A 70,911-nucleotide genomic window follows, 5' to 3' on the forward strand; every position below is an offset into this window, starting at 1 on the left:
GGTTAAAATCTGAACAAAACAAGGGAGTTCAAAAAGTAAAGTGAAATCATTTCACTTCGAGAATTGTTATTAGTTGTAAAGTTAGAGATAATACTATGATCCAGTCAGTTATATGCAGCATACAACCTAACACATATTTGAGTTGAATGTTGCCCTCTTGAAGTTTCTTTCCGTATTATTGAGCGTTTATGGTGTCAGAAACGATATTGGAAACAGCATGAGTCTGAATTACCAATGCCATGGCTGAAAATCGTTTGCAATGGCGCAGGTGCATCCACACTTTGTGTTTACCAAAATTCTAATCTTCTGAATTCTTAATGCCCCTTTCTTTTTCTCTTTCCAAATTTATTTCACTAAATTATACTCCTTGAATAACATCTTCAAACCCTAATCTTTCCGATTACTGCTTATACTTTTACTACCTCTACCGCTATGAGATTTGAGTCGACAATTGTATTTCTGTGCTGATATGGTATGGCAACTTGGACCAATGTACGTACGAAGTTCTACGTTGTTGCTGACTGATTGACGAGGCTATCAAGACCATGATTTCACCGACAGATGTATCAGCCTTAAGTTTTTTTTCTGAGAATGGTTAGCAAATGTTGTGTTTTTCTTCCAGACCTGCATCGTCTGAGTGCCGCACTGAATTGTTTGCTAACAAAGGATACCAAATGGATCTGGTCAACAGAATGTAATAAAGCATTCTTAAATCTTAAACAGCTTCTATCGTCAAATCTACTTACGCATTATGATCAAGCCTTTCCTTCTGTGGCCGCAACAGATGTATAAAATTGTGGAATTGGATCAGTGATTTTACATGTCTACTCAGATGGATCTGAGTAAGCGATTGACCACGATGCACGATCACTAACAACGACAGAAAGTATAGTCAAATAGCGAAAGAAACCCTCTCCATTATATTAACTGTGAATAAGTTTCACAAAATGCTATTCGGCAAACAGTTTACCTTACCAACAGACCACAAATCGCTACCGTCAGTTTGTCGCTGCAAAAAGAATATCCCTGTTTATACGGTGAACTGTCTACAACAACGGGCAACCATACTGGTGGACTACGATTTCAAGATAAATTATCAACCAACAACGGATTTCGGAGAGTAAGATGCCCTTTTCAAGATTAATTGGTTGCCATACAAAACAATAGGAGGAAGTGCTTATAGCCGCTATTGAAGCTGAGGCGAAAGTTCGCTAGTGTTGACGGAGGCAGTTTTCGGACTTCCGGTCACATTTGAAGCCATTAAAGAAGCTAGAGAAAGGACAATACGTGGAAGATCGTTCGCCGTTGTATTACTCAAGAAGTGACCTTTACCTCGATTCCATGGAGAGCCTTTACAATACTTTCGTCAGCGAGACTATTTGAACACCAGATTGTTATCCCATAATTCTTTGACATTAATTTCTAAAACAGTTCCATAATGGGCACCTAGGATTAAGTAAAATGAAGCCACTGGCTCAAAGTTACGCATGCTGGCCGTCAGTGGACCGTGACTCAAAACAAAAGTTTTGTAGCTGTTGGTCCTGTCTAAAAGCCGCAAAGAATCCGACCAAAGTAAAATCTTAACCATGACCGAAACCGGATGCGCCTTGGCAAGGAATACATGCTGACTATGCTGGTTCAGTACAAAGTAGAAAGTAATCGGTTGTTGTGGATGCTTTCACGAAGCATACGATATGCCGGACATGACGTCGGAGAATACAATAAGAAAACTGTCAAGATTATTTGCTTGTTTCAGGGTTCCAAAGATCTTAGTAACTGACAATGTGACACTCAGTTGATGTCTCAAACAGTTCTGCAATGGTAATGGCATTACCCACCTACAATCTCCTCGATACCATTCCCATTCGAATGGTCAAGCAGAAAGAGTCGTGGATACGACAAAGCGGGCTCAGATTGAACGGGGAGAGGGGATAACAGCCAGAAGATCAGTAACGTTTTGTGATATTCCTGGTTTCTCAGTGTCAGTTACTCTTATATTTTCTGTCTTGTATGTCTGGCTTATTAAATAATGAAAATCATTCAAAAAATTCAATTGATGATACTTTTATCAAACACTTACTTAAACATTATACTTGAAGAGTAATGTAATTGGTTATAATTTGTAGGAGCTGGTACTATTTCAGGCTCACATAGATTATTCTAGCCTCTGGACAGATCAATCTATTCATTCTCAAATCACATGTTTACCCTGCCACTTATTCCCTTATTAATCCTGACTTTTTTATATGATCGTATGTGTGCAAATTACTTACCTTACTCATCACACGTTTGTAACTTATCTTTGTTTGACTATAAATATCGATTCGAGCTTGGTTAAATCGAATTGACTCACTAACCTTCTCTATTGCGCGTCAATGATTGTACGGAATATATGTATTCAAAAATCCATTATCGCGTTTGACTTACGTAATTCCGTTATTCACGAACTCGATTTAAATCAATGATTGTATACGAAAGTAGCAGGTTTGTATATTTCGACAGCAATCATTCGATAACGGTCATTCGTCCGATCTAACTGGAGTCAAATATAGGGCCGCTAAAAACTGCAATAAATTATAGTTTATGTTACTGCCCTTCAAAATGTGAACATATCTAGTGATTAAAAAATTCTTGACAGGTTGATTTCAAGTCAATTCTGAAGTTTCTGTTGATGTGCGAAGAATTACCTTAGCATGAATTTTTTTAAGGGAAACTCATGGATGAATGTTCCATAGTGCTTAATACAATTTGAGTTTCAACCATGGATCTGACTCCATTTAGATCGTACGAATGTTCGTTATCACCTCGTATACAATTATCGACTTAATTCACGTTAGTCAATAACCGGATTTAGATAAGTCAATTAACGAGAATGGCCTTTGAATACATATATTTTGTATGTAAAGTGAATGCGATAGAACAAAGCGAAATGACGCGCAGGGGAGATGGCTGGTAAGCCAACTCATTTTTAGCCAGGCGTTACTCAATATTTATAGGCAGACAAAATAAACTACAAACATGTGATAAGACATGGGATATGAAGTGTACACACATATACGCTTATATAAAAAAACAGTCAAGATTGATAAGCGAATAATTGACAAGGTCAAAATATGACTCAAGTAGAATGAATAGATTGGTTTGTCCAAAAACTAGAATAAGATATATTATGGGCTTAAAATAATGACTGACACTACGGACTCCTCATAACTTACGCTGATTTAGGCAACTGTTTGATATCAATGGGTCTCACAAAAACAATCTTATTCAAAGTAGAGTGCAGAAAGCAATATGTGATAAGTAAATCACATTCACCAATTTATAATTGCTACTTAAATAATTATCTGTTACTTTTAAAAAACATTTGACCAATAAATTCACTTGGTTTTGTTCTATCTGTATTTTCTCATTGTTATTTAGGACTGCAATTGATCAGTCTCATGTTAGCATATGTTCATCCTGTGCGGATTGCCTAGATATAGCCCTAAGTCATAAGCTTTTTAGGTAGAGACAGTTAGTGGCTAGCAGTGGGATCCAGGACGCGCGATTCGTCTTATTTAGGACTCGTCAGCTGAAAGTACCTGTAACGCCAAGTGAATTTAAACTAAACCTCTTTGCACAAGCATGTGGCTATCAGGACTCAGTAACTAAGCGAATAACGCGATGGTGTCTGAAGTGAACGGTACTGGGTTCGAGTCCCAGAGTGAACATCAACTCTGGGATTCAGGTGCATGCAACTGAAGAGTCCCAAACAGGACGAAACGCTCGTCCTGGATTCCACTACTAGCCACAAACCATATTTGACCAATAGTTTGGATAAGGGGGGGTAGTATGGAGATTATTTTGATTTGTAAGTGATATTCCTCACAGAATAATTTCAGTTCGGCGGCCGCTGAAAATTAGTTATCACTGGACAGTTGTTACACCTCATTACGGGTTTCTGTAGATGTGCGTATCAATGAATCTAAGTTTGAAATGGGCATCGTCGGATGACAGTCCAGTGATACTTTTGTTAATCACTTCAACTAGATCATATAGTCCAGGATCGCTTCCTGAGGATGCCATAGTTGAAACTTTTTTAGTGGGTCCATATTAACCATCTCTTAAATGCACCTAGGTTACCAATAGTTTCTCAATCGACATTAACAAGTAATGATTATCACTTACGAATATTAACTATATAAACGAATTGGATGATATGTTGGAAGTAGTAGTTTCTATCATAACTATAACCTATTAAGCAATTTATTCAAGTGAAGAAATCGACAAATGAACGTTGTGAGAATTGCAGTTGAGGTTTCATGTTTAACGAAAAGTTAACTGAGAGTGGCCTCTGTTGGGGACGATAGATCTCCAAACTCATATTTTTAAATTTTATCTTATCGATCAACTTATCGATTAAATGTTTGAATGGCAGTCAGTTGATGAACCTATCGATTAGATGTGCAAATAGGTCAATTGATGAACTATCGATTAAATGTTAAATAGCGGTCAATTAATGAACTCATTGATTAATGTTTTAAAATTTTCCATGACGATATCGATTGTAAATATTTGTATAAATACGCTTGATTGTGTGTTTGACCTGACTTGTTATCTGCTGTTTGTCTGTAGAATACACTTTCTACACCTTACCCAGACTTCTTGATCGGGTTAGCAGAGCCGGGGACAGCGAACCAGAATAGCTATCGAGTCGCTGAACCATTGATCCTTCGTTCCGTTTGAGTAAGACGCATCAGTAATAGCATTCAAGCAATAACGAACCATAACAGCCTCAAACTTACAGATTTCATCTTTGTTGGAGTCGTGTTTAGACTTGGTTGATGGATCCAACGCTTATGGTTCAAATTATCTCGCTCTAAAAAGAATAGTATTTATTTGTATCGATTTCATATGAGGGTTTATAATGGTATTAAAAAGTCTAATACATCAAGCTATATACATATACTGTTTCACACTGTTAAAAGCAGTCATTATTACATAATTTGTTGTTGAACAGCAAGTACATCGTATGGGACACCTAGCCTAAACTTACGACGGGAAGCGAAATAATTGAGCATGTTGATTGCTTCACTTTTATTAGAATTCCCATTATTCCTCATGTGTAAGCGGTTAACGGAATCTCAGTACGGATCTAGGAACTAATTTGACTCATGTTAACTTGCATCAGTTGAGGCTTAGGTAAGGTGTGAACTGTACAACAGTCCTCTCACTACTAATCTCTGACTGAAACGTCTTTGAGGGTGTAAGATATGTGTAAGCCTCAGGTTTTTGAGCATAGATGTCTTCGAAGTATTGCTCAAATATTGTAACATGAAAGAGCAAGCAATGCTGTAGTTAAGCGTAAAGTACTGGGAAAAGATGACGAATCGTCTAATGGAGTTGTAAATCTCAGATTGAAGTGTTTGTGGCATGTTCAATCTATGCTTACCTACGGACAGAAGACATTATTTGCTGTTGGAGTAACTTGGAGGAAATCTAGGGACGAGCAAATTAAACATGAGATCAGCTGACGAATCTATTGATTTGTGTCATGTTGTCAGGTTGAGACTACCTAGTTGTGATTTTCAGGATTATGTTGTTGAATAACTGGCAACGTTTTATGACATGTCTTGAAATAGGTCAGAATCGCACAGATATATCCATTTTTTGTATTGGGTTAGATACTGAGCTTTAAATTTATCTTGCATGTGTTATATTATGAATTTTTTTATTTTCATCGAAGCGTATTCACTATATTTAATGTCTTTCAATAGCATTGACATTGCTACAACCATAACTTTGGTATTCGTTTTGATAATTTTATATCACTTTACAGATATGATATATCAACTAGGATTGATGCATATATATGGCAGGTTCAGGATGGCTTATAATCGACTGGTATGTTATTACCAAGTAGTATCATAGTAGATACAGAATATTCTGATTGGTTATTTATTACAAATAAGGTATTGACTGTTATTCCTTCAATGAAATGTTGAATTCTTCTTTACCATATATTCATGTATTTTCTCATTTTTCACAATTTATCTATGGACATTTAATGGGTAGGACGTTTCACAATTATATCAGACATTATAGTATTTTATTATGTTTCATTCATTTTGGTAATTTTTTCAAATAGTGAATATCGCACTATTAGTCTGTAATCAATGCGGTCATTGATGTTTAATACACTGTAAGTTCTAACGTTATTTAAAAGTACCGATTTATTTTACTTTGCTTGAAACCTCACTTCATTTAATATCGCTTACAAACGGTATGAAGTTTAAAAATATTGATTTTAATTGACATGATCCATGAACAAGTTCCACATTCTTTAGGAATATATTCAGTCATTTCTTACCTACATATATACCAAAACTTTAAGAAGTTCAAAGTGTAATACCCCGAAAATTTTTTTGATAAATACGAAACGACTTAAAGAGAGGGGTTACGTAAAAGCTAAACATCTTAAAACACCAACAACAAATCATATGTTGGTATCGATAGCGATTTTCGCAAGAATTGGATTATTTCGAAATAAACACTTCTTAGCTATTCAAGACTAGCTTGTTCAGTAATTCATGCAGACATCTGACTAGTCATCCTGAAAGTAGATAAGATGAATTGCTATAAAAACACAGATCCATTAAAATGTGTCATTATTTGTTATGTACATTACCTTCATCGCTTTTCAAATGGTTATTGAAAAAACCATTCAGTATGACTTTGTAAAAGAAAAATGTTGACCATAAATTGTGCATATGTTTTATCCTTCTCATGAACGTATACGTATATGCAAGTATGCAAACAGACTTGTTTACAAAATAGAGCTTAAATTTTGCGTACATATTGTTGACAAACGTATCAACGCGTTGACACTGTCGTTAAGTAATTCATCTAGTCTTCTTGTGATCAGTTCTGAACACTTGCAAGCTTTTTGTTTATTTTAAGATGATCGGGATGAATTTTAACAAATGTGGAGATATAGTACATTAGAAGAACTATGTTCTAGGACCTGACGTAGTGTGAATATCTATACAACCATGTCCAGGTCGAAAACCAGCCTGGTTTTCTCTAGTCTACTCTTTACGAGCTTTAGTTAGGCGTCGAAGTATTATTGAAGCTAATATTTTAGACACTATATTCATCAAACTGATTCCTCTGATTGTCACAAAAGGACTTTTGTCCTTTCTAATAGACTGATACAATAAGTGATTGAGACCAGTCAGATGGAATCACGTGTAGAATCTGGGAACTGGACGTACTCCCATCTGACTGGTCTCAATCACTTATTGTATCAGTCTATAAGAAAGGACAAAAGTCCTCTTGGGACAATCAGAGGAATCAGTTTGACTAATTTAGTGTCTAAAATATTAGATTCAATAATATTTCGACGCCTAACTAAAGCTTGTGAAGAGCAGACTCGGGAAAACCGGACTTAATCGGCAGTAATAGTTTCAACTGAAGCATACAGAGTGATTTGTCGCATAATTTTTAATCTCTTTTCTGAAGTATTATGCCTAAGCTATAAAAGCTGTATTTATTATTTAGTCTGGTACCAAGATAATGACCTACTTTGAAAAACCAATTACTTATCTATTCTCACCGTAGGAAATGAATGAAAATGTTGGCATTCCTTCAGTTGGATTTCTATATTTGCTTAAAAATATTACGTGAAATATTCATAATCTCAGAACAAGTTCTATTTCTTAAACGGAACCAATTAGCAGAATAGGGGTTATAGAGGTTGTTGGAATTTATTGAAATCACAATCCAATCTAAATTGGAAACCTGGAAGCACTGGAGACCTGTCTCGTCCATCATCTAAAAAATCTACATGGATTTTCGGGAAATGCGAATAGCATGTTAAACACAATGAAAGGCTTAACCACATGCTCACTAGTGATTAATATCACGCGGTACTTGAAACGCTCGAGTGATCAAACATGACTTTTGGAACTTAGTCTTGTCTATAATGAGACATATCATTAATGACACTGGATAACCATCCACTCATAGAGCGAGTTGCGGGAAGTCGTAAATACACACAATTAGATTAAAACTCAGTGGTCTAAATTTGTTAGGTTTAAGAGGTTTAATCCACGTTTTGGTCATGGATGAAATAACTTTCCAATAATATACGGTCTTCCACTTATTGACTAGCTGAAAAAGGATCATAAAGTATGAATTAGTTTAAAAAACCAGCCAAATCGACCAAAGTATTAAAGAAATTGAAAACATAGTGTATTCGTTTCCCAATATGATGATATCAAAATAGATTATAACTTACTTAACCAAACACTTACGATATTTAGTAGAAATTGAAAGAAAAATCAATAAGAATTCTTTTCTCATCAGGAACGAATAGAGGCTGAACATTTTGACACTTTGTCTGAAGAAAATAATCCAAAATAAACACTACATTTCACATACTGTATATAAGGACTGCGGTTAGAAACGAAATTTACGATACCAGTTTTGTCTAATTCGAGACTCGTCAGGTGGACGAACTTGAATCTTTATGTTAATGTTCATATCGGGACTCAAACACAGTATGTTCTGGATCAAACGGGGATACGTTACATTGATGTATTTATTTTATATAACCACAAACTTTTTCAATAAGTATGATGCTTGTATTTTTAATAGGGGTTAGTAATCCAGTTAAGACACTCATTTACCAATAAACGTCGAGCTAGATTGTATTCTAATATATCGAGAACGGGACAACTCAAACCCATCATGATGACATATTGCTCTTAACTATTGACTTTTGCATATTAAATTTTTAAAAAAACTTTTATGTTTGGTCAATAAATAACCGAGTGTAAAAACGTGTTTTTTTTGTTGCTGTTTAAACAGGTAATATTAATTGACCAATTCGATATTATAATATCTAACATTATCAATGATAGGATTACATAAATATTATCTCTCTAAAAATTGTTTTATCGTCAAAGATATATTGGATACTATCGTCATGGTACTTGTGTTCCATAAATCGACTTTATTACCGTTCATAACTTATTGTTCATTATAAATTCTTTTTTATCACTCATCTAAAACGTCATTGATTTCAATTTCTTCCGATTTACTTAATTGTATTTACGATGTGAAAATATGTTATTTTCAAATTTAGACAAACTAATCCAATTTGTCATGTTAATTTATACTACTGACAACTTTATTCGTTTTGGTAAGTAATCGAATTCAAATTTATTACAGTATATTTAACCCTGATTCTTCTTTTTTCCAAAAGAGTTGTTTGAGAAGAAGCAGTAATAGTACAGTGACTATGACCTAGCTTCATAACGGACTTCTGAAGCTCTGATAAAAATTGTGATTAGTAGAGATTACCCATCTTGTATCACTAATGGAGATAACACATCACTGATCACAGTGGATGATAGAAAGTCTTCCCATAACACGAATCGACTAAAGCTAGCATTTGTGAACCGTCGGATACCAAAACTGTGGTTTTAATTTATTATACTTGCCAGCGTCAAAGAATTTAGGGTCATTAGTTCAAATTATTTGTCAGTAACCTTGAGTGATATCTTCAACTTGGATGAGTCAGTTGTCCAGTTCTTTCTGACTATCTATAGTAATGTCAGTTCTTAAAGGCACCTATTTTCAGAATGGATTTTAATACATTTAAAATATACTGCAATGATAGAAACTAAATGAGTTGTCAAAAACTGGTAATTCTCTAAGTTTTCTTACCATTTTTTTTAAATAGCCGTAACGTGGTACGATTAGGGTATAAGAGAAATTTAAGTGCTTGAGAAAAATATCCAGTATTTCTAGATGGTTTTGTTACTGGTTAAAATAGTCGGGTGAAAGTCGTTTACAACTGTATTTCACCCAAATTTTTCAATCCACTATAATATTGTCAAAGTCATGTTTGAATTTTGATGTAACCATACAATGGAATATCAAACAGATAGGTTGGTGAATAGACATTCAGGTGCGGTTACTAGTATAGACAGACACAAGAATATTCATTTGAAATAGAGTATAGTCATTCATAATGATGTAATAGTCCAACTAAAAGTACTATTAATATCACGAAAATTAAAAGACTAGGACTAATGTTATTATGATTAAATTGAATTCACCTAAATGAAAGATGTACATATACATAAAAAATTATTAAACCTACAGTGATACAAAGAGTGGGCAAATTGTAAATTTAGAGCGATTCTCTAAGTTGTCAATAAGCATATCCAAGATTTTTTCGATATGACGTTGTTAATAAGTAAAAAATAACTTCACAGATCATCTTCCAGCGATCATACATAAGCCTTTATTAGCGTATGTCCTCAACTCAGTAAACATTGGACGTTTGGATTTTTCGTTACACAAAAATGCTTGATTTGGATAAATTTGCGCCAAATATCAAATTCGCACAATCGACTACCTTTTTGTATAGTAAACAGTACTATAAATTTACATGTAGTTGAATATGCGTTTCCATTAAATACCTTTGACTATGATAATTCTTATTTCGTGAAATGCTCAAATAAAATATAAGTTGTAAGTTTTATTTTTTTTAAATAGTGTCTAGCAAGTTTCTTCTGTTCAAGCACGAAGTCATACCAGTTTCTAAGCAGAACTACAGAGGTCTCTACGAAAATGATATTGTCAGTGACTGCAAACACACCATTCTTTAATGTTATAATAACCTATGGATGTTAGCAAGTGGAACAGAAAAGCACAATAAGTTTTTTAAATGGACAAATTTCGAAAATATTCTACAGGTAAAATTGACTCAGCAATCGTTATCGATAGCCATCAACTCTAAGAGTTTTAGTAAGTTCATTGAAAATTGCTTCAATGAAAGGTAGTCAAACAATAACAATAATAGATTAATGGAAACAGTTTATTTACACGAAGATCAAGCAGGAAGTATTTAAAATTACAAAAATAACAGTAACAGACTGAAAGCAAATGAGCATAGTTAGTCAACTAAATAAATTGGATGTACGTAGACGATTACCTTATACGCGGTGATACAAATCAATAAATTGTTACACTTCATGACATTTTATGGCAAGATATAGACGAATGAAATCCATAAATCATTTTCTCGAAAACTGAACGATTCTTAGAATAATAATTACTCAGGCAAGCTCATTATGTCAAGCGATGTCAGTAATAAAATAAATTAAAATCACGGGGTATTAGATAACCGTTCCACTATAGTTAAGTACTGTTCGGAAGTATGCTCTAAACAGACAAATTCGTCTCAATACATTCACGATACAATTCGGTTACTAATTTGGAACCTATTCAGTTTAGACTTAATGAACCCTAATTATTACGGCTTTCCCAAAGAATTTGTGGAAATAAAATCAAAAGCTAGACATCAGTGAGAACAATATATGTTAAATATTTATAGTTCTACATCATCTAGAAATAACGGTGAGATAAAATCGAAGGTCTTGAGTTTAATTGCATTTAAAGTCGTGTGTGCAATTGACTTAAGAGTCTCATAACACAACGAAGCTATTAATTGATCCTCGACTGCATTTTGTAATGAAAATTTCAGATTTTGTTTGGAAATCCACTGTATTAAACTATTATTAGCATTTCCACAATCAGTTAGGTGTTAACTACTGAAAACTCTCGTGAAAACAAATTGGTTTTCCTACTGTCAGCAAGATAGAATTACAAATTTTATTTACAATTAAAATTACATATAATTAAAATAACCCAATGTATAATTGAATAAGAAAAAGTTAAGTCAGCAAAGAAAATTTTAGACGAAATCATTTACTTAAGCTGTATATTCGTATTTATGATTATATGGAAAATATATGTCTATAGAAGGATAGAAAAGATTGCATCATAAATTGATTCGAGACTATATATCAAATGGAGTTCCGCAATAATCAAGAGGTAAAGAAGGAATATAAAGATGTGAATAATTTATGGGTCAGATATCAGAATTGGAAAAGAAAATTTCATTGCGTTTATATACATTATATGACTTGTCAGAAGATCAACGTTTTAAATTCAAAGATTGCATTGATATTGCTGGCAAAAATCGTACGGAAGATGTGATCTTGAAATTAATGAAAAATTTAAAACCGACCGAGAAGCAAACTTTTTGGAAATTTCCAGAGAAATATGTTTTCAACTACTTCAGTGTAACATTATCGACTATTCAGCTACAAGCATTATCTCTTGGTCCTAAAATTAATGAACTCAACACTAAAATCCAGTTTGAAAGTCTCATTCTTCAGACAAATGACCTTATTCCAGTATCTAGTAAAGATTATGAGCATTTTAAAATAACTCTTGTAGACTGTTGTAATGAATATGTAAATAAAATACCTACAATCAGTCGACTACTCACAAAAGAATATAAATCTCAGTTTTCTGATATTCGGAGAAATCAGGACTTAGTGTTATGTCGTCCAGACAAAGGTGCAGGAATCGCCCCTATGGATTGCCTCGACTATGTCAGCAAACTATCTTCGATATTATCTGATCATGTCATATTCTCCAAAGAAACCGTTCAAAAAGACAACTGAGAAAAAACGGAACAGATGCTAATTAAAATCCTAAGGAAGATGAAAGATGAGTTTATTATCAATTGTGACCTCTATGAACACCTTAAACCATCGGGTTCTGTTATACCAAGACTATATGAACTCCCAAAAGTTCATAAGAATAATATCCCTCTACGTCCTATACTTGATATGAACAACACTCCGTATCATCTGATTGCCGAATGGTTAGCTGATATTTTACAACCTGTTAAAAATCATATCAATAAATACAACTCTCTTGATTCCTTTGACTTTGTCGACTCAATCAGAAATATCAACGTAATTGGTAAGAAAATGATCTCATTAAATGTCACTTCTTTTTTCACAAATGTTCCCCTCACAGAAGCTATTTGTTTTTTATGTGACTATATTGAAAACAATAACCTTGATATATGTATCCCAAAGCATTATCCTAACGAACTACTTCTACTATGTACGCTCAACGTGCAATTTGGATTTAATGATGATTTCTATAAACAAACAAATGGAGTTGCAATGGGTTCTCCATTGGGTCCTCTCTTCGCTGATTGTTTCATGACCAATCTAGAAAATTCGGTACTTCGACCAATACTTGAGAGATTTCATTTATATAAGAAATATATGGATGATACTTTCATTATTTGTGAAGAAGACATGGACCTCAATGAAATTTTGAATAGTTTCAATAATTGTCACCCCTCAATTCAATTCACTTTAAAAGTAGAGGCAAGCAATGAATTTCGTTTTCTTGATATCCAACTGAAAAAAGGCCGGATAGTTTTTTTACAGAGATCTATGTATCGAAAACTAACATGGAATAGACAGTACACGAATTTTCATATCTGAGTTCTACTGAGTAGAAAGAGGAACTCAATTCATTCTTTATCCTCAAGGATCAGGCGAATATGTCCTACCGACACAATAGATGAGGAACTATTTCAAATTCGACAAACTCTCATTAGGAATAGTTATCCACCTAGATTCGTCGATAGCAACTTAACACCTAGACTTTATCATGAAAAAGACGTCGAGAGTGCGAAAGAAAACCCTGTTTATGAATATGGAATACAAAAGAGACACGACTGCCGAAATCTTAAATAAACAGATTCCAAAATCGTTGAATAAAACATTTTACACAGCTAAGCACCGAAGTTGGCCTACCATTCATAGATGTGTTAAGGATAAACTTCCACTTTGGGACACATCAATGTACATCTATAAATTTACTTGCTAGATTGAGGTAGGTTGCACAAAGCGATTACTTTCCAAACGCATCTCAGAACACTATCTGGCATGGCTTTTAAAAGGAGAAAGTAAAACAATTACTAGTTGTATACAGGAGCATTTTATCAACTGTGGACACCACTCCAAAGGAGTATTCTTTTAAAGTAATCTACACAGTCAAACGAATTGGATCGAAGGGATGTCGAATCAATATTTTATGCACTGCTGAGGCATTAGCAATCCACGAACTCAAGCCCGGGCTTTGCATTAAGAAAAGATTCGTCAAACCTTTCATCCTTCCTTCGTCCTAATTCCCTTTATTGGTATGTTTCGGGTTTTTCCTTTTTCCTTCATTTTTATTTGGTTATTATTAATTTTTTAAATTATTTGTTTTGCAGTTTTAAACTCTAATTAGTTATTATTATTATTACCTTATACAAGTTTACTTGATTATTATTCAGTTTATTATTATGTTTGTCGTTATTACTTCATATCTATCAATCGGAATATTATCTGACCCATAAATTGCTTTCATCCTTATATTCCTTACTTGCCCCTTGATTATATATATATATACCAGCGCGTTATTCATCAAACTACTGAGTCTATACAAGAACTAAAATTTTTCTACATACATGAAGTTGTATGTAAAATTCTATATTTTTCCGTTGTTGATTTCACTGCTAATTAAAATTTAAATATACGAAATATTCGTAACTTTTGCCAGTGTCGGTAAAATTTACTTCGAATTCACATTAGTCAATGAACTCATCAATTACGGTAGTTAATATCAAAAACGGGAAAATGCGAATCTTCATGATGTGAACAGAGAAACAAGAAGCCCTGTCAAACTACGAAGGCTATTTTTCGGGACGTTATTTCATTTTATTCACAGCTTGTAAAACACTGACCTTTATTTTTGTCCCTATTTTATTCTACAGAACATAAGCTTTCGTTCGATGTATCATTCATTGCCATTCCCATTTTTGTTCCGAAGCTATTGTAATCTACACATAATATTTTGCACCTTATTTTCTATCCTAAATTATTGTACTTTGTGGTCGGGTAAATCACCTATTTATTCATTTACCTTTTTTGCACTAATCTGAAGTCAGAGATTTCACAGGAAATCAGGATATTGCAATAAACCCAATAGCGTTCCAAATGTCTTGTCTTCTCTCATTACCGTGCTTGCCAGCCAATCAGGTGCTAGAATAGTTTTCTTCTATCTACCCCGCCTCGAACTCACGCATACTAGCCTCAGGGTTAAACCGATCGGCCTATTGCGTCAAGGTCTTAGTCTAGAGTAGACAGATCGAGGTCATAACACTACATGTGTTTAAAAAGCAATTGACGGTGTTGAGAAAAATCCACTTTCACATTTCATGTAAAGGATGTTTAGACAAATTAATCACTGAGATGTAGAAAGTGCTACCTTCATCTTGTTCTTAGTCCTATCCGAATTCAGTGTTTCCATTAAAAATTCCTGAGATCTGCTGAAGTTGAATACTAACCTACATAAATCTGTCCCAAGGAAAGTACTCAAATTACTTCCAACCGCAAAGCTATATGAATCTTAAATATGACCTGATTATTTATAGTAGTATTTTTTGCTAACATAAACGGTGATAATTTATATGGTAATGATACACCATCTTTCTAGGGAAATCCACGTTCAAATCCCGAAAAAGTTAACCATAAATGGTTTACCTTACAAATTGTTGCTAATATTAAGTATTTTACACTTACTTATCACGAATCCGTATTAAAATCGTTGCAATTACTTGGTCAAGCTGTTCACTGATATTAGTGATATTATTATTATTGTTAGTATTATAATTATTATTATTATTATTATTATTAACTGTATAGTGAAACTAACAAATATTTCAATATTTGAAATAATGCTATGTAATTAAACCTGTTATTGCTAAGTGGTGTCCATGGTTTACATGTCTGTCTCCTCAATTATTTGCACTATGTATTTTTTGTCTGCCTCTTTTACTTTTGTGTTGAGGATTCCAAGCTAGCGTTTGCTTGTAGTGGAGTTTAATGGTTTCTTCCAAGTACGTCCTATCCACCCCAAAGCCTTTTCTGATACACTCATAAACAAATAACTGATTTCTTATCCACTAGAGCAGGTTGTTATTTGTGGTCTCCAGTTAGTTTATCTGGAGTATCTTGTGTAAGCAGTTGTTTATGAATACTCTTTAGCTCGTGGTGGTAGTTTTTCAGGTTTCAGCTCCGCAAAATATAACCATCTTAGCGTTAGCGTCGAAAACTCGGACTTTGGTGTTGTATGAGGGTTTTTTTGAGTCCCAGATATACTGCATTTGAAAGGATCATCGTATTGTATGCCAATTCATTGTTTTGTGTCTACATCAAATCCTCATTGTTTATCAATGATCCTGCTAAGGTACGTTAAGATTAAATGCATCGACTTTAAAAAGAACTTAGAAGATCATAATACTTATCGTATATTCACTATTCATATATGTTCAACATATATGTAAATAACGTTTTCATTTTAAAATAATTATTTTTCCATTTATAGTATTAATCTCGTCATCTGTAACTACAAATAGATTGCATCTATATGAAAATATGAACCAGTCATCAGAATATTTAAAAATGAATGGTTTGCAGCGAACTAATTTCAAATTTTCACAGAAATATAAACATGTAAATGACCAACGTCATCATCAACAACGTTCAGACGTACCTACAAGGTTGCCTTCAGTTCAAGAATGTATATCAGATCAATATAATTACAGTGTTATTAAAGGTGAAAAGATATTTCAATATTATTTTGGCTTTAAGTAATAAATCCCTGCTCACTGGTTGTAAGATGAATATTCAAAGTTCTATCGAAAAGTACTGATTAGGCCAGTTCATTAATATAAGGAGTAAAAAAGTAACTTGGTACGATTCTGGGTGACGCAGGGTGAAATGGATAGGCCTAAATGAGGAAGAGGGAAGAGGGGGCTCCATTTTAGTAATCTAAATGTTAAGCGCTTGTCATAAGGCCTAAAAGTCCTGACACGATCATCGGTATACATTCTTGAGGAGTCCTATACTTCGATGAAATGTCTGTCCAGTACAGTCTAGTTTCCAATGGTCCCTCTGTTAAAATTGATTCGAGGCTAAAACCAACTTTTGTTTCACTTATTCAAAACTTTCATAATTAAGCTGTGCCTGAAAATCCCACATCAGATTACAATGGACCAAACTATATTCAATCTATCTGCACAGCTGATAAATTTCAGTACATTTAAATGGTCAATGTATGTATTATACTAATCTAATTGGTCAGAATCACAACGTATTGCTTATTTTATCGAGTTTTCTAAATGTTTACAGGTTATGTTCTTAAATTTCAGCTGAATAGTTGTCTTTTTATTTGTTCAAGATTCAGTATATAAAGTTTCATCGAAGGCTAAAAGTCCATCTTATGCTTCCGAAATTCCCTTTTTGTTAAATCAGAAAATATCGAACAGATTTTTGATATTCATTATTCCTAGACAATGAACACTTACGACACCGTTAAATATCAAGCTCAGGCCCTTCAGGGTTCACACCAAACACGATAAATTAAGATCACTGAGTTGACACTCAAATTGTATCAGTTATTCTTCAAAGCACAACAATTATAAAATACTTGTGATGTTAATTTATTTCAACAGTAGGAAAGATTAGGAGCTTATTCTAATATGAATGGAATTGAAATAACCTTTATAAGTGTGAGACTAATATACGACAACACTACAACCTTGACAAACATATGTAGTTGAAGAGAAATAAGACGAGATTTCAGAGGTGATTTCTATATTTCAAAAAAAGTACGTTTACATGAATAGCGATACCATATATACAGTAAGAAATAACCAATATTAACTTCTGATCAAAATTTAAAACTAACGACGGCTGAGAAACTAGTGCAGATGTGTATAATTGCAAGAAGAGTAGATGGGCACACTCAATCATATTGAATCCAGTCATTAGTAGCAGATATGCCTCACTTTAAAAAGATAAGAAATTAAGGATCACAGCGTTTTTACTATAAAATTGAATTTTTTGAAAGTTCTTTCGCGTCTATAAATAACGCTGAATAACAGAGACTGGCTTTATTTGGTCGTAATTTCTAGACATTTATCAACAGAAAGCGGACTTCCATACTTTTTTGAATTCTAATTTTGAATTTAACCGTTCCAAGTTTTCTTCGTAGCATTAGTCATATATTCACTTCGTTTGGTGTCCCACTAGAAATTAGTGAACACTGAACAGTTATTTAGTTATAGTGTAAGACGACAGGAATCACCAGGAATGACTTCACCACAGATCGAATCCAGGAACTTCAAGTATCGCGGTTGTGACTTAGAAAACAAAACCGATTGGTCATGGTAAATTATTCATATTTTCAAATTCAATCACTTTATGCTGTGATTCAATGATCATCTAAAATCACTGATAACTGACAAGCCTGAACTACACTGTTAACGCCTTTTTACCAGGAATTTAGAATGTTATCTAGAAGTAATTGTAGTATTTAGGCGTTAAGTCTGGAGATTTTTGGTTCGATCTCACGAGTAGAAAAATTACGTTTTTAAATTTTCTGATGTTTTATGTCTTGGTGTAAACCACTTCTTCGGTAAATAAATAAACAGATTAAATTAACCAACGTTTAAATGATATAAAACAACAAAGTAAGAATATTCAGTGCGACCAATCAAAGACAGGTCTAACCAAATCAGTTTCACGTCATTCCGGTCAAAGTGATTTGAGGGCAGTAGGATTAAGCAATAGAAAGGAAGGCCTCGCTATCCACCATCTATCCGAGATACCATGTCTGATCCTAACCACATTTCACACGATTATCATACATACGAATTCAACCCTATGGTTTCGCACCACAAATGTCACGTTTTTTCATCCTTAGCCATACATACACACACAAATACACAATTATGCGCCGTATAAATCGCTTTGACCAGAATGACATGAAATCGATTTGGTCAGACCTGTTTTTTTATTGATTGCATCGAATATCCTTACTTTGTTCTTCTGTACTATTTAAAATTTTATTATTTATTTATTTGAACACATAAATATTGGTACAAATGGGCACCGGATGCATATAAGCCACACAAGTCATTTGATTTGTGTGTGGGCTGTGATACTGCTCGGGTGCTCAGACGGTATTTTTAGGGACCACTCCCGGAGCCTTTGACTGAAAGGTCTAGCCCACAAGGCAGTGGAGCAACATCAGGCGATGCAGTCGCATGGTAGCCGGTGGCGAAGAATAGGTTCATACTCCACTTGTCCCTTCAGGATCGTGGAGCCCATGTGACCATTGGTTTGGAATTACGGTTTTCCAACTCCCCTAGATATAACCTCCATGTCCACCGGACATTCGCTTTTCATCCTATCATTTTCGTAAAAAACATCCTCGCTATTTAAACTTGGGTTAACTTATTCTCTTTATTTTTTTACTGAAGAAGTGGCTTACACTAAGTTACGAAACGTCGTAAAATTTAAAAACTTAATTTTTCTACTCATTGGGATATTGCAAATATATTATGTTTATTAATAACAGTACATCCAGTGCTCAATATATTTGAAATTATCAAGTCAAGCCTTGGTAATGACACCTATACATGAAATAATCTCTACATGATCAATCTACTTAAATTCCAAGTTTTCTAAAGCGTAATGCATTTTTAACTTTTAGGTTGTTTATGTTATTTATTTCAAAGCACTGGATTAAGTAATGGTTCGTTTGAATTTATAACAAACTTGCATTTAAATTTATTTTGGAACAAAACATCCAAATGCATAATTTATACATTCGTTGGTGATTTAAAAGAGATCGTACATGTACGTTTACTGGAATTCAGCCTGCCAATGAAAATACGAAAAATTGGAAGTAATAAGTAAGCCAATTTAAAAAATAAATAAGGTTTATCTTAAACGTGATCTATCTAATAAAAAATCCCGGCGTTATTTAAGCTACTCAGTTTTATGATATTCGAAATGTTGATTACCTAACTTTGCACAAACCCATTACCTTTCTTGGGGCTTAAGGACCCAGCCAGGGATCTGAAAGCTACTCAACATTCCACTTGCTATTTGTGAAGTCTGATTTTTACTGCTTTAAAAGCCTTTTATTCAGTATCAGGCGTTGTCTGGATTCGTTGTTATACATGCTATAGAAGGGTCAAGTCATTTGTAAAGTCAGAAGCATCCAGCTATGTCCAAGATGTTTATTTTCTTCTGTGCTTTTTCTGAGATGTGAAGGTATTTATAATCTCATCTACAGCTATTAGAAAGGGAATGGGTGAGAGTAGGCTGCTGCCAACATTCCTCACTTGGAATGCATGTGTGAGCCGACTTTCACGCATGATATTGCGGCTTTGTCAATTGTAGGGGTTCCGTATGACCTCGGCAATCTTCTCTGGTACTTCATAGAGTTTAAAAATTTCAAAAGGTTTTTCTGTGCACACTGTCGAATGTATTATCATTATAGAGAAAACGGAGTTTCGTTTTATTATTAATCAATAATGATCCTTAAGATCACGAATCGTCCATTTCATGATCTATCCTTTATTTCTGAGCTAGGTTTTTACTAACTCTTTCATTATGTTCAGCTACACCATTGAAAACTTTCCATAGTGCTATCAATATGATCCTTCTGTAGCTCTCACATTTAATAAAATGTCCCTTCATGGGCTTGTCTATACAAGTGTTATATCCGGTGAAGATTAAATTACAGGTAACTTCCAAGGACTATTGATGGACTAATATTCTATAAATATTCTTATTGTATAACTACTCAACAATTACACTATGTATATTTATATTCCTCTTATTATAAGCTTTATTTTGACCTATATTTTATTATTGTACGATTTACGGTTCTTAAGTTATGTTCAGTTTATTAACTACTGCCTCCCACATTCACAGCCACTTTTTGGGCTTATTTGTGTACAAATATTATTTCCTATTTTATGGTACGTTGCGGTCTGTCTGATTGATATATAAACCAAGTATGCCTGAAATAAATGATTCGATTCATATTACGGAAGCTGGTATTGTGTTCTGGACTCAAGTGGAAGGGCTCGGAGGACATAGGACCAATAAGGACGCTAAACTGCCCACACCGGTTGAACGTCATTGGTTGGCCTAGTGTGAAGATTCGTATAAGTCGTATTCGGATTGGTAGATAAATCGTGTGATAGAAAAACCATACGTCAAGGTCATAACAACAAGAATCCTTTGAAGTGATCTATCCATCAGTTTATTTGCTCTTGAACCTCAGTTATTGATTTCCTTTCTTTGCTTCTTAATATCTGCTCTGGTCTACGATATTTCCTAGCAAGCTTCCTGGTTATATCATAGTTCTCTCGTATTTCCTTCTCCACTTTTACCAGGTCTTACACATATTTCCTAGTGCCTACTCTAATTGTTAGTTCTCGTTCGGCTGTTGTTGAATGTTGCATGATCCAAACCTATGTTAGCTTCTCTTTTTGTTCTTGTGTCTTAACTGAACCTTCTGGATCTTCCACTTATGAATGTTTGATTGATCTGGTTTCCTATAGTGTGGTACGGTGAAACCTATTTAGCATTGTGTGTGTAAGTGGAAAATCGTGGCTCCTATAGCCATGTTGTTTGATGCACATAGATCTACCAGTCCCTAGTCATTCTTTTTTCTTTCTACCAATGTATTTTACTTCACAATGCATTCATACCTTCTGCTGTCCCATATCACGGTGCTCAGATTTCCTCCATTTGTTCTATGCACGATCAGATTACTTTTTCTTGTTATAGATACACGAAATACCCTACAGGTCTCGCATATTGTTCGGGCATTCCATCTACATATATTACCTTTTACCCTGGTTGTCAGAAAAGGACTCAGCTTTATAACTTTCTAAGAATTTCGGCTTTCACTGTTCTGTGAGAAGACCTCTCAACTCTCAAGACAGAGTCTAAAAGTTTTACTTGACGTTTTTTGTTTAGCGTTTTAAGTGGGTTTTTTATAAGACAAAGTAGCTAACACAACGCATAACTGTGCTCATTTACCACGGGTTTTGACCGACATTCGCTCCAGATTAGCTCTATGTGTAACTATTTTCAATGACGTTCACCAAAAATTTTGTTCTGAAAAACGAAGACCTATTTTAAGAAAACTAAAGAGAAACTTGTTTTTTTACGAAGTATACCTGTTTGGTTATGTAATTAGTTTATTCTATATATTTTAAGTTAGCTAAATAGGATTGAAAAACCAGTTCTCCATTTCTTGGACATAGGCCATCAAGATACCAACTTCTCAACATTCGTGATTTGAAGTCATATAATGGTGTGAATAAACATGGTTTTATAGATAATATTAAAATGGACTTGTAAAGACTAATCCAATAAGTTTAGATATATAAATCTATATTGACTGACGCCTCCAAATGTAACATATCACTGGATCTGAAATTCTTGTGTTTGGTTTCTGCTGCGAATTCCTATACAAGAACGAATCCGCCTCCCAATGACTTCTGGTATTTGACGGTTATTTAACAAGGTCAGAAGGTGACGTGAAACTTCCAATTCTGTTAAACATATTTTTCTTATCTTCGTCTCATTAGATGTACTACACAATTTAAAGTTTATCATCAGTTAGAACGAGCAGAATTGATGAGTAATGATCAACCGGATTATGAATTATGCGGCCAACACTTAAATCAACTCCCTGTTCATGAATTTCATTCGTATGGACGTGTCATGATTATTGAATTGGATCAGATCACTAAAGAGAAGCAAAAAGTTATAGGATTTTATGAATTTCTTGACAGAGGTAAGCCGGAAATAAATGTCAGTTTTCTCTGTTTTCGTAAGTTATTCTTGAGATGATAGTCTAATAATAACCAACTCAATAGTGACTGTGATCGGGATTAATCTTTGGATATACTATTTTTAAAATAATACAAAATAACTATTGAAAATAATAACCTAACTAGACATCATTATTTTAGAGTTTTTTGGTTGAAGGTAATAAAGGTTGTCTGTTTCATGTTTTGGTCCATCGTAAAGTATTTTTTGATTGTGTTATTGAACTATTTATGTTACTGTTGAACCAATCAGCATAAATCATTCTTTTTTTCGGTTGAGGTTTCAGTTTGTTTTAAAATGTTAAACGCTACACTTCAGCTGAATAATAATTTTTCTTAATCAAATATCAGGAGTTGACATTCTGTTGTTTTTGTGGCTCAGTAAAACATAAGTGATCAGGGTTGCCAATAATATCGTATGTAGAGTCGTGTATTTCAGTGAAAACCCTGTCATATGTTTGGCAAAAACAACTAATAGGTTATTCGTAAGTGATATTCGCTAAGAGTCGGTCATATCTGGGGTAATACCGAAAATAAAGGAGGATTAGATAGGTGTTTCGTCCCTATTTTGTACTCCTCAGCATCACTCACTAAGGATCTCATCACAGATTGACACTAGGAACTTCAGATATCGCTGCTAGCATTTGACTATTAGAACCACTTGGTTAGTATTCAACGGCACTGACCTTCGGCTTCAGTCGAACCATGATTGGATATGAATATCACCCAGCACCATTGACTACGACCGTCACTCCTGACAAGTCAGCATTTCAATGAACATAACCTCTAATTAGAAGCTCAGTAACTCGTCCTGATAGTAGTCACTAGCGAAAATATGATGAGTGTTCGTTTACAACATCCTTCACTAACGGATCTCAGTTGGAAAAACATTCGGAACCAGAGAATGCTATTTCATACTAATATCATAGTGAACGAGAACTCAAATGGGGAAAACCAATTTGCTGTGTAATGCAAAGTCACAGATTGCCTTTGTAAAATATGAAAACCGTAAACTAAATACATTATTTCACATCTTCCTTCAGTTATCATGTAAGTGCTTCATAATTCTTCTAATTCTGTCGTTATTACAATTGCTCTCTCTTTCCCTTCCTGTTATCTTCGATTCAATCTTCTGGCAGGCATTCTACTTCTGATTGGGGCTATATACTACTTATACTTGTACGTATAAGTAGCATTTACCACAGCATGGGGTACTTCAATAACTCATAATAACGACATATATATATACGATAACAGTTAACTCTCAAAATATAAATATCTAGTCAGAAACAATGAGGTGTTTTACGCAATAAAAATATACAAAATATACAAAATCTTTCTCACAAATACACACTTTTAAAGTACACTGAAAACTTAAATTGCTAAAGGATCCGGATTTTCTTGGGTTATTCAGTAAATACCGAAACTGTCAGGCTTCATTGTTTATTATATCAGGCTATCTAGAAGAACTTTGGTAAAACCATCCTGAAAGTGAACATTATTTAGTACATGAACAAGAGAGATATTTTAACAAAATTCATTAACTGGTCACCATGACGTGTAGATTTAGTACCTTAAATAGTTATGGTAAATTCATTTAGTCCATAAAGTTCATTTATACACTTGGTGTGTGGTCAGTATTGGCTGATAGCTAAGATGGATTGCTTTTTCACCATAGCAACATATATTTACAATCACAAGATCCGTTTATCCGACCTTTCTTGTATTTTCCCTCGACTGTTGAATATAAATAATCAACTCGTAGACAACAACACCTCACAAATGTATATACCATTTATGTTCCATATCTTTTTGCTCTGCATTTTAAGTTGTTAATGTAAAGTTTGGTAGATAAAAGTTAACTATTGAGTTTGTTCATAATATTCAAATACAAAATTTTTGATAGAAAGTGGCAGGACAAAGGCGAAATATAACACTAGGATTGTTATTACTCAGTGATTTATTTTGTATATATTTTTTTGTATATATTTATTTTCAAATAATACTGTGGGGATATTGGACGATCAGGCTGAGGTTCAGACTCAGTACCAATCGCCTCAAACACTAAAGTGTTATTTGTTGAACTGCTGATACAAGATAGCCAATGCAAACCACAACCCTCATTTTATAAAGCTTGTTACGAAATAGCTTTATTGAGGCAAGCCACTCAGGTTAAAAATATCTTAGCAATGAGTGAACGTAATAAAACCCTGAATATCGAAAACAAAAAACTATAAATTCATACCAATGCATTTACCAAAAAAATCTTCATGTCTCATCAGTTTTTATCTTATTCCTAGAGTTGTAAGTTACAATATTTTTGTTTCAAGTATCAGTTCACACAATTATAAAATATACTCGACATTAAATTTGAGATCAGAGCAACTTATGGCTTTATAATTTGTTGGATTCCATTTTTACTAAACTGTCAATTTCGATTTACATAGATTGAAATTAAAATGTTGACTAACATATAAACCAAGTTTGTTTTATTTGTTCCTTTAGGTTAACTTAAGTTAATTAGTTGACAACTAGATTCAAAAAAGAGGGTGCATGCTTGTTATGTTGAGTGATCGATTTCAGTTACTTGTTCACCTTAACATGCATAATCAGCCTAAAAATAGAGAGGATGACGATAAAGACTGTGTAAGAAGCTTAATAATAGTAATCCATCCAGTTAATTTTTCGGTATCCAGATCGACATTAACATTTCATAGCTGACCTTGGCTGCATGAACTGTTTATTTCATAGTAATAACCTGACTATACTTTTGTCTAATTTTTTGTGTGGTACCATGTGACTTATTCCATTTCACCAAGCATACCACTAAATTCCCAACAAAAGATCATTGATTGCAAATTAAAAAACGGTTTTGGCGTAATTGTTTAGTTAAATTGTTGAAAATACTCAAAATTAAAATGATTATTCTTTAAGTACGATCTGATGTCAAACTGGAGTTTATCACATTTGGTATCATTTATTTTGAAAATGATATTGGATTTGTGTTTTTTTGCGGTTGTATCTTTTAGTATAAAATTAATTAAAGTGATTAATTTGCAAACTTTTGACAGTGAGTTTTACGTAAAACTAAAAGAAGTCGAGTTTGTTCAGTGTTCCGTAAAACATGGAGTTTCGGTTGTTTCGAATAGTGTCAGTACACAGTTTTTGTGTACTGTCGCAGCGTCAATGTGGTAATTTAGTAACCAATAAGAGTGAGTTGGTTTTTTGTACACTTGATTATTTAACGATTGTGTGTTTACCACTATGGGATTGTAAAGATCGGTGGTTTACATCGAAATCACGAAGTAATCCAAGTTAGAAAACGATTGAAAACCCTCAAGCACTGGACGGTTGTTTTGTTCCACTACGAGATTCTTCAGCAGTGCTCACCTACGAACCCGTAATCACGAATAGATTCCAGGAATTTCGGCCTTTGTTTTTGTTCACTCTAGTAAGATACCTAAGATCGAAATTCTGTTTTCTGACACTTCTATCTAGAATTTGATGTCGTTAAAGTGTTATTTCTTCGGCCTACTAGTATCGTTTAATTGCTTTTTATTCCGATACATAAAATGCTCCATCTATGTAGCAGGTTAACGTTAAATGCACGGCCATTTTTGTATTTTTTTTCGAGTGAAATTCTTTTTATCCCTTTTTAAACATTTTTTCATCCCCATCTACCAAGTTAGACATTAACACCGTTGGATGCCGACTCAGTGATCTAATGGTTAAGTGCTCGCGCGTGAGACCAGTGCGTCCAGGGTTCGACTCCCGTGAGGTGCGGGATCGTGGATGCGCACTGCTGAGGAGTACCACACTAGGACGAAACGGCCGTCTAGTGCTTCCAGGATTTTCATGGTGGTCTAACTTCAACTGACTCAAGATTTCAATAAGTGAAATTACTATAATCTCCACGAACCCCTTCTGATAATTTTCATTCTGTTTCGTCCAATCAAATAACAAGTTTTAAGTTCAATATAATCGGTCGTTTATTTCTTAAAATCAATATAAAAATATCAGGACATGACGACAAAGCACACTTTCTTACAATTATGGACGGTAGTAACATTCAAAGCACGAGCTCCGTCGTTCCTCACGTTGTCACAGAAACCGATAACCTGTTCGTTCTTGAGCACATTCTATCTCGTAGTGTTCCAATCTCTTGAAGCGTTGAAGAGCGCCATTAGAACGTATGAAAGAGTCACGTACAGCCATTATGTGGTGAGGGATTCTCGTTTCCATAGACATTAGAAGCCGTATATTAAATTTGTATGTTGGAGAAATGGCCGTAGAACACCTAGCGGTTCCTCACAGCCGAGTAGACGAACGAGGTAATTTGATTAGTGTTATTATAATTTTTCATAAAGCACTTTCGTGAACACTCCATGTCCTTCCTTCATATTTTGTAAGTTACCAACTATCAAAATAACGTCAATATAGATGCAACGTTAAGCAATGACGAGGAAGAAATTGTTTCGATGAACTCAGAGGAGTTCACTGAACGAGACGACGACAATGACGAAAACGCATATGAAAACAGACTTTGTGATATTTGCAATCTTGCGCAACCGCCACATGAAACTGCTGATGGAAGTACCTGGATTTTTTGTCCATGCGAAGCAATGCTTCATTTATTTTGTGCCTACGACCCATCACCACACGTCCATGGAATCCACTGTCTCATGTACGGAGCTATAATCGAATAATAGCAACGCCATTGTTCATGAAATTCGGAACTGCTAAGAGAACGAGTAAAGGCCCTTTTCAGGGCCACCCACAATTTGACTTAAATTCTTTTGTTTCAATTCCTTATTTCCATAGCAAAGGTCAAGTGATCAAACCATCAAAATTCATTTTAGATTAATAGTCATTATGTGATTAGCGCCTACGTGTTCGTAAACTCTTTTTAAGCTTTATCAAATACACAGTTTAAGTAAACGATTTCGTATAGGAAATGTCATCTAATGAACACTAATCTGTCTAACAATAGTACATGCAAAACGTATTCAGAATGTTTCAGTGTTTTGTCATATAGTTACGGTAGACGAATGTAGTTCTACCAGTTCACTAGTACAACGACATCATTTCTATAGGAAAGGTCAACTGAACCAACATCGATGAATTTTAATTAAGCCTTAGTGATTAAGCAATATAATCAATTGAGATTTATAAAAATTTCGTGGATTAGATCATTAGAAGAGAATTTTGGAAAAACTTATAACTGGTTTTAATAGTTGGTGATAGTAATAACTGACGTTGAAAGGTGGTCAAATGTTTAATACACAATTAGTAAAGAAATTATTCATCGAAGTATTTCCATTAGTTTTTTCTTAACACATCGTATGTTATTTTAATAAACGTTATATGCGTAGCAACATATCCATAAATCATCATGATAAAGTAATGAATAGGGCATGCATAAATCACGCTAACCGTTAACGATCGGTAAATGAAGCAAAATAGTAATAACTTCTCTCAGAAAATAGCAAATAATATTTATGATTGGGTACTTTTCCAAACAGTAATTCTTAGTAGAAAAGAATTGTTTAGTTTTACCTGAATAATGGTGTCATAAATAAATGCAAGATTGTCAATTGTATTATTTTGCTAATCCGTTAAAAGAGTTACTTGTTTTTAACTGTACATTCTTTGTAGTTGAGCTGTTTAAAATTATGACAAAAAATACTTGTCTATGTAAGTAGTCATGTGAATAGATTATTGTGCTCGTCAATTGGGCTTAATATTTTTTGCACGTAATGTCAACAGCATATTTGCACTTTAAAAATCCCCATAGAATATTCTATATTGTTGAATAACAAGTTTTGACAAGCATTTGAAATATTGGTTGCATTAAGTGTAAAAGTACAGGCCTACGTCTGACAAAATAAACATCTATCTCAATTATACAGCTTTATACGAACAAAGTCATTTGTATCAAATGACATTTGGGTATACGTACGTTTAATGTCAATGTAATAATAAATGAACCCACTGCATCACCGGTTTCACACGGCGTCTGCGCAAGATTACAGATGTCGCATAGTCGGTTCTCTTCATCTTCTTCTTCATTTTAGATGTGCTGTTCAGTTAACTCTTTGGAGTTAATAGAAATTACTTCATCCTCATCGGTAATGAGCGGTTCATCCAAATCAACAGTGTTTTCCAATTAAGGTGATACATCTTCAACACTCGATGGGTCGTCTCCATGAAGTTCTTATTGTTTACTTGAAACAGGGTTGATGGTGGTCGAAAAGTATTAGACCATTTGTGTTTCCGTGGTAGAAGGTGGTCTTTGACGTATCTGCCAAACGTTTAATGTCGATAGATATTTGCTGAGTCATTCAGACGACGTAGGCTTGTTCATTTACACTTCATGAAACTGATATTTCAAATGCTTGTCAAAAATGGTTACATTCGTAATGTCTAGATAATTCAGGTTTCATATTACGGTTAACAATATTCACACATGACATTAAACACACTAGTTTTTATTACGACCAAAAAATTAATTTTTAAATACAGAACTACAAATAATTTGCAAGTGAAAACAATAAACCGTTTCAATGGGCTTTTAAAATTAACCGCATTGAAATCTAACGTTTTCTAATTCTCATTATGAATGACCATTTACAAAATAAACGTTTACTATATATTAAGTGCCTATTTCGGAAAATTTATTACTACTTTCATATACTGTCAAGGTCAGTTCATTAAATGATAGTCTACGATCGGTTCACCTGAATTATACATATTGCAACCAGTAATTTATCATGATGAATTATTGATATGTTGATTTGTTTCTCCGATTAACAGACCATGTGTTACTAAAAAATTTATGTACGCACTTCGGTATTAATTTGTTTATTAATTGGGTATTCAGCATTAGACAACCGACCGAATTCAGTAATAACTTTTATCAAATATTCAAACCGATTTTCAGTTCTTTTTTCCCTAAACTTTCTTTTAATGTGATACATATAAGCATTCGTGGGAACATAACTAACAACTTCAATTGAAGGTTGACATTAAATCAAAAATTTATCCTAATACACATTCACTAACAGTAGGATTGCACTTAAGTTGGTGTTATTTCCTTCAAAAGTCTAAATCTTTTTCAAGACTAACATTACACAAAAAGAATTATTCATTATCATTTCAAATGTAATAATCTAAATTCTGACATCCAATCACAGCACTTGATGCTATTTCGATTTTAACTAATCAGATTACGACCAATCACAAAATTATTAAAGGTGACAAAATTTTTGTTCATTTTCACTTCAGTACACACTTGCAAAACAAGTATACCAATCACCAATTTCTAAATTTGTTTATCATACCCTACAATTTTTTTAAAATGGGTGGTAGGGAATCATATTTGCCGGGCACTTAATATCAACCGAAACAGTGCGACCGCTCCTGTTATCTGGGACAGCAGCGTTCGATATTAAGCATTTTGCTTACCAAACTTATGGAAAGCGTCTGAATGCTCAAGATATTTTTAATATGCGCTACAAAGTGTTCTCACAGGCCAACCTTCCTGGTAAACAATGTGCCTATTTATGTTGTGAACGATAGATGATTACGCCAAAATAAAAGCTCACATCATGTCGTTAGGTGAGCGATTACAAATTAAATGAAGAAAATTGTCTGTTGTATTTTCTCTTCACAACTGATGATCAGATGAATTTGGCAACTCGTTTTTTTATGTTGTTGGTTTTGACGGAACGTACAAAACCAATAACGAGAACTTATATTTATATCAGGTAATGGCACTGGATATGAATTTTATGGCAATACCTGTTTGTATTGCATTTATAAGTCGCGAAACATCGACTTTGCTTTCTCAATTCCTGTCGTTCTTCCACCGGTCAATTAACAGTCGAGAGATGTTAGGCTTGTGACAGATGATTCACCTGCAATAGATGCTGCTATCACGCAGGTGTATCCGAATTCCTACCACATTTTGTGCCGTGTACACCTAATTCGCAATGTCATAAAGGGGGTACGTTTTTCGTTCCTTGACATTAACCCATTTACCGTCTTTGTAGAGGGTACGATCAGAAGTTATACAACTATTTTTCGCCTAATGTTCACTTGAAATGTGGAAAGGTAAATCAAAATCTACATCACGTTATTTTGTAGCTTTCACCATTATCTGTCGTTAATCGGAACATCAGACGGAACGTTTTACCGATATGTGAGAGATCACTTGCTGCCAAAAAAACAAAAGTGGTCAAATGCTTCCCGACCATCAGCGACGCTCCTTCAACAGAATAATACCAACTTCGTTGAGACAACACATCGAATTCTGAAGATGCATAAATTGAATAGAAAAACACCTGTCCATGCGAAGCTATGCTTCATTGGCTTTGTGCTTACGACCCATCATCTTACGTACGTAGAGTGCACTGTCCCATGCGCGGCGCTATAACCAACTCATAGTTACGCCTTCCTTCGGGAAAATCTGCACTGTTAAGAGTCAAGGTTTTTTTTAGGGCCACCCACAATTTGATTTACATTAATTTGTTTTAATCTCTTATTTCTATGGCAATGGTCAGGTGATGAAGCACTTATTGATGTCGAATAAATTTTGATATTCATTTGAGACTAATAATCATAATGCGATTATCGCTCATGTATTCGTAAACTTTTTTATAAGGTTTATGAAATATAAAATAAACGATTTCTTATAAAAGAATATCTCATCTAATGAACACTAATGTAATAATTTTAGATTCAAAATAATGTGATTGCCGTTCATGTATTAGTAACATATTTACAAATTATCTAACAATAGTGCATGTAGAATTTAATAGAAATATTGCAATATAGTGGAAATTGTCATTTTGTCGTTTGGTCAATGAATATATGGTTTTATTTATTAGTGAATATAATAAGATGATTAATGTGATTAAACGTCATACAGGTTTAAAAAGAAATCAGAATATTATCTTATTTATGAATAAAATGATCAGAATATAAAACAAGCTGAAACCAGAACTATTCGTACGTATGAAATATGTCTGATCGTTACCTTATTCATAAATACTCATTATATCACCTTATTTATTTTTACACCTCTATTAACTTTAATTACTGTAACAAAAACATTTTAATCACCAATTCATTTATTACATTGAAATAAAACTTCAGTATACCTAAATGTTAATTGATACTGTTGACCATATTCATATTCATCTGTATAATGGAGATAGAAATTCATTGCGTCAGACGATGTAGACTTGTTCGTTTACACTTAATGCAACCAATATTTCAAATGCTTATAAAAAATGGTTATTTTCGTAATATTTGGATATTTCAGGTTTCATATTATAAAGAACAATATTCACACATGACGAAAAATGTACATACAGTTTTTTATTTTTTCTCTATTATGCATAAACAAAGGGAACGGATGGTTTTCAAAAATCATTCTATACCTTATGAATAAGTAAACTTTGCAATGTCATTGACATATGACATTTACTAATTCATGTAAAAATCTTGCTAGACTGAACACTTAGAAAATATTTGCTATTGACAGTACGTGAAAAAAAACTAACTCGCACTTACCAAACCCAATCACCCATTTACATGACTGCTGAATTTATTATCATGATTATAAACTGCTGAACTACAAAGAATATACAGGTAAAAACAATTAACACTTTGAATGGATTAGCAATATAACACTAACACTGACAAAACATTCGCTGTTGACATTACGTGCAAAAAATATTAAGCCCAATTGACGAGCACAATAATCTATTCACATGACTACTTACATAGACAAGTATTTTTTGTCATAATTTTAAACAGCTCAACTACAAAGAATGTACAGTTAAAAACAAGTAACTCTTTTAACGGATTAGCAAAATAATACAATTGACAATCTTGCATTTATTTATGACACCATTATTCAGGTAAAACTAAACAATTCTTTTCTACTAAGAATTACTGTTTGGAAAAGTACCCAATCATAAATATTATTTGCTATTTTCTGAGAGAAGTTATTACTATTTTGCTTCATTTACCGATCGTTAACGGTTAGCGTGATTTATGCATGCCCTATTCATTACTTTATCATGATGATTTATGGATATGTTGCTACGCATATAACGTTTATTAAAATAACATACGATGTGTTAAGAAAAAACTAATGGAAATACTTCGATGAATAATTTCTTTACTAATTGTGTATTAAACATTTGACCACCTTTCAACGTCAGTTATTACTATCACCAACTATTAAAACCAGTTATAAGTTTTTCCAAAATTCTCTTCTAATGATCTAATCCACGAAATTTTTATAAATCTCAATTGATTATATTGCTTAATCACTAAGGCTTAATTAAAATTCATCGATGTTGGTTCAGTTGACCTTTCCTATAGAAATGATGTCGTTGTACTAGTGAACTGGTAGAACTACATTCGTCTACCGTAACTATATGACAAAACACTGAAACATTCTGAATACGTTTTGCATGTACTATTGTTAGACAGATTAGTGTTCATTAGATGACATTTCCTATACGAAATCGTTTACTTAAACTGTGTATTTGATAAAGCTTAAAAGAGTTTACGAACACGTAGGCGCTAATCACATAATGACTATTAATCTAAAATGAATTTTGATGGTTTGATCACTTGACCTTTGCTATGGAAATAAGGAATTGAAACAAAAGAATTTAAGTCAAATTGTGGGTGGCCCTGAAAAGGGCCTTTACTCGTTCTCTTAGCAGTTCCGAATTTCATGAACAATGGCGTTGCTATTATTCGATTATAGCTCCGTACATGAGACAATGGATTCCATGGACGTGTGGTGATGGGTCGTAGGCACAAAATAAATGAAGCATTGCTTCGCATGGACAAAAAATCCAGGTACTTCCATCAGCAGTTTCATGTGGCGGTTGCGCAAGATTGCAAATATCACAAAGTCTGTTTTCATATGCGTTTTCGTCATTGTCGTCGTCTCGTTCAGTGAACTCCTCTGAGTTCATCGAAACAATTTCTTCCTCGTCATTGCTTAACGTTGCATCTATATTGACGTTATTTTGATAGTTGGTAACTTACAAAATATGAAGGAAGGACATGGAGTGTTCACGAAAGTGCTTTATGAAAAATTATAATAACACTAATCAAATTACCTCGTTCGTCTACTCGGCTGTGAGGAACCGCTAGGTGTTCTACGGCCATTTCTCCAACATACAAATTTAATATACGGCTTCTAATGACTATGGAAACGAGAATCCCTCACCACATAATGGCTGTACGTGACTCTTTCATACGTTCTAATGGCGCTCTTCAACGCTTCAAGAGATTGGAACACTACGAGATAGAATGTGCTCAAGAACGAACAGGTTATCGGTTTCTGTGACAACGTGAGGAACGACGGAGCTCGTGCTTTGAATGTTACTACCGTCCATAATTGTAAGAAAGTGTGCTTTGTCGTCATGTCCTGATATTTTTATATTGATTTTAAGAAATAAACGACCGATTATATTGAACTTAAAACTTGTTATTTGATTGGACGAAACAGAATGAATTATTGGAAGATGTGGATGAAAAATTTTTTCAAAAGGGATGAAAAAAATGGCCGTGCAGTAAATGTTTAGCATAAAGATGGATGTCAGCATTTAGATAATCTGACAGGTGTCACGTGAGTTATATATCTCCCTATCCTTTTTATTATTACTGATTATTGGTTGTTCATTGTCGTTGGATTGTTTCGGGTTCTTATGCCGAAATTTATTTACGTTGTAGTCAAGCTGATTACGTATACTTGATCTGAGTTGTGTTGAAGTCCTGTAGAATAGACACTGGAAGGGAATCTAGTGTAGATAATCATTTAAGGTAAATTAACGTCCCATACGTGTAAACGTGAAAAACTAATCGTTATAGCATTAGACGAACTAAAACCGAGCGTTATAACACTTCGTGAAATACCGAAACCAGTAACTTATTATTTTTTGTGGGTCAACAAGCTCACCTTTAAATCCACAATTAGGAAATTTCTACTATCCAAGTTTTAGGAACTATATATATATATATATATATATATATATATATATATATATATATATATATATATATATATATATATATATATTCTGAAAAATCCAGTCAGTACACAAGATGGTCTGTCGAATTGTTTCAAACACTTTGATTACTTAGATACATAACTTAAATGATTATAAACATGGTATACAAGACCATAATGCACCTCAATAAATAGATTTCACTATTTGCATAACTAGTGTATTTTTGATGCAAAGTTGAGTAACTGACGCACAAATAATTGACTGTAATTTATGGACGGTGAGGAATGTATGTTACAATTTTGAAATCAAATAACAATTCCATAAAAAGACAGCCTAGTAACCCGTCATGACTTTTTTTTCAATTTTCTTTTTAATAGATGTATCTGTTAGAAGTAAGGTTCAGTTGTTAGATTTAAGATGTTTTATGATTTTTCATAATAAAATGATACCATCAGTGCGTTTAAGACTATACTTCTCAAAAACAGTTTACGTCTTGGTAAGAGAATGTTATCTAAAGACTATCAAATTGTGGTTATACATATTTTTTTATGATTGATTCACGGATTAAGCTACAGTTTTGTTTACTGATTATTTCGGTTTTTCAAGCAATCAATGTGAAGTAAGAAAAATTGTCTCTATGTTTGGTATAAAAATTGCTTTTTGATTAAGTAAGTAATTTCAGTCACCAGCATGAAATTTAATAAAAATAATATCTGCAAACACGAATGTGATTTTAAAGTAGAAAACATCTCAGGGAAAATGTTAGTTGATTGTTAACTACTGCTTCTAGGTGCAGATCGATTGGTATATTCTCACCACCATTCATGGTGTCTCTTAGGTGCTAAAAACGTTTAAAATACTATTCTTCGTCCTTGGTTTATATATCAATTTGTTGAAGATTACCAATTAAGACTACTTCAAAAATATTCACGTGCATACTTGGATACATAGTTTGTTTTTCAAAACATGACATTCATAACGTTGCATATTACTAATTTCTTCCTGGAAGACATAAGATCAATTCCATTTTATACATGGAGGTTTTCATCTAATCGTGAGTGAATGAATTTATATGATGCTGATAAATACTTTGTGCATCATAATTTGCCTGTATATTCTCAGTAATTTCACAGGAATCTCGGGCTCATAAATTTTTAGTTATGTTAGGTTATTCTGCATGTTTAATAAACTGAACCCCTCACAACTTTTCTTTGTTCCTAAAACTCAAACTTATTACATGGGAACGGACCTAGGACGATGGAACATAATATAATGAAGTTTTTTAACCTTCTGACTTCCGAGGTCTTCCAGGTATGTCTTATGTAATGAAAACGAAGATGAGACAATTTTATTGGATAAGATCGGTACACGTCAAGCATTATGGAAATTCGTCCATGTTACCTCATTTTGTGTGTATATTGGATGGAATAATATGTTAAAGGATTACGCGAAACTCTATAATGTCAGATTCATTGTTTAAAAAATCATATTTCAGTCAAATATTTGGTCCATTTTCTGTCATAATTCTTGATGCTATTTGAAAAAATCTATATGAATTCTCAAGTTCTATAGTCCCACTTAATTTTCTCAAATTAGATGCATATCACACTGATGGACTACCAATCAAAGCAACACAATGTGATCAACTATTTTTCAGTTCATCCTATATCACAATTCAAGATGATCATAACCAACAGATATCGCCTAAAAGCAGTAGTTTAAATCAACATCATAAGGGCAGTAATGAAGAATTATTTTCTTCACGTACAAAAACAAACGGGAAATTTTTCAGTCCTAATTATCCACAGTTTTATAAAGCATCGATGTTATGTAAATATTATTTTCTAGCTCATTATAATGAACGTATTGTAATCAAATTAAATCATGTGCAATTATGGAGTTACAAAAGGTTAGTTTTGATACTACACAACAACTTAGTATTTTTTTAACATTTAGATCAGAATATGTTTGCTTCCAAATAGATCCAAGATGTAATTGTGTAATGAATTTCTTATTAGTTTTGTTACTGACACCTCGGCCTACAAGTTTCAATAATAATTTATTTGCATTTTATTGGTATTGTTTGCTTGAATCTTCCCATTGATGTGTTAGGGCTGCAGTTGATCAGTCTCTTGACACATTTACATACTGTGTGTATTGCCATGATATTGACTTAATTCACAAGCATTCTAAGCAAAGATGGACAGTGGCTAGTAGTGGAATCCAGGACGCACGTTTCGTTCTATTTCCTTCTTTGATTCAATGTCAATAGTTCACTCATATGGCTAGTTAGCTCAATGGAATTATTGGGCCTTTTGATCTGAGCCAGTTTGATTGTAACTCTGATTACCTTAATTAATTTGTCTAGTATTTGAGTCGATTAAGTTTAACTAGTGTAACACTGTTCGTGAAAAAAAGGAAAATTATAACTAGATATTACCATTGAAACATGTGATATATTGGCACAATAAATTTCGAACAATCTGATCACACATATATTTGTTAAGAAAATTAATATATAAAAATAAAAGGTCAATTACATAAATGGAAGGCAAGAGGAGATAAAGATAATATGAAAGACAAAATAGAAACTCATTACTCTGGATAATAAGCTAATATTACTAGCGTAGGTTTAAGGTGAGAACGAAATGCTTTTGATTAGGTGTTTGAATATCTACCTAAATAGTTGCGAAAACAAATAAAATCAAACGACCCAATAAGCGTAGATGATCAACATTCATAATCCTCTATTGCGATTTGTGTGATGAGTTTCCACATTGTCTTTCATACTATCTTTATAATCTTTATTTCCTCTTACCTTCCATTTATGTAATTGACCTTTTATTTTTATATATTAATTTTCTTAACAAATATATGTGTGATCAGATTGTTCGAAATGTACTGCGTTGATATATTATGCAGTTCTGACAATCCTCATCTTATTACACTGACCAAGTTTATCAAAGGGAATGACTGGTTTAAACATTGAAATAGTTAATTCTCCTCAGATCATCCCTTTTTATAAACTATGAACTTTTGCGTAACTGACGGATTAATAAATCGTGATAAATGGATAACCTTAATTATAGACGAACCATGGTTTATCGTTACCATAGATAATATCGTCCGTTATAAATAAAATTCAAAAATGAATATATATTGAAGTTTGCTGATGATATCGAGAAAGACGATGTAAGCTTCATGATTAAACCATTCAGCTCAAAGAACAGCATCCTCAGTAATATATATACTCAGTGTTACCTAAGCTCAATAACTAGGAATAGCTCATTTCTATCGGAACAAGTTTACAAGAACTTTTGCTTGACGAAATTCTCACGGTGGAGTTCTGTTTATTCCCATTAAACATGTAAGCACTGAATCGTTTAGTGTCATGAGTTTCTCTTCCCCATCGGATTTGCTTCTGGTAACGCAGTATTTGCCAAAACAATCGATAGCCCATACAATGTTCCAATTCTTACCTTCAAATACCAATCAAACTTACGGGAAGAGTACACAAGTACCTACCACCAAAGAGCATTATTTAGAATTAAAAGTTCTTGTCAATATTAATGCATAAGTTTTAAAACCATCATGTATTATAAATGATAGATCTAAATTTGTCCATTACTGGGACATTTATGTTAAACATACTTCTTTTGGATACAGAGGTCTGGCTTTTTGATTCGAATAGCAATTGCTTTAGCCGTCTGTAGGATTCGCAGTCTGACGGAATTAGGTAGACTGCTGTTGACACGATAGATTATTGCAAAAGATTGCGCCATGTTTGCTGTATGCCCTGTTTTGACTAAATAGTTTTGAACGATAAAAGACTATATAAACATATGATGTTATCAGGTCTTGATTTTGTAACTCATCCGACACTGTTAATTTTGTATGTAAATGAAATTTACTAAACATTTTTTGATTAATGTTTTAACTTCAAGTTGATGTAGGATCATTTAAAAAAACTTTTAATGCACTCTATTTAACCACAGATTAAACCAGGTGTTGGACGCATTAGAAAATCACAATTAAATCACCTCACAGTTCACGATTTAGATGAAAGCTTGGAATTAGGGCTTTATTATAAGTAATGCAAACAGACTGTTTAATAAGTATGCGATGAAAATATATGTACCTGAATTTTCACCACACTAATCAAATCGAAACAGTTACATCACAATTGCATTCGAATATTTAGAGGTAGAAAAATATACATGAGAATATATGTACTAACCAGTTGTTTTATAAATTTACTAAAATAACAAAACAGAGAGTAAATTGAGAAGGTCAGTAGTCAGGCAATCATATATAGACAGTCCTGTAGAAACACAAATTAAGCTTAAATATTTGCTACAAAACCTAGATTCCTATTAGGTGTTTGAAATCAAACAGCAATAATCACAGACTGAGTTAGATTTCGTCTTAGTCTACATTCTTCAGAAAGATGCATTTGGGACATTAAGAGAAAGGATACTCTCCATATAATCTTCATCTGCGTCATCAGGTGTCATAATTAGAGACGCTGTCAATGAGCTATTCAGGCAATGACCGAACTCCTAATGTGATATTCATCCATATTTTGATGCTGTTATTTGTGCTGTTTCGTATTATTCTGCTGAAAAATAAATTGAGTTCTCTCTCTTTATCTCCCCCCTCCCTGTCTACAGTTGTCATTACACCTCAAAACGTGATACAATTCATTTTCATGAAATCACTACTTCATTATTTGATTTAAATTACTCTTCATTTTTTCAATTGGAAAAGATTATCCAAAACCCAATTGTTTATGAATTAAAAAAACAATTATTGTTCTTATGTGGTGATAAAGAACAAACTATAATTAGCTCAGATAATCGATTTATGATGCTGACTTTACAAACACATGTAGACAGTGTTGGAGCTCGTGGATTTGAAGGAGTCTATCAATTTTTAAGTAAAGAAAGGTTATCTTACAGTCAAGAAAATCATGATGATAAGGACATATATAAACATATCGATAAAGAACTATTTCGAGATCCAACTACTAAAGGATTCATGAATACTGAAAGTAAGTATTTCTGCTGTTATAGTTCTAATTAACAACTGTCCAAGGATTGAGAATTTTTATTTGTGTTATATCTAGAGCTTATATTCATGATATGCCGCGTATAACTGGAACTCTAGAACTCTTCCGAGTCGTAAACGAGAAGACAGAAGACTAGTGAAAGGAATGTTATTCCAGACAGTGTCAATTATAGTACAAAACTGTCATGTATTTGTAGTTTTTAGTTAAAACGAAATCATCATTATAGCTATCCACTCCGCACACAGGGGGTTATTAGCATTGTCAAATCGGGAAGCTACATGAAGGGATTCTAAAATACTCTTCCAAAAGATGATTGGATGGAATACCTTCGTCTCTTTCTGAGCTTCTTACAGCATCCTCGAGTTCACCCGTGGACCGTCCTTACAATTTGAGAGTACGGTTTACATCACAAACTGAATTTAATTGCAGAATCATTAGAAATTTTGGAGTTATTGTTCCATGGTTCCGTAGAATAGTACTCCTCAGTTGTATCCAAAATTTTATAAAATATACCGGTCGAGAAAGACATACACTCTACCGATTCGTTATTTAATAATTTCATTGATTGACGTCTAAGGTTTAATTTGTCAGCCAAATACAGTTTCAGAACTTATAAGTTGAAATTATGGATATTTATGTTACTAGTTTTCAAAGCCTTCGGGAGCTTTCAAAACTGTTAAAGAAGAAGTAGCAGTAGTAGTAGCAGTAGTCGTAGTCCTAATCGTAGTTCTAGTCGTAGTCTCAGTCGAAGCAGTAGAACTTTTTTCAATCTCCACAAATGCTCAAGACTAAAAAAGAAGTTTACCGTTTTGATTAAATGTTACTCACTGAACAACATATAGTACAGAAGAACAAAAGTGATCCCTGTCATGTTTCTTTGCATTTCCGGAAGCTATTTGATTCCAATTTTACCATTAGTTTGAAAAAGAGAAATCTATTTTCTTCAAATTTGTTAATAAACTGGCATGAGAAAGAAACTACTCAATCGCTGCTGTTTCCTGCTCTTGCTTTTTATACTCATATGAATAGAGTGAGATAGAGGGTAAGTGTGAATTTGGATAGTCTTTCGTTATAAAGAATACTGAAACCCATCGTTGTTCAGTTGTTTTGAATTAACCCATTTCTGCTAGCAAGTCAGCTAGCTATTTGATTTCATGTCTCATCGTAAAGTCATGAAAATTCTTATTTGGTTTTAACTATATATAATATAGCGTTAAATGAGTTAGAAATAAACGTAAGCACATAAAAAGTTTTCGAAGCAGTAAAATGAACCCTTCATTTTACTTAAGATTTCAGTGCTTCTGTGTTAGCTACAATAAGTTTTAAGTTACAATCAATAAGCTTAGAAAATAGGTGGGATTGATATGTTATTGGCCGTGAAATGGTGATAATTGTTTAAACAAGGTAACATAATAACAAGAATTGGGCTTGCAAATACGATAGTACTTATTGTGGTTGTGATTATCGTATAGTTGTAAGTGGAAAACTAATGTCATGTTATAAAGGTAGTAACTTTATATTTAATACTTTTCTCGATTAAAATAGGTGGTTAGATACTAAAGTGATACAGATTAAAATTAATTTAATGGATGAGGGGTAAAATCGTTAGATTCCATAAAGAATGCCTAATTAGGTTGTTAGTCAATTATTTTTAAAGCTTATTTTCCACTTCATATTCACATTTTACTAAGTGCCTGAAGTTTGAGTTGGTAGAAGTCTTTCTTACTATAAAGTATAAGTTTCTATTCGGTGTCATTCATTGAAAAATTATTTAGAAGCCATGGAAAATGCTGAGAACACTTTGACTTGTCACCACGTATTTAAATTGTTCTGATAAACTTGATGAGAACAGCCGATTATTTTTAGAAATAAATTTGATTATAGTTACTGGTTCCTTAAGCTATTTAAGCGTTTCTCTCAGATGTTTCTAGAATCTCAAAATCTCCTATGTTTCACCTTTGCTTCGTATATAATCCAACCTTTAAAGTACAACTCTCTTTGTATTTCTTTGCATCCGTTTTCGGTTCGCAGTTCCATGATCGAATATTTCAGAAGGTTAGAAATTTAGTGCATAACGTATTTACAGTACAAGACGTATACGCTTCAAGAAACGTATTCAGAAAATTATTTATCTACATTATTGTGATATACATGGTTTCGAAAATATGTGTAAATTCTTGACTGAAATTGGACTGCTATTCAGTGAAATATACCGATTTAGTAATAGTCAACACACTATCTATGATGCCTGAGAGCTCTGTGTTGATTTTTTTAATAAATTTGTTTCCTAAGCTACTGAGTCTCATATTAGTAAAAAATGGTTGTTCGATTATCCCTAGTATTCGATGACAAATCTCTATGATTCTCTGATCTTTTTATTGCAGAGAGAATTGACTGACCTACACAAAGATAAAACAGATCGAAACGCAGGACGTATGATGGGAATTCAATCGATCATAGGTTATGCCAACATAGTTTTTATTAGAAAAAAGCAAAAACCACACGTTTATCGTGAACTGATGAAATACTCAGGGTTCTACAAATTATTGACACGTTGATATAGTAAATTATATCTCCAACTGTTTTTAGACCGCGTTTATATCAAAAATACTGTTTTAGCATATTTAGTCTTTGGCTAGCAGCGGAATCAAGGATGTATATTTCGGGCTTATTATATGGGTAAACCAATATCCCAGTGCAGATATTGGTATTGGGACTTGAATACCTAGTACTTATCCCTTCAAATCCCAGTCTAAATATATTATAAAGTGTGACGAAACGCTATACTCATTGTTTTCTCATATGAAATACATGTGGCTACAGAGACTAATCAACCAATGTTCGAAACACCCTCAACTATAGATTACAAATTTATACTACAAACCTGCAGGTTTTTTCGATGTGGCTTGAACCAAAACTTGACGTAAAATTTCCAAGCAAATAGTTTTAGAGAGAGATGTTATGAAATGAACATAATATACATACTCGTGAATACGAAGAAGAGTAAGCCTCAATCATCAAACTGCTTTACATATACATTGACTTAATTTATCACTGTAATTATTCATTACTGCAGGCCCTTTATAGGTGGATGATCACGTGGATTAACTATAAATATCGCGTATAAGTGATGAAATATAAATCCTCAGTATTTAAAGTATTCTTAATTAGCAAGAAAAATGAACTAAACCGTGAACACATTTCAGTAGACTTTATTGGATAGGAAGAAAAGTGTGTGGATATGTACACAACATTTACTGAATAAAAGAAGCAACAAAGTATTTTGTTGATTTTACTAGTGTACAAATACTACGGTAATCTTAGGTGGTAATACATTTTTATTTTTTACCTGAGCGAATTCAAATTTCAGTGGATTTCAGGTTTTGTATTCAGTAATCTCTGAAGATCAATTCATTTAACCCATCGATCATTAACGTAGTGTAGTGTGATGCCTAATAAATCTTCATCACAATGGCTTATCACTGTTATCTACAGTGCTATATACAAATAATTAGAATATAACTTTTTAGCTATGTTCCAGATTGTAAATTTAAGCTTTAAATCATATCCAGTCGTGCGAACTGTTTTCCCTAATAAAATAGTTTGTTAATTAATGAATATCTCATCACCAAGTACATAATAGATGAGAATTTCATTTATAGAAGCTGCAGCGCTTGAAAATATATGGTTTTAATTGTTCGATGAGCAATTGGTTCAGTATTATCTGGTGATGATTATCAGATCCTGTTTTAGTGATTGAATGGTGTTCTTATTGTTCCAAAACTTGATAGTGCTGAATTCGATAACATATACGTAGACATTTGAACGAACGTCGATAACACGTCTTAACCAAAACGAAGCACTAGTTCATGAAATCCCTGTCTACATATCTGACCTATTTTATTAGGTATATGTTGTGACTTTATGTCCGGCTTTTTATCACGTGACTTATCCGCCAATCAAATACGACTTATACAATCTTGTTGCTGTGCCAAACCAAAGACGTTCGACCGGTATGAGCAGCCTAGCGTCCTTATTGGTCCTATGTCCGCCTAGCCCGTCCACTTGAGTCCAGAACATCAATACCAGCTTCCACTATGCGAATCGAATCGAATCATTTATTTCAAACATACTGGGTTTATGTATCAACCAAACAGACCGCAACGCACCATAAAATAGGAAATACCATTTATACACAATAAAGCCAAAAGGTGGCTGTGAACGTGGGAGGCAGTAGTTAATAAGCTGAGCATAATTTAGGGACAGTAAACCGTATAATAACAATTTATAGGTCAAAATGAAGCTTATAATAAGAGGAATATGAATACACATAATCTAATAATTGAATAATTATACCATAAGAATATATAGATAATTTTAGTCAATTAATGTCTCATAAGTTACTCGTGATTTAATCTTCGCTCGGATATAACAGTACAGACGACCTGGTCGTGACCATAGGTTGGAGACGTTGAGTCAGTAACATTTGCGCAAGTGCATACAATCTTTGTCTTATTGTGTACTTTTAACTCTACAAATACAATGTCTCTAATTTTTTTACCATTACCGACACCACAACTATTTCTACAACTTCGATATTCATCTTGATAATTCCACTTCACCATGTCTGATTTGCGGTATTAATTTGATTGGTAGCATATATTTTCTATGTTTTGTCACGAGCATATGACAGAGGATTCTCAAATGATAACAGATTGACATCAGCCTAAATTAACTACTGATCAGCCGGTATTTATCTTAATTGCTTTCCATTAAGAATTCACTCATATGACATTTTCTCAATTGTGCAACTTCCTAGAAATTTGGTTTACATTTACTCATACAAAAACTTATTTCAATTCAGATAAGAAAACATAAAACGAACAAAAAATCAAACAATCACAGTGGTATTCATTGATTCACTGAACAAGAGCATATGTTATGTATTTTATTTGTTAGTTAGTTAATGAGAGGTGACAAAAAGAATTATTGATCATGAGAAAAAAGCTTTACTTTCTTTCATTTTCGTAGTCATCATGGTAAATTGTAAGAAATGTTTGACAAAAAGGACATATGTAGGGTTGTCATTGCAAAACACTATTTTATTCATAGTTAATCGAAAATTGATAAAATGGTGTGTAAACAGTGTTGAATAAAAAATTCATGTTGATTGTTATACTTTACTTTATGGTTTTTTTCTCAAGAATAACTATTTGTGTTAGAAATCTACTCATTTTTTCAACTGCACATTACTATAAATGATGCGAATAAAGCTAACCCATAGTCATCTTGTAGTAGATTGAAGAACAGTTTCAAAACACCTGGGATAGCATTGCCTGAACATGAATCACCAACGCTGACGTAGAAATCAAAGGTATGAGATATGGGATGATTATATAAGTAGAATAAATACTATTGTTGATGAGATGATTTGATTATGAACAAGGTTATCGCTAGTCCTGTTAGAGGTATATGGGCTGTTATTAACTCCGTTAAAAGATAATTATTTCCGATAGACATGTAAATAAAGTTGGATTGGGCATAGTTTCGATGACGTGGGAGCACGATCACGGAGACCAGAGGACTATAGCTCATGATCAGTTACCTAAGGACTTTATATTATTACTTACTTACTAACTTACTTACTTCGCCTGTTACTCCCAATAGAGCATAGACCGCCGACCAACATTCTCCAACACACTCTGTCCTGGGCCTTCTTTTCTAGTTCCATCCAATTCTTGTTCATTTTTCTCATGTCTATTTCCATTTCCCGGCGGAATGTGTTCTTTAATCTTTCTCTTCTTCTTTAGAATTGAGGATTTCAAGTAAGGGCTTGCTTTGTAACGCAGCAGGCTGTTTGCCTCAATGAGTGTCCTATCTACTTCTAGCGCTTCTTCCTGATATCTTCCTCCGCTGGAGTCTGGTTTGTTCTCTCACAGTAGGTTGTTGCTGGTAGTGTCTGGTCAACGGATCCAAAGTATTTTACGTAGACAGCTATTATTCTGGATGATGGTTCTCGTAGTTCTCCAAGTTTCCGCCCCATACAGTAGAACTATCTTGACATTTGTATTGAAAATCCTGCCCTTGGTGTTGTTTGACAGTTGCTTTGAGTTCCAGATGTTCCTCAGTCGTAGATATGCTGCTCTTGCTTTACCGATCTGCGCCTTCACATCTACATCAGATCCACCCTGTTCATCAATGATGCTGCCCAGATATGTGAAGGTTTTTTCATCTTCCAAATCTTCTCCGTCAATTGTGACTGGATTGGTGCATGCTGTGTTGTATGGGAGAATCTTGCTTTTCCCTTTGTGTATGTTGAGACCTACTGCTGCTGAGGCTGCTGCTACACTGGCCGTCTTCTCCTGCATTTGTTATTGCGTTTGCGATAGAAGAACCAGATCATCTGCGAAGTATAGATCGTCCAGCTGCATTCTAGCTGTCCACTGTCCCGTGCTTCCCCTCAGGTGTTGACGTCTTCATGATCCAGTCGATCACCAGGAGAAAGAGAAAGGGTGAGAGTAAGCAACCTTGCCTAACACCGGTCTTTACTTCGAACAACTTTGTGAACTGTCCTCCATGCACGATTTTGCAGTGTAATCCATCATATGAGTTCTGTATGATATTGACCATCTTCTGAGGCACGCCGTAGTGTCGAAGAAGTTTCCATAGTGTTGTTCTGTCCACGCTATCAAATTGCTTTTCGTAGTCAATGAAGTTGATGTAGAGTGATGAATTCCATTCAACTGATTGTTCCACAATTATCCGTAGAGTTGCGATTTGGTCTGTACACGATCTATCCTTACGGAATCCAGCCTGTTGGTCACGAAGTTGGGCGTCTACGCAGTCCTTCATCCTGTTTAACAATACCCTGTTGAAGACTTTTCCCGGTATTGAGAGAAGAGTAATGCCCCTGTAGTTATCACAGTTGCTGAGATTGCCTGTCTTCGGTATTTTTATCAGAACTCCTTCTTTCCAGTCTGTTGGTGCTTGTTCCTCATTCCAAGTCTTGCTGAAGAGAATGTGAAGTATCCTTGCAGTTACCGCTACGTCTGCTTTCAGTGCCTCTGCTGGGATGTTGTCCGGTCCTGCTGCTTTGCCACTCTTGATTTACCTGATGGCCATACTGATTTCTTCAATTGTTGGTGGGCCAACATTGATTGGGAGGTCCGTGGGTGCTGCTTCGATGTTGGGTGGGTTCAGTGGAGCTGGTCGACTCAAGAGTTCTTTGAAGTGTTCTACCCACCTGTTTTGCTGTTCTCCAATGTTGGTGATTACCTTTCCTTCCTTGCTTTTCACTGGTCGTTCTGGTTTACGGTAATTTCCAGCGAGTTTCTTTGTCGTGTCATACAATTGTCTCATGTTTCCTTCTCTTGCAGCCTTTTCCACCGTCGTTGTCAGATCTTCCACATATTTACGTTTGTCGGTTCTGATGCTCCTCTTCAATTGTTTGTTTACTTCTGTGTATTCAGCTTGTGCCTTGGCTTTTTCTGCTCTTGTTCGGCTTGTATTGATTGCTGCCTTCTTGTTCCTCCTTTCTTGAATCTTATCCAGTGTACCAACAGTGATCCATTCCTTGTGACCCAGAACCCCATGACATGTTGAAGTTGCTCTCCCTAGTAGTTCCTTCTCCGTTGAGTAGATCATGAAAGGCCTGGAATCTATTGCTGAGGACTATCTTGAATTTGTTGAGTTTGTCAGTATCCTGAAGAAAGGCCATATTAAACCTTTGTGCTGTTGTCCGCCCCATTGTCCGGTGCTTCTTGAGGTTCAATTTCATCTTGGCGACCAGCAAGTGGTGATCTGATGCTATATCAGCTCCTCTCTTGGTTCGCACGTCCTCCATCGTCCTCCTGAACGTTTTGTTGATGCAGATGTGGTCGATTTGGTTTTGTGTAGTGTGATCCGGTGAAGTCCATGTGGTTTTGTGTATGCGTTTAAGTGGGAATATAGTGCCGCCTATGACCAGTTTATTGAAAGCACATAGGTTTGCAAATCTCTCAGCATTTTTGTTCGCTTCTCTCAATCGATGTCTTCCCATGATAGCTTCATATTCAGTGTTGTTCATTCCAACCTTGGCATTGAAATTTCCCATCAAAATGGTCGAATCTTTTGTTGAGAATTTCTCAACGATTAACCGCGGCCTATCGCAGAATTGGTCTTTAACGTCTTCATTGTAATCGTTGGAAGGTGCATAGCACTGGATAACGTTCATTAAGATACCCTCTTTCTTTGTTTTGAAGGAGGCTTTGATGATCCTTGGTCCATGAGATTTCCATCCTATAAGTGCATTTTGTGCTTGTTTGGATAGCATCAGTGCAACGCCTTATATATGTGGAGCATTTTCTTCTTCATGACCGGAGTATAACAGGGGCTCCCCTGAAGCTAGTCGTTGTTTTCCAACCTGCGTCCAATGTGTTTCACTGATTCCAAGCACCCTCATGTTGTGTCTTTTCATTTCTGCAATAACTTGGCTGACTCTCCCGGTGTCCCACATTGTACGAACATTCCATATACCTAAATAAATGGTTGCTCTGGTTGTCAGAGGGGGCACCAGCCTCGTGACTTCCGTAGGAACTCAGCTTTTACCATAAGACATCATAACTTTTCTAAATGAAGATCTTCTAACTCCCAGGGCAGAGTTTAAATAGTTTGAATAATTTTTCCTGGTTAGCGTTTTTCTAGCGAATTCGTTTCCTATGGGATGGGGTCGGTAACCCCATGCCCAAGCCTCCTCCTTTATCCAGGCTTGGGATGAGCAGTAGCCACAGATGGGGTCCAGACGGAGTTATGGTTAGACCAATTATTTCAGGTCACATTGGAATGTAAACTGAGACCTTAATTAATGTTGATGCCTATGGCCGTGACGTAAATCTATAGATTTTTTGAAAACTGCTTATGCTAGTTGAAAATATTGCATTTTTATTAGAGCAGTCTTTGGTGCAAACGTTTTTTTGAAATTGATTGATCACTGAGTGGTGAACAATGTCATGTATGTCAAGTCCTTATTAATTCAGATCGAATGCTATCAACCATGATGCAATGTGGCCACCAGTCTAGGTGATTCGACACTGCGTGCACTATTGTGAGATTAGATGGTGGTTGGAGGTCGTCGACAGGAAACCCTGGACCCGGGTTTCGTGCTACTTGTCACTCGTCAGCAAGGTAAACTTGACTTGACACACATGACACCACCCAGTGACCAATCAATTGTGATTCCATCTCAGTCCTACAGGAGGTTAGTCACGACTCGGATAGCTCAGTGGTAACGTCTCTGACTGTGAAGCTGGGTGACACGAGATCGAATCCGCCAGGGAGCATCAGTTCCCTGAATATTACAGGTACACCTTGCTGACGAGTCCCATGTATCGCGTAACCGATGTCCAGGGTTTTCCGTCGACTACCTCTAACCACCGTCTAGTTTATTTTTTTACTACACAGATTTACACATACTACCAGTGTCAAGGAATAATTATTTGTAAAACGTCTAACAATCTTGTCATTTGAGACTGTCCATTTTTAATGAAGAATCTAGAAAGGCGTTTTATCTTAATGTGGAACTTCTCGATGATAAGAAGCACCAATAGCAACAGAGATAGGTCCCAATAAATTCAGAGAGTGCAGCGAGAGCTTGACTGTCAGACTACACCGGTTTAAACTTCCAGTTTTGGTTAGTTTTCTTCATCATCTGTTGTCAGTAGTGATCCCTGTCATATTCCCATTGAATATGAATTCCGCTAGTAGCGGCTTCGCACTCATGATGAACTACTGTTGAACTCACGATTATCGTACAGCTTCAGTTATAGGTATCACGAAAACGACATTTTTTCGCTGAAGTTTTTCTTTTTTACAGTACGTTGCGGTTGTGTATACCGTCACGTTCACATTTTACATCACCAGCTGAATTTAGATATACATGAGACAGTTGTCACCAATGGGTCATGGCCGTACAAAATCTTGAGTTGACCAAAATTATATGCACAATGCAGAAGGGTCTCATACTATGATGAGACAGTTATTTATTACATCCTAGTTTGGCATGCTTATTGAGCTACAATATGTCATAATAGGTCCCATACAAGGGCAAAATGGCCGATCCGTAGTTCCAGGTTTTCAATGGTGGTCTAGCTTAGGTCGACACGTGGTTTTAACTGTGAAAATTTAGAAATCATCATAAAACAGAAATGCCAATATAACTCTTACTAGTTATTGTGTCATATGTCAATGTTTTTAGCAGTCTATTTCAGCTTTTTATTTATAAAATAGTATTTAAAAACATCATAATTACCAGGTCTAGCTTCAATTTTCGGAATCACAAATAACTTTATTTACATTGAATAAGTTAGTAGCTGTTTGAACTGAGTACCTTAATGAATGACGTGTTGCTATTTGAAACTATATGTACTAAGTGTGATGTTAATTGTGGACTGTAACATTAAGATTCGGGTGTACATCCAATCCAAAGGAAAAAGAAGCACAAATCTTGAATTCCACTCATAACCATACTTCAAATATACTTGATCATAATGATTATTTTTTGAACAATTTATTAGTTTTACCTATGAATTACGTCATTGAATGTAAAATGTACATCAAAAGTGAATCGTAATATCAGATACTTTAAATGAGATTCCAGTAGTCCCATAAAAATCTAATTATCTTCTACGTATTTGCAGATACAACTGATGGTTTCCGTGATTGTCGTACAGCTCTCACTGTATTTCTGAATGATATTATCACAGTTCACTTCCCACAGAAAACTTTTAAGACATTCGAAATCATTTTCAATCCTTAAAAACATCAAACTTTTGACATTAATTAGACATCCGTACACGAATATCTAACCGATTATATTTTGCAATTATTGGTGAGTTATTGAGCGATGTTCACACAAAAACATTCATACAAAGGGGCACCAAATACATACGCACCACACAATATTAGTGATTTATATGAGGGCCATCCTAAAGTCATAATTTAATTGAAAGATTGCTATTCCTCGGTTGTTTATGCTAAAATTCACATGACTTTTTCCCCCTAATGTGTTGGGGTGATCTAGAAAATTTCTCGCAAAAGACAAGCAAGTATCAGGAAACACTGAGACGCATTTCATCCAATCAACGTTCACTTGAAGTTTTAGCTAGAAATATCAATGGAGTGAAACGTCACATGTAGAGGTTCTGATTGACTGATTGCCATTCTACTACTATGTTTAGTAGCATTCCAGAATCTTCGAGCAATCCAAGGACATTTAAAATATTATAAAAGCCCTATATTTTCTGTATTGAGCCTTGGAGTAAAGTATTTCTCGCATACTTTTCGTCTTCTCGCTGGTGTTCAGTTTGCTGTATAGTTCTAGCTTGGGGTTACAAGAATAGCTTAGGAACCGAACATAGCGTTCGATTTGCAAGGTTTATCGATGTTAAGCCCATCATCAATTTCCATTATCCATCATAATGTTATGAATGATTGACATAGCTTATCAAACGAATACCGACCAGATTGAAGAGTAATTAATGTTATACAGTCATTTGATCGATTGTTGTCAGAAGTAATTTGATTTCGGATAATAAAAATAAATGTTTGTCAGTTAGGCAGTGGTTGCTGTATAAACCAAAATATTCTATGTAACTTAAATGAAGCTAAATTTAATTCATGGGCGTATAAAAGACAAAATTTTCGGATTTCATTAATAAGTGGATGGAAATTGGAAGCTCAACTACTGATTTAAATGAGAAAAAAAATGATGAGATGAAATCTACTTGTTATGGTTGGATCTTAACTAGGATTCATTAGCTGTTTTTTGAAAAGATCAATCTATTCCTACCTATTTTGGATTTTATGTTGATTAAGATGAATAATGAGATTAAGATTATTGTTTACTGCTTGATTTGTTCAACACATTTCAGCAATCATAACATCTACATACACGCATACTGTGATTTGATCACATTTAAACTCGAATGACTCATTCAGAATATAAACAAAGTCAAAACTTAGACACTGTTAGATAAACGTTTAATCCATAGTCATTTTGATATTAATTATCTCTTTAGACTTCTGAATTATCTTTTACTGAGTCCTTCTGTGAGCCACTTATTTATACTCAGAGTAATTTTCTTCAGTAAGTGACTTGTATACTTAATTCAACATGTAGAATAGTTATGGGTACAAAATCTACATGGAATTAATACTATTGCCAAAGGATTCCCAGGATACTGCTGAATAAAATCACTTTCGGAAATATTCAATGCAAACTTAGTGTTTTTATCATTCACTAGTGTTACATCTTTGATGTTTTTACCCAATAATATACAGGAGGGAATTTGTTTCGATCTAGGTTAAGGCCTTGGTACGATAGGCTGACTTGTTTTAACTTGAAGCTGGAAATGTGTGAGTTTGAATCAAGACCAACTGCCTTGGGCAGAGAGACGAAAATTCTATCACCTGATCTGTTGACAAGCGAGAAAGCGAGAGAGAAGACTAGTCAACTGGAACACCACTCGATTTATTCCTGATCCTTAATTCAGATAAAGGTAAAAAGAACATGAATAAATCGATGACAAACACGACCACAACGCATATACATTTAGGAAAATACAATCATGTCCAAATTGGACATTGACGTAGAAAAATGGAGTACAAAAGGTTACGTCTAAATTACAATGGCTTTGAAACAGAAAAGGGTATGACAGTGAACCATTCATCAAACGAGTGCTTATGGTTTGTATAATAAACTAGGGACGAAACTAAATATTATTGCTCTACAAGCTTTGAATCAAGTGAAATAACCTCCCTAAAATTAGCTTCTGTTGTTTGTCATGGCTCCTTTGTTCATGTCAAATAGACGCTCAAAGAAACTCATCTACATAAAAAACAAATTACCTTGATTAACCATTTTGATATGGATACCTGTCTTTTGGCTTATTTGGAGCTGGGTAAATATTTCATGCATTAAAGAATATTTCCTGACTTGTAAGAAAGTACCTTTCAGTGTAGCTTAGTGGAGGACAGTGCAGAAGTATGCAATCTTTCATTACGGAACATAATCATAACCAGGTAGTATTAGACTCATTATTTGAAACTATTTATTCAACTTAGATAATTTTGATTTGAACCGTTTTCCTCCTCAAAAGAAGAGTGAACCAAATTTCCTAGGTGAAGCATTAAGATGGTCTTAATTTCAGTTGGATGAAATAGGGTACAAAGATATATAATTCTCCATGAAACTTAATTGATTTTAATTAAAAGACTAATATTTGAACGAAGAATATCATTTTCGATAAATTCTCTTCAGGTTCTAAAACTATATATCCAAATTAATAATCCGAAAAATGGCCAGGTTAAGAGCAAAGTACATCGTTTAAAGTATGTGAATTTAGCGTTGTCAGTTCAATTGTTATCTTTATTAACAAAACTTCGTATTTATCGAAAATAGTACTCTTCGTTCAAATATTAATCTTTTAATATGATGGGGATCTTTACATGATTTTAATTATTTTATTAGATTTTAACAAATTTTATTATGAATTATTTGTATTGCAGTAATTTTACTGTATGCTTGTTAATCTGTGCATTAACCATTTTCTTTGTTAGTTGATTCGTCAGTTCAAAAAAAGACTAATCAACAAATAAAACACATCTGGATGAATCCATCGAAACTTCAAGGAACAATAAAATCTCCGAATTATCCATCATTTTATCCACAGAATTGTAAACTATTATACATTATTAATATACCTGAAAAGAGATTGCTTCGATTGAAATTTTCAGATATTCAGTTAGGAAGTAACATACCGAGTACCAAGTAAGTTGGTCTATATATGTCGTGTTTTATTGACCAGTGTGATTACCGAAAATCTACTAAGTTGTAGTTGTTCTTGATGACTGGAGTTTCAAGAACTGTCTAAGACCACTTGATAAAGAATAAAAATAACTGAATTCTGGCCACGGTTAATGTTCACATTTTTTTAATGGTGTACACAGTATTTGGAGGTAATAAAATATCAAAATATATTCTGAGGATGACTAGACAGGATCCCAACTCAGTTATCTAAAAGCACTGCACTTGCCTAGAGATCTGGAGGTCCTGGGTTCAAAGACGGGAGTATGGTGGGTTTGTGGAAATTGCTTAATTTTTCTATTTTGAATAACTAACTCATCTTAGCTAGGCAACCATTTATAATCAAAAAGCACTGGACAACCGTTTCATTCTATTATGGCATTACTCAGTATTGGGGGATCCACAAACATACCGCCGAGTATCGGGTCCAATGTAGCTGCGGGCACCTAACCTTTAGACTACTGAAAAAGCGTCCCATGGTGTATATAGCCACAGTATTGCGCGACTCTATCTCATTGTATTCAGTGTCTTTCTTACCCACATTCGACATTTCTAAACTCCATTGGTTACTGCTTCTCGCTAGAACTCTTAGGATTGCACCTTCAAGTTAGTCACTGGTGAGCACATCACTGTTATGAGTAGAGGAGGTTTAGAGAGATCATTGAATACTGATTCATTAGTCTGAAGGTTAGGCACCCGCAGCTAGACTACAGGCTCTGGGCTCATTACTGAGTATCCCCATATTAGGACAAGACGGTTGTCCAGTGCTTCCTGACTAATGGTTGTCCAACTAATTTCAGTCAGTGATATAAAATATGGAATAAATAACTGACCGTCAAGGCGTGAGGTAATAAGTGTAGGATTTATTTTGACTACATATATCATACTGAAAATTCTGCGCTAAACGTCAACAACTTTATCTGTTTTTGTGTAATAACATAGAAATTACTTCCAGATTATGTGAAGAGCAAACCACCATTTGAATTAAAATAAATGAGGCACATGAATGATGACTTATCACGTACGTTGACGTTGTTGGCACAGTCATCCGTATATCAAAAGCCGAAAAACTCATATAAAAAATATGGATCGTTTTTATAACAAAACCACACGCTTACTAACAAAATGTTTGGGACGACAAAAAAACCTGACTAAAATTCACGTGAAACCTAACTGGTTGTAGTATTCAAATTTCATAGATCATTCACTAATCAACAAAACGGAAAATACGCACTAATGAGAAAATTCTAAACATAAACGAACAAACACTAATTCGCTGGTGAAACATTTCAAATACATGTGACTGAAAGAATAGAATTTTCTAATCCTGATTGAGCATTGAGTAGCTACTAATATCATGCTTATCTAGTCTTTACTGTTGACGAGATTTATCGAATAATTTTTAAGCAGCCATTACCTGATGTAACTCGACACAGTAATGTTCTGTGTTGGGAGCAATAAACATGGAGCCTAATTTGACATTTCATTCTTGTGATACTGACGTCTACTACTTCTAGAGTACATAATACTGATTATTACTAAGTTATCAGTTACTGAGTAAGCAATTTAGACAATATTGAATAAAATAAATAACTCCTTGAATGGCAATAACAATATTTTAACTAAAAAACAGAACATTAATTTACGAGGCTTTGTTTTGTTATTTATACGTTTGGATTATAAATTAAGTTATTACTGGTTCGCCCCCAAATGCCCGAGGGTGGGGAGAGTTAGCTTATCATCTACATTTATCTTCACCGGCTACCATGGGACTGCACCTCCTAGCGTTGCTCAACTGCTTTATGGATCAGACCTTTGGGTCGAAGGCTCCGGACGTAGCCTCCAAGGAGACCACCTGCTTTGGTCTGGGCACCCAGGTAGTATCACAGCCCACACACAAATCAAGTGACTTGTGTATTCAATGCCCCTTTGTTCCAATATTTATGTGTTCAAATAAATATAAATAAATATCACTGACTCAAGAATGAACCTAACCAATAATTTTAGTTTTTTTATTTAACTTTGTGATTCATGTGTAAGTTAACTATTTTAATGCTTAACAACAATCTGTGCTCAACTATTATCCGTGAATTATGCAATTTCCTGAAAACATTGAATCGACTTCCGATTTAACTGCCGTAGTGCGCGTAGGTTCGTTAAACGTTCACTCTGATAACTGTTATTACGAGGACTCCACGGGATTGAATTCAGAAAGCGATAAGAAGCCGCGACTACAATTTATTATCCGATCGCGCGGACCATAGAATTACAAACACATCAAGCGGATTTTAAGCGAAAAGGTCAATGAATCATCGCAAGCGACTATAGATGCAGATTTATAGTTATATCAAATAAAGGCACGGTGAATCAAAGTACAGTTCGTTTTTATAATACAAGCACATATATATGAGGGAAGGAGAATCATTACTTACTTACTTACTTACGCCTGTTACTCCCAATGGAGCATAGGCCGCTGACCAGCATTCTCCAACCCACTCTATCCTGGGCCTTCTTTTCTAGTTCCATCCAATTCTTGTTCATTTTTCTCATGTCTATCACCATTTCCCGGCGTAATGTGTTCTTTGGTCTTCCTCTTTTCCTTTGACCTTCAGGATTCCATGTGAGGGCTTGTCTTGTGACACAGTTGGGTGCTTTCCTCAATGTGTGTCCTATCCACTTCCAGCGCTTCTTCCTGATTTCTTCCTCCACTGGGATCTGGTTTGTTCTCTCCCACAGTACGTTGTTGCTAATAGTGTCCGGCCAATGGATCTGAAGTATTTTGCGTAGACAATTGTTAATAAACACCTGTATTTTCTGGATGATGGCTTTTGTAGTTCTCCAGGTTTCTGCCCCATACAGTAGAACTGTCTTGACATTTGTATTGAAAATCCTGACCTTGGTGTTGGTTGACAGTTGCTTTGAGTTCCAGATGTTCCTCAGTTGTAAATATACTGCTCTTGCTTTTCCGATCCGCGCCTTCACATCTGCATCAGATCCACCCTGTTCATCAATGATGCTGCCCAAATACGTAAAGGTTTTGACGTCTTCCAAATCTTCTCCGTCAATTGTGATTGGATTGGTGCATTCTGTGTTGTATCGGAGAATCCTGCTTTTCCCTTTGTGTATATTGAGACCTATTGCTGCTGAGGCTGCTGCCACACTGTTCGTCTTCTCCTGCATCTGTTGTTGCGTTTGGGATAGAAGAGCCAGATCATCTGCGAAGTATAGATCGTCCAGCTGCATTCTAGCTGTCCACTGTCCCGTGCTTCCCCTCAGGTGTTGACGTCTTCATGATCCAGTCGATCACCAGGAGAAAGAGAAAGGGTGAGAGTAAGCAACCTTGCCTAACACCGGTCTTTACTTCGAACAACTTTGTGAACTGTCCTCCATGCACGATTTTGCAGTGTAATCCATCATATGAGTTCTGTATGATATTGACCATCTTCTGAGGCACGCCGTAGTGTCGAAGAAGTTTCCATAGTGTTGTTCTGTCCACGCTATCAAATTGCTTTTCGTAGTCAATGAAGTTGATGTAGAGTGATGAATTCCATTCAACTGATTGTTCCACAATTATCCGTAGAGTTGCGATTTGGTCTGTACACGATCTATCCTTACGGAATCCAGCCTGTTGGTCACGAAGTTGGGCGTCTACGCAGTCCTTCATCCTGTTTAACAATACCCTGTTGAAGACTTTTCCCGGTATTGAGAGAAGAGTAATGCCCCTGTAGTTATCACAGTTGCTGAGATTGCCTGTCTTCGGTATTTTTATCAGAACTCCTTCTTTCCAGTCTGTTGGTGCTTGTTCCTCATTCCAAGTCTTGCTGAAGAGAATGTGAAGTATCCTTGCAGTTACCGCTACGTCTGCTTTCAGTGCCTCTGCTGGGATGTTGTCCGGTCCTGCTGCTTTGCCACTCTTGATTTACCTGATGGCCATACTGATTTCTTCAATTGTTGGTGGGCCAACATTGATTGGGAGGTCCGTGGGTGCTGCTTCGATGTTGGGTGGGTTCAGTGGAGCTGGTCGACTCAAGAGTTCTTTGAAGTGTTCTACCCACCTGTTTTGCTGTTCTCCAATGTTGGTGATTACCTTTCCTTCCTTGCTTTTCACTGGTCGTTCTGGTTTACGGTAATTTCCAGCGAGTTTCTTTGTCGTGTCATACAATTGTCTCATGTTTCCTTCTCTTGCAGCCTTTTCCACCGTCGTTGTCAGATCTTCCACATATTTACGTTTGTCGGTTCTGATGCTCCTCTTCACTTGTTTGTTTGTTTCCGTGTATTCAGCTTGTGCCTTGGCTTTTTCTGCTCTTGTTCGGCTTGTATTGATCGCTGCCTTCTTGTTCCTCCTTTCTTGAATCTTATCCAGTGTACCAACAGTGATCCATTCCTTGTGGTGGTGCTTCTTGTGACTCAGGACATCATGACATGTTGAAGTGATTGCCTCTTTGATCCCCTTCCAGTTGCTCTCCACAGTAGTTCCTTCTCCATTGAGTAGATCATGAAAGGCCTGGAATCTATTGCTGAGGACTATCTTGAATTTGTTGAGTTTGTTAGTATCCTGGAGAAAGGCCGTATTGAACTTTTGTGATACTGTCTGCCTCGTTGTCCAGTGCTTCTTGAGTTTCAATTTCATCTTGGCGACCAGTAAGTGATGATCTGATGATATATCAGCTCCTCTCTTGATTCTCACGTCCTCTATAGTCCTCCTGAACGTTTTGTTGATGCAAATATGGTCGATTTGGTTTTGTGTAGAGTGATCCGGTGAAGTCCATGTGGTTTTGTGTATGCGTTTAAGTGGGAATATGGTGCCGCCCATGACCAGTTTATTGAAAGCACATAGGTTTGCAAATCTCTCACCATTTTCGTTCCTTTCTCCCAGTCCGTGTCGTCCCATGATGTCTTCATATCCAGTGTTGTCCGTTCCAACCTTGGCGTTGAAATCTCCCATCAGAATGGTCAGGTCCTTTGTTGGGCACTTCTCGACTATTGACTGCAGCCTATTGTAGAATTGATCTTTAGCGTCTTCATTGTAGTCGTTGGTAGGCGCATAGCATTGGATGATGTTCATTGAAATGCCCTCTTTCTTTGTTTTAAACGAGGCTTTGATGATCCTTGGTCCATGAGATTCCCATCCTATAAGTGCATTTTGCGCTTGTTTGGACAGCATCAATGCAACTCCTTGTGTATGTGGTGCATTTTCTTCTTCATGGCCGGAGTATAACAGGAGCTCTCTTGTAGTTAGTCGTTGTTGTCCAACTTGTGTCCAATGTGTTTCACTGATCCCAAGTACCTCTAGGTTGTATCTTCTCATTTCTGCAGCAATCTGGAAGGCTCTTCCAGTGTCCCACATTGTACGAACATTCCATGTACCTAAATAAATGGTCGCTCTGGTTGTCAAAAGAGGCATCGGCCTCGTAACTTCCGAAGGGTTTCGGCTTTCATCATGAGGCGTCATAATTCTTCTAAATGAAGATCTTCTGACTCCCAGGGCAGAGTTTAAAAGGTTTGAATAATTTTTTCTGGTTAGCGTTTTTTAGCGAGTTAGTTTTCTACGGGATGGGGACGCTAACCCCATGCCCAACCCTCCTCCTTTATCCGGGCTTGGGACCGGCAGTAGCCCCGGAGGGACTTCAGGCGGAGAATCATACATCGAGCTATATTTAAGTGATCAAGATTTTAGCTAGACAGGAATATGCGTTGGCTGTAATAAGCGTTCAAATATACACGTTTACGTGTTATAGCGATTCTACTAATACAAAGAGGTAAACGACTTGTTACTATGACGATGACACTTTCCGTCAGATGAAAGGGGTCGACAGGATTAACCGTTATCAAAATTATTCGTAAGAGTGTTACTACACTACACCCTAAGAAAAACTGTAACAACCTAGTCTTTCTTAAAGTAAATTCGCAACAAATGTTTTGATATTTTTTATACCCAATTGTAACTACAGTTGAATCAATCATACGGTGTTAGCATTTTTAATTATTATTTGGAATTAAGGAACTCTTCAAAGGAATCACATCCACTTTCAAGAAAAATGAAAATGTATTGATTGTAGTAATTTAAACATGTATGATTCATGCCTTGTCGCTTCAAAATTACTCCTTTACTTTAGATGATGTTAAAATGGATTTAGACAATACTGGTAGAAGTGTGATCAAGCAGTGCTATTAACCAGCAATGTTATTCCTTGGTTGTCTGAGTAATGTCAACCAGTACGAACGCTATGATTTGACCTATGATTGGGCATTCCAAATAGATCGGTGGTGGTGACATTCAATCTTTACTCTGCTTCCCAACATCATAATTATTCATTTGTTGATTCCATCTAGTTCTTTAATACTTTTGTTTCTTAATATTACATTTTTCGCTATTACTATCTGATATTTTTGAAACTCCAATCTAGATGTACGCAACATGTGGGTGATCGTATAGAAATCTATGAAAAGAATTATTTAAATATTACACCCAATTTAATTTTGTGCGGGACATCAGTACCACAGGAACAAATAATGTTCAATAATAAATTTGAAGTGCAACGTGTATATATTTATTTTATTACAGACCATATAACAAGTACAAATGAGCTTGGTTTCATGTTGTCATATGAATATTCCACTAAGAATGATTATACTGAGAATAATAACAAATTATTTCTTATTCGTAAAGATTTATCCGACAAGGTTGATGATGGTAAGTAGTAATTGACATTTTCAAAAGGCCGAAATGCTAAATGCTGTAAAGTATGAGTTCATTTGTACATTTTTGGTATCCATGATAAATTAGTGTGGTGTTCCAGCCATTCGAGGTTGGTGAAGCCTCTCTCGGTAAAGCTCATAGGCTTATGTTGGTTAGAATTTGCCTTTTGAAAATCACCAACCCACCGCATGGACGTGATTTTGAGAGGGAACCCCTAGTCTTGGTGTGTAGGTGTTGAAGCCATGGGGAAGTATAGTCTTTACCCATGCATTCCTTGGCCTATACATAGGTATATTCATCCACCTGGGATGGTAGATAGTCACCTCTTCTTTTAAACGCATTTGTTACAGCTGACTATCTACTGAAGATTATGTGCATACCATCGGTGCAATGACTTTTGTCCATACACTTCAAGCAATACACAAGAGCATAAATACTCTCTCAAGAGGGGTCGATGATCACCAATCCCTAGTATTTGCTGCCATATCCTTTTATTGTCTTCGATATGATGGTTTAGGCTGCTAACGTTATCAGATATAGGTAGACATGTTTTTCAGATTATCTTCCTTTTACGGTCCTGGCGCGTACCCTTTACATATACCTACATACACAACTACCAAAGCCGAGATTCATGCAATTCATATGCATGAGCGTACACATCGGGCAGCCCGCCACGACTTTTAAAGCTTTGATGAGTGAACTTTGAGCAATCCAAGCTCAGCACAAAGGTGGATTAGTCTGATCCTCGCCAACTGCCCGAATTAGCTAGCTACCTAGGAGTGCCACGAGGAGGCCTCAAATCGGATTTTGTTGCCAATAAATTATTGAAGGTTTACATTCAGTGTCTTTAATATTCTACTGAAAAATCTCAAATAGGGCGAAACGCACGTGATCAATTTTACTTCTAGCCATAATAAATATACTATAACTTGTGCCTAGATTCTATATATAGACAATACGCTCAGAATACATATATGAGCACTAGAATTAATCAGTTGCAGTCCTTATTGTTGACAAAGGGAAATTAGAAACTCCGACTAGTCCCTTTGATTCCTTTAAACAAGTTGGTGGCTATTTTGAATCAATAGCCGAGTGAGTAACGCATTGTTATTTTAGGTGAGAGTGATACAGGGTTCAAGCTTCACTGTGAATATTAATACATACAGCGAACGAGTTTCAAATAAAATGAAACTCTCTTCCTAGATTCCGTTGCTATCCATAAACTGGTTATACTACTTATGATAAATTATTCATAGAATCTCAAAGATCAACATCCATGAGCTCGTATTATTACTACACATAGCTGAAGTTCCCATTTTGGTGATATTATTGAGGCTGATTCCCTCTTTATCTGACTTCAATAAATAGTATCCTGTTAACTGAGTATTTAACACAAGATAAATTTCCTAGTACAATTATGGATTTACTCGAGATTAATCAAGAGCCTGAATACCAGTTACAGAGATAGTTTATTTACTAATTGAATTCATGAGTCAATTGAAGCTAGACCACCATGGGAAACCTGGAAGCCCTGAACAGCACCTCCACTATCCCGCCGCGCGAGATTCGAACCCAGGACCTATCAGTCTCGCGCGCAAACGCTTAACCTTCAGACCACTGAGCAGATATCCAGCGGTGTTGATGTCTAACTTCAACCAACCTACTATTGAGGAGTCCCATACTAGGATGGAACTGCCGTCCAGTGCTCCCAGGTTTTCCATGGTGACCTGGCTTCAATTAACTCGTGGAATTACTACAACCTCCACAAAATCCCTTTCAGATAGTTTATTGTCAGAGATTGGTGAAATCCGCAAGCACACAGTAAGCAGATAAATAATAACGTAGTTGAATGGGTTTACCAAGGTGTACTGATTAGTATCCATCATTTAAAGTAGTCAATCAGTCGTATAATATCAAAGTGCCGACTGGGGTATTTAATTTTACGAAGTAAATATTTATGAATACGGATATTTCATATATTAGCAAGACTTCAGTAGATATGATTGTCTAGGTAAAGTTAATATACGATGGCAAACCACGATAGTCAACAACGTCCGAAACCTTACTTTATTAATAAAATTATCAAGTTCTTAATGGAGGCTAACTTCGACAGCCGATTCCTTGATTTATGATGATAAGTAGTGATCAGTATTATTCAACCTTGTACGTCGTGAGACAGATATCACCAATCACAAAAGGTGATTGTCACCCAATATTCCAGATAGGTTGGAATTAGTGACCAATAGATTTCAACCCAGCGTATTGACAGTTAAGGATCGGAGAGATGTAGCAAGAACCTTAGTTTCACTCCTGTTGGGGCCATTAATGCACGCTCCGTTTGGTCCTACGCTAAGATGAAAGAACTGTTCAGTACTTCCTAATTTTTGGTGGTTACCTAACTACAGTTTGGCCGTTCTGTTAAACTATAAAACTCAACAGTTTCCGTTACCACCTAAACTATAGAATATGGTCAGTTAAACAAAGGAATTACAATAACATTATTATTATTATTATTATTATACAGTATGTTTGAGTAAAACCACAGACAATGACAAAACGCTTTTGTGGAATTCTGAATTGATTAAGTGCTGACGATCACATCCTTATTTATTGAGAGCATTAAAGTAAAGATTTTTTTATGTATTGTTGAAATTTCTTGGTTATCATGCTGTTATTGATAGACACCAATAAGACATGACCATAACATTGAACAAATGAATGCTTTATCAAGAATATAAATTGAGCAGTCAAGTTTTAATTGGAATGTCATCTTTTACATTGATGGCATGTAGAAGTTTACGTAGTGTGGATCTTGAATCCTACTACTACCTATTACACATTTTGTTGTTCACCACTGATTTTATTCTTCAGTGAGGTACATCCTCCGTTTTTTATCATCATGCTTAACTCAATAACGTTTATGTCGAAGTAACATCCTACATTCCGACCTACTTAGTCTGGTGCTCATGATTGAATACTATATTTCAAACTGATAATTTTCAAGATAATTCAGTTTATCATGTTGAAGTTTAAATAGAAAGACACTCGCTTTGATACTAGTTATAATCGAGCTCGTGATTCACTGATTTCATACATTCAATCCATGTAGCAAATCAGTCATTTTTAAATAATGTGTAACATAAACCACAAACGTTAAAAGTTCGCACCTAAACTATTTTAACACTCAAAATCCATTTTCACCACAAAGTATAGTATAAGATTATGTTCGTTGAATGTCTGTTTTGTTTAGATTTGAGACTCCTCAGTAATATACACTCAATATCCTATTAGATTTTTAACATGGAAACTAAATCTTTCAGTGAATATGGTTTATTAAAACATTTAATCCCATTCCAGTCTCATTTATTTTTTGAGCATATTTTTATAATCAAATTTTTAGAATTATTCGTTACTTTTTTAAATCAAATTATTCTCAAGATTCTTTGGAACAGATAAGGCAAACGTTGAAAAAACCTTTAGGCTAATTGTATAGATATGAGTTTCGAATCGCGTTTCTAATCCCCATCAATAAACGCTGCGAATGTTATCTTCGTAAACCAGCGTATTGTTTTTGATCTCTTTCTATCTACACTATAATAACCCTTTTCTGTCCAATATTCCTATTTCATTCTTATTGAAATTTTAAAAAGAAAAAAGGGATACAAAAGTCAGTCAAATAAATTTTTATAAGTTATTTCTATCTTAAATATAGTTTATAGTATGCTATATCTAGTGCTTAGATTCTTAATATACCACATATAACGTGAGCACTCAAACGCTAGAACCCTCCTGATTGGCAAATGAGAAGACAAAAGATAGTGTCATTTATGATACAAAACTGTCAGGTATTTAAAGTTTTTCGTAAAAACGAAATCATCATTATAGTCCTCCAATACACATACAGGGGTTTATCAGCATTCGTCTAATAGGGAAGCCACACGTAGGGATTCCGGGATATTATTCCAAAAGATGATTGGATGGAATATCTTCGGCTCTCTCTGAGTTTCGTACACCATCCTTGAGTTCACTCATGGACCGTCCTCACATGGTAACATACTTAAAATTAACAATAAAAGAGAGTGCTTTGCCTGAAGTTTCACCTGATAAATCAGCAGAAATTTTGATTTTCGTGTCAATGTAACGTTCCTATACACAGTAGACTGGAAATATCGCAGCTAATTTTTATAAATTCTTTCTGTCGAAATTAATATTAAATATTTTTCAAAATTTTTGATAATTAATAAGTAATCTGGCAGCAAAATGTTAGTTATTAATACGTTAGAACTTAAGACAAAAATATCAAAAGTGCTTTATTCACTATCCCTTGTACGGTTTCTGTCAGTAATATCACTGGCTTAGCATGTGAATCTCATCCGATTGTCAGTTTCGAAACAAATGCCAAGCTACAATATTTTTACGTTTAAATTTTACTGTTTTTGACACTGAAGCTGATTAATAGTTTAGTGGATAAGGAGCTGTTATTCAAGTCAGTAGGTACTGAGTTTGAGTCTCGTTGTGAACATCAATACTTGAATGGAAGTTCATCTGAATTAGGGAGCAGAACAATCACCTAGAGACCTACTGGTGTTCACACTCCGATAATACGGACGAAGCTATTGAATGATTATTACATACACATATCCTGGTGCATTTTAAAAGTTAGAAATGAGAATTCTTTAGTTTTAACTCTGCTATTTCAAGCTTTTGGACTTACTGAGATATGGAAAATCCGTGGTTTGGACCGAAATTAGTGTGCAATATTGAAGAGACGTGATCAATGGTGAATTCGTTGTTTTCGTTTTCCTCTGACTTGATATCACTTGCTCACTATATGGATCTTCTTAATTTGTAGTAAGAAGTAGTGAAACAGGTCGTCTGTAAGATTGTAATTCCCTAGTGATATTGGTTAATAAAATTTCTACATATTGCGAACTGACGAAATTTCAAAACAGTAACGGAAGAATTTCTTCTTAGTGGTTAAATCATATAGTACTGCCAGTGTGACTTATGGACTTGTGCAAGCGATTGGCGAAGTTCCAGCCTAATATATCTTATTCTGCTAATGTGTATGTATTTACGCTACTGATATCAGTCCCTGACAAAAAATAATTTAAGTCCATAAGAAATGTCGACATGTAGAACCTATCCGTGTACCAAAAGCCTTTATTAAGTTGCGACTTCGAAAATCACTCATCAATATTGAGGCAATCCATACAGGATGCTAATAACGCACTGATCAATTGCAGCCCTAAAAATCAATCGGAAGATTCAACACAACCAATACAAATACGAACTAAGTGAATATTGGGAAAGTAGTTTCATGAAGACCAGCCCATTATATTAAATGCATGTAGAGATTTGGAGTGAACGAAAACACACAAATGAGGAAAACCAAATATGTATTAACGCACCATTACGGAATATCTTGATAACATCTGACAACCATACAGTAAATACTTCATTTGCAAAATATCCATCAATTATCTCAAAATTTGTTGTTCTTTCGTTCCCATAACAATTACTCTCTGTTTTTGTTCTTTTCTCTTCAATTTTCTCAACCTTCTGCCACCAGGCATTCCACTCCCGATTGGTGATACTTACTACTTATATCTGTCGACATCAGTAGCACACACCACAATACAACTGGATTTATTTCTTGAGATGGTTTTGTAAAAACATAAAAAAGAGAAACTAGTTTACTGTCAACTATTAGTGAGCAGTATATTTAAATCTCGAAGCTACACAATAGCGATACTCATTAATTACATTCTATTACCACATAATATCGACGAGTTCTGCGTAATACTAAACGTGGTGGGTGGTGATGAAAAGTAAGAAAAGATGGAATTTCTTGAACTCATCTCATGTTTGATTGAGCTAACTTTGTGTACGTAAAGCCATGGGGAAACTTATTCATCATCATCATTCTAATATTTTATCAAAGTAAAAATAACAAATAACTGATTTAGTGGGTTGGAACAGTTTTGGTTAACGTTGGAGTTTCATATATGTTCATACATACGACTTTGGTTTAATTTACTGTAATTTAAACCATACAGTTTGTGTTAGGGCTGGTGATATATCAGTCAGATGACATAGGAGCGACTGGATAGGGTTTCACAACTGATAAAAACTATTGACTAGAGGTATACTGTTTACATCATTAACCCACTGCTGCACTAGTACCAATAATTTATTGATAAATATATCATTCTATTTTAACCCATTTTTTCAAACGAAAACACAAACTGAGACTATAAAAAATTCATTTCACAAAGTCTGAACTAACGTTTTCTTCAAAATACAGTTCACTTTTCCTAAAGCTTTTATCTCATAACTATTACATCTTACAACAGTTCACTTGGACCTCATGGTGGTGGTCCAGTCAGAATATTTGGAAAAGACTTTTCTGAGGAGGCAAATGTAAGCCTACAACAGACTGTTTCTTACAGATTACATGCATATCATTCAGCACATGACTACCACCCTCAGCACTTCCTGACACACACATAAGCATTATCCTAGGAGTTGTTGGTCGCACATAAATGCACATAAATATTCAAAATTTTCACCATTCACGTTCTTCCCTCTCAGTCCATGTCGTCCCATGACATCTTCATACCCAATGTTATCCATTTCGAATTTGGCATTAAGCCTCCCACCAGAATGATTAGGCCCCTTCCTGGGCACTTCTGTATGATCGAATGCAGTCTCATAAAACTTATCTTTATTGTCGTCATTGCTATCACTGGTGCGCTTATAGCAAATGACGTGCAATTGAGTTTGTTCTCATTTAACTCGGTTAAGCCCTTCTGTTAACTTATTTGGCGGACAAATTCATCCGTACTATAAAAACTTATTGTACCTTTATTATTATTGTGCTTGTATAAAATATTTATGCTTGAACATTGTCTACCGCCTACGCATACATTCATTCTGCTAGCTTTATTATTAGCTGCTTAATTGATTAGATAATCCATTCATTTCCTTATATATATACATGTACATTTAAACCTATACACACTCTACACTCTCGGTTCGCTGACTCACTTATTTTGCCTCACTGCTTTGTGGTCTGAGTTATCTGCTAATGAAACTGTATTCGCTGCTTCTCTTTGCCTTCTGATTTCGAACACCATTGAGGATTATATGGTAACGGTTACGAGGGTGATTGGTTAACGAAGCACAGCCACTGCAGGCTCATAGCACTGAATAAGTTAGTCAACTTTAGATATTAGTTACGGATGGAATATAAATATTGATATGCTTACACGTGTATGTGATTCAAACAAATAAAATGTCGTTGGTTGCAACTTCATTATTTAGACAGCTCTTTATGTTTTCCTGAAACTGTTATTCTATGTATTTTAAAACTATCCGTGTAATGCAATGAAATTGCTTATATCTTCATTTACTTCTACGAGATAACAGTTCCTGTTAATCTCATGTTTAAGCTCACATAATTTTGTAAGACACCTAAAACCTCAAGTGAAACTGAATACCATAAGATCCAGGCGAGCGCCCTATAATATTTAGAATATTTTATTTTTTGTCTGTTCGTTGAAGAGAGAACATCAAAATATCTGGTTGTATACATTAAATATATTCTGAGGTGTGGAAATGGTTGAAAATGTTTACGATATAAAGTAAATGAAAGTCAGATGTGTGGCAAGCCCATTCAACTATTATATTATTTGTCTACTCACTGTAATTCAGATACTTAATTCACTATGTTAATTTCTGTGTGTATATGATTGAGCGCGTGTCTGCACATCAATTCTTAATCTATTCTTCTATTGGTTGTAACATACAGATAATCAATAATTTATCCACACTTGATTGACACTCAAAAATATATATGGATTTTTGACACAGACACACATTCTCTTGGTTTCACAGTGTGCTTGCTCGCTGTACGCTTGTGAATTTTATTTATCTTTAACAATAAAATATCTCTACAACTGGTGTTCAGGCTTCTGAAAAATCTCGAGTAAATCCGTAATTCTACTAGGAGATTTAGCCTACCTGAAATACTTAGTTAACGGGGTATCATTTATTGGAGTCAAATATAGAGGAAATTAGCCACAACAGATGTCTTACCAGGCAGATCTTGTAGTCATTTTTTAAAAATTGAGAATCTATTATCCGAATATATGGTAATGAACATGGCTATTATTATTACTTGGTTTAGTCACTGGATTTAGTCATGATTATCACTAGTAAGAATTTGAGTATTCTTATAGCTATATTTTACAGTTTTGTTCGGTAATTAGATTATGATTAATTCAATAATTTAGTTATTTTGTCTTTCTTCAGCTTCTAAAAACTCATGAATTATAATATCTTCTTCGTAACATACATACACATACACCTAGTTAATGATGTAATATGTAGCTGGAACGAGCAAATGCTCTATACCCAGATTAAACATAATTTAGATGTTCAGTAATACTCAATTTTTCACGGAGATATTAAAATGTTAATTCAATTGGGCATTGATGACAATAAATATCTAACTACTTATGTGTATAAGTATACAAATAAATATAAGAATAAAATAATAATAATAATATATAATGTTGTTGTTAACAGTATTGCCTTCTCTATTGGACTTCATCGAACGTTAAAATCTCCACTTTTTCTGTGTAAAACCAAATAAAAATCAATAATTTGACTAGAACTTGGAGCAGTACTTCACTTGTCTATTGTACCCAGTTGGTCTTGGATATTTCTTGTTCTTGACAAGAAATTTTTCGATTCAATAAAATCACTCATTCTAACATCATAAAATTAAGATAAATCTTTAAATGTTTCCTCTGATACATGTCGGTCAACTCTCTGAGAAATAACACAAAGAAATATCTAAGAATATTTAGAAAAGTATTCATTTATGATCATATTTACCAAACTGATTGCTCTCTTACGCATCCTACATGAGATGATACTGATGAAATGAACTTTATGCTATCGAAGATTTTATAACATTTTTGAAAAAGTTCCTTTGGTAAACCTGTTACAATAAACAAACAGACTGTTCACTGAACTAAAATTTATTGACGCAATCACTCTTTCTTATGAATGAACAACAAAAGGTTGGACAAATTTTGGTAAAGACGAGTTCCCAACGGTACGAAAACTGCACATTTATTTACAAAATGTTTGATAATCAATGGAATTGGAACTTAATTATAATATTAATTTATGGCCTATCATAAATTTGACAAGTTTGAAATATTTCAAAATTACTTGACATCTGCTATTCTGTAATCAATGAGACACTAAGGCATATCTATTAACTGTCATATAAATCAGTGTAGAATAGTCTTTGAATGGGTTTATTTGATAAAAAAAATTTGTAATTTCTAAAAGTGTTAAATTAAAGGACTGTGCGGTAAGTTCGAGAAATAACTTCTAATTCTGATATTGTTGTGTACAAAAAGTTTTTTTCTGATGGTTTTGGTTAATATGAGTCGTTTTGTAGTTATCAAAATTAGTTTACGTCTCAGGTCGACGTTGTTTAGAAAATACACTGTGGACAATGTAGGACAGTCGTTCTATTTTAAGTTGAACTTTTTCAGTGGTGTGAGCTTGTAGCTGAAATGAAAATCTTCTGGTTTTTCAGAAAGCACTATATCATTCACTAACTGAGTTGAGATGTATATTTTTTATAGTCGATTCTCATCATGATGCATTTTACAATCAGTGTCATCTTCAAGTAACTATTTCATTTCTGATGTGAACAATTCCGTAAATCAAGGCCTTCCACTAAAACATCAGGAAATCTATCTCAAGGTTGATATTTAGTACAGTGAAAATATTTAAAATTAAAACTATTTTTACACATTTCAGCCACAATTTACGCATAAGGTGCATACTTTATCTATTAAAGGAGCATAGACACATATATACTGACCGAATTGGCACCATATACATATTTATATCAAAGTGGACGGCGAAAGCAAAGAAATAAAGCCTACAAATCAAAAGTTCATTTATCGCCAATAGTAATAACTGCTTTTATCGCGTAAATTAGCACAATACTCGGTAAACAGACAGTCTGTTTTGACTAAACAAGATAAGTTCAATTAACCAACCGTACTGGAATATTTCGTTTACGTTTCTGACAATTTTTCATTCGCATTAAAAAAGTACTGTTTGTTCCTGAATTGGTTTTCATGAATATCTTCATTTACGTAGATTTCTTTCATTACAATTAATCTACTTCTGGTATATTTCCTGATATCCTGTTTTGTACAGTGTTTTTATTGTGTATTTAAATATCATATTCCTATTTTATTCTTCTATAAATAATTTAACAAATCCTAGTGAATTTATATTAATTTTTACAGACAGTTATACTATTTAAGAATAAGTATACCTTATCCTCATGTATTTTTCCATTCAATGTTACACAGAATAAAGCTAGAATCTATCGATAGTCTAACCCAAATCTGATAAGGGGCTTATAGCTTTTTATGAGAAACCATGGAATTGATACCAGCTGACATTATGCTAATGAATAAATTCATGGAAGATATTTTCCAGTGTTTTGATTATTTAAGGTTGATATGAAAGGATGTCTTGTTTAGTCATACCCTAAAAATTACATGGTGTGATAGAAGGATAAGAAGTAAC

General features: G+C 34.6%; 1 protein-coding gene across 1 annotated transcript; it reads left to right on the forward strand.

Moving 5' to 3' along the window:
- Nucleotides 1-9,108: 9,108 nt before the first annotated feature.
- On the forward strand, nucleotides 9,109-60,278 carry SOL-1 (CUB domain; the record flags this gene model as incomplete). The annotated part of the gene is made up of 8 exons (XM_051219395.1): nucleotides 9,109-9,184; nucleotides 16,303-16,533; nucleotides 19,477-19,678; nucleotides 22,382-22,590; nucleotides 36,265-36,577; nucleotides 39,339-39,718; nucleotides 53,330-53,540; nucleotides 59,984-60,278. The coding sequence occupies 8 exons, from the start codon at nucleotides 9,109-9,111 to the stop codon at nucleotides 60,276-60,278; spliced, it is 1,917 nt and encodes a 638-aa protein (XP_051067043.1).
- Nucleotides 60,279-70,911: the final 10,633 nt, after the last annotated feature.

Source organism: Schistosoma haematobium, chromosome 4 (assembly GCF_000699445.3).
Source record: "Schistosoma haematobium chromosome 4, whole genome shotgun sequence".
Taxonomy (NCBI): domain Eukaryota; kingdom Metazoa; phylum Platyhelminthes; class Trematoda; order Strigeidida; family Schistosomatidae; genus Schistosoma; species Schistosoma haematobium.